Here is a 72,089-nt window from a genome sequence, read left to right on the forward strand (position 1 = left end):
GACAACAGCTCTCATGGTTCTAATTGAGTATAATTATTAATTGCTTTATATTTTAAATCGTTGTTCTTAAAACAAAGCAATAATTTTGTCTCGTACTTAGGATATTCAAATATGAATTACTGGAAGCAATGAGATTTAGCTTATGATTGTTAGTTTAATATTTATTCATAAAAATTAATATTATCACGAAATTTACCATAAGTGTTTAGACTTTTTGGTCTCCTCGTTTCTTTTGGTTTACGATTGCAGAATTTACTTCAGTTAGAATACATGCTAATAAATAAATATTGCATTAAGTTTGACTTTAGTTATGCAGATGCAAAGTTCAATTTTTCATATTTCTAGATTGACTCTCTAAAATGATTGCGACTTCGTTAGTCTATCAATTGATCAAATCCGTTTTAATTGATTAAATCCGGCGATCATATAAAAATAAAATGTATAAAAAAATTTTAAAGACCACGTTTTTTATGTGGACTAAAAAGTAGAAAATAATTTTTCGGCAGCTACTGATCTCTGTTTGCTTTCATTCTCTTGGTCTTTTGTATTTCAGTTAAAATATTTTACAACATCTAAAACGAAAAACGTGGGGCGCATCTTCATATAGGCATGCCTTGATTTCAATTTTGAATTCAACCACTATTTCGAATTTCTCTATCACTATTCGTTACTCCATATACCTTTGAATCACCAAACAATTAAATACATATGCGCCCCACGTTTTTCGTTTTAGATGTTGTAAAATATTTTAACTGAAATACAAAAGACCAAGAGAATGAAAGCAAACAGAGATCAGTAGCTGCCGAAAAATTATTTTCTACTTTTTAGTCCACATGAAAAACGTGGTCTTTAAAATTTTTTTTATACATTTTATTTTCTACTTTTTAGTTTTATGTTAGTTTGTATGCTTGTGCTGAACAAATCTTGCAATCGAAATTTCAATTTCCTTTTTATAAAGAATAAGAACAACACAACTTTTCTAAGTACTTATAAATTTAGCTTATGGTTTATTTATTTCAACGGTTCAAACAAAAATTTATAAAGTCCATACAGTATAGTCGTTTCACTCCACTATCACTACACTTTGATACAGTTGTTTTGATAGCGGAAGCGTATAGTCGTGTCACTCCACGTCGCTATGTTTGTTAGTTCTGAAAATCGCCGCTTTAGGGGGAATGGCGCTGCGATGGATTACAGGAACCACTTCGAAAATTAATTTGTTTATAATAGTGATAAATACGCCTGAAAACGTGCAACAAATTATTGATTATTGTATTGTCGTCGGGAGCTGAGCTTCCCTAAAAGTTTCAGAGCGCTGGCTAGCGGGAAAGTTGGTGAAATATCGATTGCAAGATTTGATCATCACAAACAGACAGACAGACAGACGGACACGAAAGCGAGCTAAGAAAAACGTGGTAATTAGGCGTAAAACAGAAATTGAAGATCACACTGAGAACTTGTGAGTATCCGTTGTTAGGCACAAATTTATTGTTTCTTAAACTTATTAAGTTTTATTAGAGATTGTTACGGAGGAAGGATCAATCGCACAGTTACGAGTAATTATAATAAAAATTATTTGAACGCTACTTAGTGGTCAGAATCGTTAATATCTGTTCATTATTGTTATTACGATAATATTTTTATTCATGATCAAAATCATAGACTCTTATGAAGTTACAAAAATAAAAAAAGTTAGTCGAATCAGAAAAATAAATGTCTAAAAATCAGAAAATCAAATGGGTTGTTGGGTTGCGAATAAAATTTTTCATCTATAAAAACACTCTAATGAGGTTTACTGATTCACCTTTTACTCCGAGATTGATATGACACCAACATTTCTCTCAGTTTACCTCCGTCATGACAATGTCTTTGATAGTTTAAATCACACTCAGATAATTTATTAGGACTTTGTCCGAGTAGCGATGCATTTTTCGCTTCTGTGTGGGTCATCCTGATGCAGTTTAACACTGCCAAAGGGTGAATCAGTGCTACGTCCACTCACTGTCCCTGTGCAGGCTTAAAAAGTGTGTAGATATTTACACAGTGTGATCCATTTGTTTATGTGAGTGCGATTATCTGAGGTTGGTAGCTATCATTAGGCAATACATTTTTGCCATTGAATAAAACTAAATATTGTAACTCAATATTGCATATAATTATAACCATCATCATATATGTAGACATTTCAAATGTCGTTTGGATCTTTTTTACGTCCAGTGTTTTCATTCTTTCATTTAAATAATGTGCATTATTATTATTATTATGCATTATTAATTCATATTTTTGACCGAAAAAAAGTTTAATGTGAAAAGGCATTAGATAAAGGAGTTAATGAACCTTTTTTGTGAACTATCCTCTATTGCGATTTCTCTGTCACAGCAATTTTACTAGATTAGAAAGTTATTGTATTTTTATCTTAACGTCGCTTTCATTTGCTACCATATTTTATAAAGTTTTTGGGGTTGATAATAATTCATCTGCATGATGCTGATCAATTATTTTTTGAGCTCAGAAGCTACCTTTCCTCGTTGGCTGTTGATTACCTTCGGTTAAAATTGCACGCTGCTTTAAATGCAATTCGTTCTTTTCTTTTAAAACGTCAGGAAATAAATAAATATTTTGCTTCGGATGATTGCAAGAGCCAATCAGCGGTATTTCTGTAAATAAACCCTGCCAATGATGGATGTGGAATTTGAACTCTCTCAAAATTGGTCTCAAGATCACCTCGACTTGCATTATCATCTAACCAATGATACAATAAAATAAAATATTTTCATTTAAATCTAACCAATGATATATTAAAATATAAAATGTCTTCTATTAAAATTTAGCCAATGATACATTAAAATCAAAAACATTCTAAAAATCTAACCAATAAAAAATTATAAAAAAATCCTTTATTAAAATCTACCCAATGAGACATTTAAATATAAATTTTTTTATTTAAATCCGACCAATGATACATTAAAATAATAAATCTTTTATTAAAATCTAACCGCTCTTCTATGCCTCACGGCGCAAGAGATCATAGAATGCTCGACTTCATGTCTTCATTTCGAAGGTAAAGTAAGAATTAGTTTCTTATAGAGATTTAGGTAATAAAAACTCCAATCTATGCCGATTAATATAATCGTCTCGTCACGATACAAACAAATGAAGCTAAAGCTTTCTGGAGATATATTTTTCTCCACGCGTTTCACAAATGACGCGAAAATCTCGTTCAAACTTTCGCTACCCGGTCATATCAAAACAACGGAAAAATTGACGCTGGCCGCGCCAATTCCTGACAATGTTTTTAAAGTGCATCAGCTAATGACGCTGGATGTTCCTGCTCGTCTTTGCAATAACAGAGACAAAATCCCGGGAGTTCTTCGGTAATTCGTTAAGCGGTTCGTGGCTGAGATGGTCGCTTGGGTGCCAGAGTGAGCCTGAAAGCGGACCGCTGCTAATTTGCAATAGAACCACAGCTGGCGTGAAGTGGAAAAGAAATTCCCAGGTTTGTGTTAATTTAAAAAATTGGAGCTGAACAGTTAACTAGGATTTTCCGGTTGTTATTTCACAGTTTTATTTGCTGAAGACCAATCTGGTAAAATCAACTTCAACAACTATCAACATTTCGCAGCTCTGCGGAGTAAAATTATATCATGTCACTTCTCTATAGAATAAATTAATCACGATATGTCACTGATCAGGGAGAGTAACAAAATTTTTAAAAATGTGTTAGAGGAAAAAAAGAGTGCAATGAGACCGGGATTTAAAACTCACTGATCTAGAAAGTAACTAAATTAAAAAAAATGTGTTATAGGAAAAATGAGTGCAATGAGACAAGGATTTAAAAAGGAAAACTAATATTTAAAAAAAATTAGATAACCATTAAAATTGTAATTTATTGACATAAAAATTAATCTAATAAATTAATACAAAAATTATTTTTTCCACTCCACTTCAGGGGGTTAAAATTTCAGCTCCCGATAAAATCCTTGCTTGGGATCAGAAATTTTTTTCATATTGTTTGAAAGACAAAATTAGATCAGTACTCACTGCAGTGAGTGACAGATAGCGCATTTTCTTGTCCGTCCGTGACGTGAAGTCACGGACGGACGGACATGACGAGCACAATAGCGCCTTTTCACATAAATGAGAACATGCGCTAAAAACAATTACAAAACTGGGGTTGGGCAACAATGTTGAATACAATATTTTTTGTTTATAAATCTATACATAAATATGATACAAAATTTCCTCCAAATTTCAAAGTGCAGCTAAAATTTTTCATTTTCTCAGTAAAGGCTTGCGTTAATCTTCAATAGCTGGAAAGATGATCTGTCAAAAGGATTACCAAGTCCCGGTAATTATTTAACCAAATAAACGATGAAGTTACGTATTTGGCTTGTCAGTTAAGTTTTTAAAAAAATGTTTTTTTTTCTGTGAAAGGCAGAAGCTTGCATTGTTAATGGATTAACAAGTGCTATAGGTTTCTGTTGTGTGAATTTATCAATTTTTTGTTAATAACATTCCTTATTATTAATAATTATTATCTATTGCATAATAATAATTATTAATATTAAATTATTATTTTTATTATTAACATGAACCCCGTGTTGATGTCGCACACAGACGATGTCGCAGAATAAATAAGTCTTTTCATTCCCTCAAGAAGCAAACGAAATTCCTACGTGGAAATTCCATTGCATTTCTTCAAAAATTTTATCAAAAATTCCTTTCCTCGTTAATTAAACTGAATACTTTGATAAACAACTACTGTCAAAGCCTCAAAATTTCCTACCGTTATATAAGAACACTCATTATTCTTTCAAAATTTCAGTACTCTGTGAAAGAAACAAAATAAATCGATCAAAACCCTCATTATTCGATAAAAATTTAACCAAATAACAAATTAAACTAAATTTCTAAAAATTTTACCATACTCATAAATTTCATTTCCTTATACTGAAATTAATAACCTCTTAACATCTTCCTCATCATACAAAGTTCAGGTACAAAATATCAACATTCAATACTCGATAATGGAATCTGATCGTATTTGCTGATATAATTGAAGAAATTATACAATTCTCCCTGACTGTCTCTAAATAGGTAATTCAATCTTTTCATATCTCTAAATTGGATAGAAGATTATAATAATATTAAATAATAATGGCAAGTAAAGCCCCCTTGAGGCAGGCCTATATCATTTAATGAGCGATTCTAACTTTCCTCTTAAAGAAAAGTTGGAAGTTAGATGAAAATTTTATTTAATAATAAAAAATGACTCGTGGTCTGTCGAAGTTTCATTTTCATCAGGAGTGACTGAGTTTTTGAAATTATTGACATTGAGGCAGCGAGTCGAGGGTTCGAGACATGCAACTGAGTATGAAAATTCGATAGGTTGGCCGAGTGGTTATTCGTCGTCGGAAGGTCATTATGGTCCAATTATCAAAGGTGCAAATTCTATGTATACCAAATCCATACTAAATCATCACACAAAAGCATTCTAAATCTCCACCGAAATCTCAATATAAGCCTGAGCCTCCAACCTAAGACCGTCTCTATGTTCATAGATTGATTGCAAATCTCGTACGAATTCCTGCGCAATCTTTCTTCCGCAAATTTAACAGTATGATGCTATAAATATCGTAAATAATAGTTTGCAATACATATATACAATTTTTTAAAGTAATAGAGGCATGAACATTTTAGTTAATGTTTATTTTAACGGTTTTCCGTTCTAATTGGATTTTAACTGCTGATTGACATCATTAGTGAAATGTTTCATAATGTTCCAAAGAATACATCTTGCCAGCTTGAAAATAAATGTCGAATGATCCGTGTAAGCATTCTAAAAACCTGCTGATTTACACTCGCTTGGAGGGCGAAGCTGTTCAATCTGAAGAGCGCACGACCGCAAATATTTCATTAGAATCCATCAGACCGTAACGACCAAATGAGGAAGAAATTCTTAATAAGGCAGCGTTACATTGCTAGGGACGCATTCCAACAAAAATAAAACAAACCAATCTTCATCCCTGCATTGTTCAGCCAGGTGATCGTATAGGTCCTTCCCATTGGCCAAAGTGATAAACGAGTTCTGATTTATCTTTATTACAGATTAAAACCAAGCCTTGGTAAACACGTAAACACCGAAACCAGAATGAGACACTTTCGAGACTATTGCTGAATTCTTGAGCTATTCTTGAGGTTCCGAGATTTTGAGCTATTTCTAAGACTATTGCTGAGACTCCTGAAACACACAAATGGAACAAATAAATATCTAACAATGTATTAATCTAAACATGAATATCCGATTAATAATCAGCACGAATAAAATCATTAATAAATGCTACTGAAATATTTACAAAAAGTATACACAGATGGAAACCACATCATTTGTGTCAGCAACACCATCAGCAACAGCAACATTTGTGTCAGCAACACCATCAGCAACAGCAACATTTGTGTAAGTAACACCATCAGCAGCAGTAACATTTGTGTCAGCAACACCATCAGCAGCAGCAACATTTGTGTCAGCAACACGACTATTACCAACTATATGTTAACTTCATTACCAGCAACATCATACATAGTTCCCGCAGTACCAATCTATCACATCACCGTCCGCCTGCTGCACTTAAATTAAATGAGGCCTCGAGAGTCTTTGACCCCTTGACGTGGCTTAATAATTATGCAGGGAAAATAATGAATTTAATTGCGCTTATTTGTTCTTCTTTAACTTCTCCCTCGATAGCATTTATCCGTCATCTGTTTTGGTCCTTGCTGCAAGCGGAGAAATGAACGAGTTATTGTCCAAATAACGATGCAATTTTTTCCCCTGTGTTTGCAATCTTGATCCAGTTTGATCGGGCAAAAGGGCAATGCTACGCCCGCTCTTTGCTCGTGCTGTTTTTTAAAAAGTGTGTCACTATTTGCACAATATGACCGCAGAATTATTATGAGTGTGTGCTGTAGCATCGGAGTACATTACAGTTTTAAGCAGATTAACCAGTAACTGATAGCTAAATGAAAATAACTGTTATGAAAAAACAAACACAAATTTCTAAATAGCCAGGAAAACCGTCATGTTTTCAAAAGGTAAAAACTGACATTCCAGTTTTATTGCTCTTTACTGGCTTGAATTTTATCACGGATGATTTATTTTAGAAATGCATATTTTAAACTTATGTTATTAAAACACCTTTATTAAGGAAATTTCGTGCTTCCTTAGACGAGAGTGAGAGATAATTCGATACAGGAACTTTATTTCGTTCAGAAGTGGTTTCTGTAACAAGTGGAAATATGACAAGACAATAACTTCAATCGTGATATAATAACTGGTATATGTATCAACTGCGGTTTCAATTACCTAGTAAACAAGTAAAGATCGGTAAAAATTGACATTTTTACAAAATAGACTATATTCAAACAAGGATCTTACCGAATCATCGGAAAAACTAAGTTGCATTGAGACGTAGGAAATTCGAGGTCGTGGTACTATATTGCAACGTTATGCAAATCCAACTGAACGTAACGATAACCATATCACCTTGCAACGGACATTAAGGGTCGAACCGATTTGCTATCGAGAGACCTCAACAACCTTTTTCAAGTAATATTATCTCTAACAAAAATAACAAATGAAGTCCATCGTGACCACTATGTTTCTTAATAGTTCGAAAATTCTATTAGACCCACAACGAGGCATGTGCGTAGGTTTCGGAAGCGAATAAAATTTCAATGTAAATTCAAAGAATTTTGTAATTTCACCTGTCCAACTTTTACTTATATAAGTCAAGTTATTTGTAACATTCATAAATGAGTAACATAAGTATCAAGAGAAGAATTGATATGATAAAGAAGATGCTATTGAAAGAATGATAATCTATAGCCTGGCTATGCGATTTAAAAGAACACTTTAAGATAATGTATGAGACGATCTAAGTCTGTTTCAAAAGCAAAATATGAACAAGATACACGACAAAAGTGTACGGACTTTGTTGCTTTCATTCATTTCATTGCTCCCCTCAAGGATTGTCAGTTGGCTTTTAGTTGCGAATAACTGTTTACTTTTTCCTGGCCTTTACAGTGGGTTTATTAATATATAACATGGAAATGCAGTTACTGTCTCATAAAGCATAGTGTATGTTGATATTAATAATTATTTCAGTTTAGGAGCAATATGTTTTCTTATATTTCAGTAAAGGAAATTAAAGTAATAAAACAAGATTAACACCAAAATTGGAAATGAAGCAAAATTTGCAGTTTAGTTAAAGCTTACATAAAGTACTGACTAAAACCTCTGTGAACTTTATTTCTCCAGCAATAATGTGACAAAAAGGGCGAACACAGCACCAAAAAAATTAGACGAAATTGAAAAAAATCACAAAATCGAATTTAATAAAAAATGGCATCTGGTGACCGCTTTTCTGATTCCATAACATTTATCTATGTTTTGAATGATTGTAATTGTACCATGTGTCTCGACATTTGTCGGGTAGTTATTGGTTAGAGCGCAAGCCTTATAAAAAACCCGTTTCAGTTTTTTTCCTAAGAAAAAGAAAAACAGGAAAACTTCCTTGGGTGCATTGTATGTTTATAAATAATACATACCTATAGAAAGATCGATTATATTCTTCAATTGTTAGCCTATAATAATACCTCTGCCTTGCCCAACATCTGCCCTGCTTTCTCTGTCGCCGCGCCTCTATGGCCGCTGCGAGCCTTTAGCTGTCCGCTGTAATTGTTATCAATGGACACGCTTTTCAAGAGGCTCCACACTCACAAAATTTAACGGGTAATTTTGTTCAAAATGTGACACTTTCTTTCCCACAGCTCGAGCTTCTGCGCGCTTCTGCGAAACTGACTCTGAAAGACCCACAAATAAAGGGGATAAAAATGCTTAGTTATTTGGACAAAGTCTTACACATTTCGCAGAGTGTAGCTTCTCATTTGCGTGCGCCGATATGCGTTCGCTTTTAAGCTGCAATCTCTGTGGTTGCAATAAATGTTTGTTGCACAACTACCTTGCAATATAATGCCGCGGCCGTAGGGAATATTTTTATCTTTTACTCTATACCGAATGTGCACTCAGAGAAATGAGTGAGATTTTGTCCATATAACAATGCACTCTTTGCACTTGTGTGGGTCATCCTGAACTAGTTTGGCCCGAAAAAAGGGTGTATCAGGGTGTTCACCCACATCCGTTCTCTGCGATAAGAAAGAGTGTCACCTTTGGGTAAATACCACCCATCAATTTTTCTGAGTGTTGCTTTCAAGCTTTGCGTAATATTGTCCCAGAAATTCTGTAGCCGCCTACGCGCTCGAAACCACCTATTAATGCTTCGATAAAACCTCAGCTTTTAATCGAAAAATGGGCTTTGTGTGAAGCATTATTAAAATTCGACATGGCCAGTTCCATTCAGACGGCAATTATCGTTTGCTGAGCACCGACTTCTTTAGAAGCTCGATAGTCAAAGCTTTACAATCAATACAATTCTCCGATGGAAAAAAATAACATGTGTGAGTGGGTGAGATTTTAAGTGGGTGAACGATTGGGACTTCAGGCGGGTGAACGGGTGTAAACGGGTGAGACTTTAGGCAGCTTCACATGAGAGCTTCAGCTTCACTTGAGTTTCAGTTTCGTGAAGCCTCGAGTCTCCCATGAAACTTATTACCGCTCTAATGGGAAGGCTCAGCTTCCACCCGACCTTTCAGAGAGCGGAAAAGTTTTGGAGGCTTTGTGTTTTGTTGAGTAAGTTTTGAAAGTGGATGATTTGTTATAATTTTGTTCCTCAATTTATAATACTCAATGAACGGCAACCTAAACTTGGAGGTTAACTGTTAGAAATTTTATTTAATGAAAATTTAGCGTGGAGAATAAACAAAAAATGAAGCAGGTATGAACGTTTATTTGTGTTTATTGGATCATGAATGGAGACTATAGTGAGTAATGCACACAATGATTTGCTTCAATCAATTATTGATTAATTATTAATAAATTAATTTGTCAAGTTTCTGTCCGGCAACTGCACAAAAAAAACATTTCAAAAAAAAAACAAATCGTACTAACTGTTTTGAAGAATATTATATAATAAGAACAACTTATTATTGATAAAATTAATTATTATCAACTATAAATACTTTTAACTAATTAAACAAAATTCAGATATTTTACGGTATGAGGAATAAAAAATGCGATTCCACTGAACAAATTGTGCATTTCTATACAAGTTGATTGATTATTGCAGATTATTTAATTTTTATACAAATTAATTTTTTAATGTAAACATTCAAGAATGAATGGACTGATGCTAAACATTTGCCATTATTCACATCTGGCATGACACGCAGCGTTTTCTACACGCAGCATTTTCTACACGCAGCGTTTTTTACACGCAGCGTTTTCTACACGCAGCGTTTTTTACACGCAGCGTTTTCTAAACGCAGCGTTTTTTACACGCAGCTTTTTCTAAACGCAGCGTTTTCTACAGGCAGCGTTTTCTACACGCAGCGTTTTCTACACGCAGCGTTTTTTACACGCAGCGTTTTCTAAACGCAGCGTTTTCTACAGGCAGCGTTTTCTACAGGCAGCGTTTTCTACAGGCAGCGTTTTCTACACGCAGCGTTTTCTCCAAGCGACTTATGCACAGCTTATTTTAGAGAAATTAATTTCCTCTCGTGACGCGTTAATTAAGTCCCATTTGCTTCTTTTGTGGAAAGTAATTGAAAATTAAATTAAATTATTCTAATTAGTTTAATGAGCAGATGTTTACACCCAATTAAGGAAGCCTAACAGTGGTACGTAGGTTCAATTGAAAAAAAAACATAAATAATTTCTTCAAACGCATATCAAAAGCATTTGATTCAAAACTAAAGTTATTTTACATTATTTATATTTCAAATCTTATTGTAGTCCCGTTTGTTGGGTGAAGATAAAAATGCAATTTGCAGATTCGCGTAGACGTTTAACAATTAAAGTTGTTTCAGGAAATATTTTATGCATCTATGTATTTTTCAAATTAATTTTCCATCAAACTGTTCTTAAAAAGTCTATATTCATGCGGCGATCTATCGATTTCAAAAATATATTTTTGGATTTTACAGTCATGAATTTCTACGAGCTGTAAGCCTCATCCAAACTGCCCCAAATATAATCTGAAAGATTCGGTAGCTTGGCATTTCAGTTTGCCATTTTTTGGAGCTCAAAACTCACGTGTCCGAATAATAATATTTTTCTGGAGTTCAGCTATAAGATCAGGGGCAGGCAACTGTTCGAAGAACTGCAGTTCTAACTTCTCGGCCGCAACTTTTCTCAGCAGAAAGATCAAGTTCAAAATTTTTTCTGAAGGCGTAAATTTTGGAATTTGCCTCAGCGCATCGAATTTGTTCGGCTGGCACGAGCTGCCGTAGGCGGGAGTTATGGCAGGAAGGTGTGTCAACCGGGTGTGAGGTGGGTCACACGGGTGTGAGGTGGGTCACACGGCACGGGTGTCAGGTGGGTCACACGGGTGTCAGGGGGGTCACCCGGGTGTCAGGGGGGTCACCCGGGTGTCAGGTGGATCACACGGGTCTCAGGTGAGTCACACGGGTGTCAGGTGGGTCACACGGGTGTGAGGTGGGTCACACGGCACGGGTGTCAGGTGGGTCACACGGGTGTCAGGTGAGTCACACGGGTGTCAGGTGGGTCACACGGGTGTCAGGTGGGTCACACGGGTGTCAGGCTGTCTCTTATACACATCTAGATGTGTATAAGAGACAGGTGTATAGCACCGCGTCCACGCGTGCAGCTGCTACAGCTTGTATATAGCACCGCGTCCACGCGTGCAGCTGCTACAGCTTGTATATAGCACCGCGTCCACGCGTGCAGCTGCTACAGCTTGTATTGTAGATTATTTGTAACACTGCCGCGGCAAACACCTCTGCGTCGTTTCATACAAGAAACATCAATACAACTTCAATTATATTTTGTTATCAACCACTGCTAAAAGTTCTCTCTATGGCTAAGTGCTGAGCAAGTATCAGTCAGAGCCTCGTTAAAAATCCAACTCAAAAATGCCGCTTAATGCTTCATAAAGGCGTTATAAATTTCGCAACATTAGCTGGAGCGGCACACGTCCTCTCGTCGCGCCGTTCAAGCGGCTAATGAGCTTAAATATTCACGTCAATCAGCCTAATTGCCACCTCGTGGCTGTTTGATAACATTTTCATGGCGATGGGACATGACTTCTTGTCGGGAAATTTTATAAGGCTATTTTGAGCCGATCGTTCACGATGGTATGACATCATTTCGATGATAATGATTGCGCATCACATAGTTAAATTGTTTGCAAAATTTTACATATATTTTGATTAACTGTTATTTTCGTTTAATGATAATAACTAGAGTACATAAAAATATAATTTTAACGAACGAAAAAAAAGTTAACAGTATTTAGTAAAGAAAAAGTATGATTTCTTTCTATGGCGAAAAATTGCATGGTAAAAATGCCTCGAAAATTATCCCATTTCACATCAAATCGTTCATTCATGGGAGATTTTTTCGTGTAATTATTATAATAATTTAAATAATAAAATAATTTATTTGCACTATTCGTCAAGATTCTGTTATGCAGAATTCAGTAACACGGTTCTCAGGTTTCGAAACCATTATCGGCTAGTGACTGCAGAGCGCATTACCAGTATCAGTTAGTAACACGTTACAAAAATGCGCTTACCATTACCAACATCACGGTTACTGAAATGCAGTTGCGCTTTAAGGAAAAACGCGCGCGACATTAAAAAAAAACTCCGACTGCCGACGACTGGCCGGCGTAACCAGTTCCGTGATTTTCAATAGGGGAGATGATATTAGCTTATTGTTATGCAATTATACAGCGTGCTGACGAGCTCCTTAACGTGCTGACGAGCTCATTAATGTACTGACGAGCTCATTAACGTGCTGACGAACTCATTAACGTGCTGAGGAGCTCATTAACGTGCTGAGGAGCTAATTAACGTGCTGACGAGCTCATTAACGTGCTGACGAGCTCATTAACGTGCTGAGGAGCTAATTAACGTGCTGACGAGCTCATTAATGTACTGACGAGCTCATTAACGTGCTGACGAACTCNGAGCTCTCATTAACATGCTGACAAGGAGCACAATAGCGTGCTGTATAGAACGCTCATTAACGTGCTGACAAGGAGCACAATAGCGTGCTGTATAGAGCTCTCATTAACGTGCTGACAAGGAGTACAATAGCGTGCTGTATAGAGCTATCATTAACGTGCTGACAAGGAGCACAATAGCGTGCTGTATAGAGCGCTCATTAACGTGCTGACAAGGAGCACAATAGCGTGCTGTATAGAACGCTCATTAACATGCTGACAAGGAGCACAATAGCGTGCTGTATAGAGCTCTCATTAACGTGCTGACAAGGAGTACAATAGCGTGCTGTATAGAGCTCTCATTAACGTGCTGACAAGAAGCACAATAGAGTGCTGTATAGAGCGCTCATTAACGTGCTGACAAGGAGCACAATAGCGTGCTGTATAGAGCTCTCATTAACATGCTGACAAGGAGCACAATAGCGTGCTGTATAGAGCGCTCATTAACGTGCTGACAAGGAGCACATTAGCGTGCTGTATGGAGCTCTCATTAACATGCTGACGCAGAGCTGAACAATTGCTGAGCCATAACCAGCAGTTCTCATGAAGCTGTGAAGCTGAAACGCTTCATCAGACACCGGAAGAGGCTCACAACAATAGAAAATTATAGGCGAATTTTCGACCACCATTCTGAGGCCGCCGAAATGCCGGCCAAGATTTCTATAAATTGCGTTTTTGGTGCCGCAGCAGAAAAAAAATTAAAAAAAGTGAGCGACAGAAACATATTATTATAGTATGGTTGTTACGACACCCACATATTAATAAAGTATGAGATTGAAGTAATTTATTAATGTATTGTCGTCACTCTTGATGATCAAGAGTTATGCGCAGGTGTAATGATGGCCACACATCAGCAGATGGCCACACAGATGACGCACAGATGGCCATACAGATGGCGCACAGATGGCCATACAGATGGCGCACAGATGGCCACACAGATGGCGCACAGATGGCACACAGATGGCACACAGATGGCCACACAGATGACGCATGGGTGGCCCCACACAGACGGCACACAGATGGCTTACAGATGGCCACACAGATGACGCACTGATGGCCACACAGATGGCACACAGATGGCACACAGATGGCACACAGATGGCCACACAGATGACGCACAGATGGCCACACAAATGACACACAGATGGCACACAGATGGCCACACAAATGACACACAGATGGCCACACAGATGGCACACAGATGGCCACACAGATGGCCACACAGATGACGCACAGATGGCCACACAGATGACGCACTGATGACGCACAGATGACACACAGATGGCCACACAGATGACACACAGTTTGACGGGGCAAGTGTGGGAGAAAATGTTTACCGTGACGGAGCAAGTGTGGGAGAAAATGTTTGCCTTGACGGGCAAGTGTGGGAGGAAATGTTTGCCTTGACGGGGCAAGTGGAGGAGAAAATGTTTGCCGCGACGGGGCAAGTGTGGGAGAAAATGTTAGAATTGACGGGGCAAGTGTGGGAGAAAATGTTTGCCTTGACGGGGCAAGTGTGGGAGAAAATGTTTCCTTGACGGGGCAAGTGTGGGAGAAAATGTTTTATAATCGAGGTAATATTCACAAGGTTCATCATAGACAGCTGAAGGAATGGAACGATTTTCCGAGATATTTGATGAAATATTTAGAACTAACGGGAGACCCAAAGTTACGAATTACCTCGGGGGACGAAGCAGGCAATTTAACGGATGAGAATGTACGAAACTTTGACAGTGTCGGTATGCCATTTCTAAGTAGCAGCAGTTGTAACAGTAGTAGTGATGACAGTGATAGTGGTAGTACTTGTAACAGTAGTAGTGATGACAGTGATAGTGGAGACGATGATAGTGGTAGTACTTGTAACAGTAGTAGTGATGACAGTGATAGTGGAGACGATGATAGTGGTAGTAGCTGTAACAGTAGTAGTGATAACAGTGATAGTGGAGACGATGATAGTGGTAGTAGTGGTAGCAGTAGTAGTTCTAGTATTAGTAGTAAAGACGACAGTAGCATTAGGAGCAATAGTGACAATAACGTTCCACGCCACGCAAGCGAAATACAATCGCACGTAAATAACGATTGTCAGAGAAGCGATGATGTCAGTAACAATAGCCGGGATGATGTAGATTCTAAAGTAAGAAGAGTAGAGCTTAGTAGTCAAGAAGCTGTAGGGGGAATAAGAGATAATGTGAATCATGACTTAGCGCCAACGAGAGATAGGATTGATGGAGACGATGTCGAGAGGTTGGATAGGTCAGAGCTGAATGTCGGGAGGCAGCCAGAGCCGAAGACTTCAACTCCAACTAGGCACGGTGACATTGAGTTTCAAGTAGCGGAATCGCTATCTCCGATTATCAGAAGTTCATGCAGTCTTGCAGATAGAAATCAGTCGTTTTTCGTTTCCTGGGTAGAACAGTCGTTTCGGGTGCAAGAAGAGCTCATTGACGACGCTCTGAAAGAGTTAACGGTCATGGAAAGCGTTAACGAAATGCCACAGATCAATACGCCCCATTTTCTTACGGACGATGTTAGCTTTAGTGGGGTCGGGGAAAGTGTAGGAGTATCTAGGGACGCGTCGGCAGTAAGAAGTTTTTTAAATATAATGAAGGAACAGGCGGCACGCTCTCGGAGCATAGCAGCGCGATATCAAAGTGATAATAATTTACTAAGGGAGATTTGGGTTAGGCGGTATAAGGGTAGTGAAAGTAGACTTGATAGAAATAATTGGTTAGAATCCGAGAGTTCAGACGTGGCGACCGAAATACCGGTGTTGATTACACCCGCTCCCGAGCAGAGGATTACCCGTTCTAGAGGGAACGCCGAGAACCATCCCCATGTACAACCTAGAGTTCTCGAATATCGAAAATATACCAAGAAATGATTATCTTAAGAATCCGGTTGATTGTAACGGTTTTGATTTAAGATGTAATCACATATTAGTGGTAAAATGTGTAAATATTATTGGCATTGCATAGTTTTAAGTTTCATTGAACACATACGGCGTACTTAAATTAGTAAATAAAAGTATTGTAAACTCGCGTCTGACCAATGTATTGCTTGAGAATGTAAATTAAAAAGAGTATATGGACGTCAGACGATAGTCTTGTGTTGACTTATCGTAGAAAAAATACACTGTTCATAACATGTATCCCAATCAATTTTCAATACTTAATAGGTGTGTAAAGTTTCATTGGTATTAGTAGGATGTCAAATATGCTTATGGATGTAAATGTTGTTAAACGATAGGCGCCATTTTGTGTATAATTTCAAGGTAAACATACGGATCACAGGTGTATAGGACCGTTACTTGTAATATTTGGCGAATAATAATAGTGTATGCAAAGCGAACAAATATAAGGATGTATATATAATGGCTCATCTCGTTTTTGTTGGCGTGGATAAGTGTATCCACTGGTGGGGGGAAATGTTGTGACCACCACAACATGATAGAATCGCTTTTCTGTTTTCATTACTTACTTTGCGTTTCATTCTGTATATATATTTACCATAGCTGTATTAAATAATTAGTTCAGAGTGAACTGAACAGATGGTTCTCGTTGTAACAGTTGGAAGTAGGGTTCTGGGTACGAGTTAGTAAGAGACAGGCAGTCACATGTGAAAGTTCTTAAGTTTATGCTCCTCGAAGAAATCAGCAGTGTATTCATTATCCTTCGCGTACTGCCAAAACTATCGATTACATTGGCTTTGTGGTGTGGTAGCAGCGCAGAAAATTGCGGTAGCGTATGCGCCACAACAGCATCTCAAATAATGCATAATATTTATGAACGCATCTCAAATAATGCATAATATTTATGAACGCATCTCAAATAATGCATAATATTTATGAACGCATCTCACTCGCTAATTTCTCATAATAACTCGTTTTCAGCGGCGAATTCTACACTAAAGATGTAAGCTCTCATTATGTTTTTATGTGGAGTCACTATAGCTAAATTCATGAATTTCACAATGAATTTTATAAATAAAATTTTTTGGAGAACACGTTTGAATTCCAATCTAAAAATATTTTCGTGGTGCATTCATAAAATATCCATTTTCTTGCCCAATTCAAGCTACTTTTTATCCATATTTTCATATCTTAGTCTTCAAAATAAAGCAAACAAATATTGAAACCCGTTCCTTAGACGTCAGTCAACCGCCAGTAAACTGAAATATTTGATGTTTAATATTAAAATTAAACATCAAAATCTGAAGGAAATGGTCAAAAAATTTGGTATGCTAATACTGAGCTCTCTATTATGCTCAATTGAACAGATTATTATAATAATGTTGTAAGTTAATCCCTTGTATCTTCGATCTCTGGCCTGCTGTTGAGATGTGAATCTTATCTCTCTGCTTTTTATGTATGTAAATAGTATACTTTCTATGTCTCATCTATATTATAATGTGATATTTTAACAAAATAACAATGTAATATTAATATTTTTTCCATTTATAATGCATAGTTTACATTTTGTGTCTAATCTCAATGTGTAATCCAATAATATATTAATATTATATAAACATATTAAACAATTTTTAGTACAAATAGTAGCAAATTGTTAATTTTTGCCTTCAAACGGAATCAGCGAACACTATCATGACAACTTTTTATTAAATTTCAATATTTAAAAATCATAAATAAATTAAAAAAGCGGTCATTTAAAACAATATTCCACACAAGGCTTCTAATTCGAGCTCTGCTTGTAATTTCATTAAAGCATTCAATTTCTGGTAGACGAGTTAATAGTTTGTCTATTATAATTCTCCACCATATCGTCTGCCATCAAATGACTATTAATTATACAATAAACAAGTAATATATTCCCTGTAAAATAATTTTCTAAAGACTTGTCACCTTTCCGGCTCATAAAGTCGCATGAGCTGACGTGTGGTCGTAAAGTTCCGTCCGAACGAAGCTTAAAAAGTTATCAAATTTTAGCGTCTGGGCGTCGAAGTTCGAGGGGGCACTGAGAAAAATGGGTGTGACTGTCCGAATCACGATTCACTTTTGTTCTCTTGCTCGTTTGGGTCATCTTTACCCGATTTGCCTCGACCAAGGGACGCATAAATGCTACATTCGCTATCTGCTCATTCTGTGGGTAAGAAATTGAGTGATTATTTGGACATAATGATCCATTAATCTTTCTGAGTGTGAATCCCACGAGCTTAACCCCTGAATTTATGTTCGTATTTTTGTCCGCTGAAACGACGAGCTTAAAAGCCTGAGGGAAAAGGTGGGTTACCATCTGAAATATAAAGTTTTTGGGTTCTACTGTTGTTGGTGAAGTTCTTGTAGTGAATAAATAATAAAGTTAGTTTACAGTTTGCAATATTTAACGATGAAGTTAATGAAAAGTTTTTACTATAAAATATGGAAATGTTTTGTCAGCTTGTCCAGTAGTCGAGAAAGTTCGATTGAACCTGGGCGTCTAGAAGTCAAATCAAAACTTGATGGTCTAAAATTTTTATCATGCAAACACAGAACGTTTAATTTCTTCTGATATGAATGTTGGAACATAATTACGAACCTAAATTAGAGTATATATGAAGTTTGAATTAGGTCTTAGAAATAAGAGGGATGAAAAATCGCACTAAAAATTCCGCATCATTAAGTTTCAAATCACACTTCCCATTGCTTCTCCGCAGGAGTTTTTTATAGGATCACAAAAAGTTTAATACTTTTTTAAGAGTTAACTCATGAAAGGAAATAGATTTAAAGTTACAAACTTCAACTCCAAAGTTCGTAATTCCCTGATGCGTTGGATCAATGAAGAAGGCGCGACGCTCGTTACCTCACTCAGAGAAATAAGTGAGACTTTGTCCAACTCGCGATGAACTTTTTGCTCTTGTGTGGGTCATCCTGACCCAGTTTGGACCGGTAAAAGGACGTATCAAGGATACTTTTGCTTTCTGCTCGTGTAATGGATAAGAAAGTGAGTCAAGTGAGTGAGTTGGACAAAATTACCCATTCCTTTTTTTTTTTTAGTGTAGCCTCCGATAACTCGGATATGATTTAGGTTCATGGTTGCGTTGATCGAGTTTATTCCGTCGAGAAAGTTCTTCATAATTTCACAGAAAAACAAATCCTCTCCGAAAAATAAATGGCTCATATTGTCTGAATTGTAACACCTGCGCGTAGCTCTCATCTGGTATATTAGCGGGTCAAATAGTGTCTGTATAAATAATACATGGCAAAGAGCACATCGTTATTTGGACAGTCTGTTCATTCCTCTGAGTGTAAGTTGAAGGTGCTTACGTGGAACTTCGTCCGCCTTCGCGGTTAAACGACACAGCGTTGTTGCACTCAGAAAAATAAATTGGTATTTTTGTCCAAATGTTCACCCACTTTTTTACCAACACCACAACAGCAAGCGTATGTAGCGCTGGTGCGCAATATTACCGGGCCAAACTGGGTCAGAGTGACGACGCACAAGGGCATAAATGCATCGCTATTTGGACAAAATAGCGCGCATTTTTCTCAGTGTGTGGAGGTTTGGAACGGCGGTATTTCGAGTCATGTCTTTCAGGCCTAAGCAGTTAGAAAATTGATTTTTTGGTGAATGTGATTCATTGTGTAAGATTTCCCGCACACTCTTTTCTGTATACACACAGAGATATACAGAGTGGGGGCAGAGGAACGTGATTATTTAAATTAGCCGTGTTATCCACAAGTATTCATAGTACGATCCGTGAGCCTGCGGGTAAAGTCAAGAAGACCACAGAAGACAATAAAATATTAGGATAAAATTCCGTAGACTTTTTCCTGTCATTCCTGTCGTGCTTCCACTCTGAAACATTTATGAAAGATAAATGTTAAGCAGGAAAACGATATCCCGAATTAAGCCATTTATTTTCACTTTAATACCCACATTTTTCAACATTGTGAAAAAATTCCATTTCCTTGAATAATGTAATTAATAATGAAATAATGTGTTATAAATTAATAGGGGTGAGTTTCTTTTACTGCAATCACGAGGGAATTGAGGTTCGAGTGGTTATTAAGAGATATCATCTTGCGTCACCTGAGCGTTCATCAATAGAACTTATGTGCTAAGTTTCACCGCCATTTACTTCAGGAAAAAGGTTTTAAAACTTAGCCTTGACGCGAAGTTCTAAGTGGAACAGAAGTTGCGCGCACCGAACTTGAAGCTCGGCGAATTCTTTCCGATTTAATGAGCAGTCTTCTTATAAAAAGAATCCCTTGAAATGGTCCATTAAAATAGCAGGTATTCCGGAGGCTATCATTCTGTATGCAAATTTCCACTAATTTGTTCAGACTGAGACGCTGCATCTGATTAAAGTTTTTCCAATGAAGGTGTTAGGAAAATTCCAAATAGTGTTTGAAAAGCAAATTGTCTAATCTAATTATCATTTAAATTCTGGTTATTGTATTTCTTCAGAGTTTTTCGAGATATTTTCAAAAAGAAGAGCTCAGGTTGATTGTTACACTGATTAATTTTGATTACATTGAAGCCGCGGCTCAAAGTGAATGATTAATTATCAACGGCATACATTAGTGCGAGTGAATGTAATCGTGTATCACTTGTTAAGGCCCCAAAAAATATTAAACATAGAATAGAATTGGAAATTACCATAATTAAATTTGAATTTTGCTGAAAAATACATAATTATTGTGGACATTTTGATGATGTATCTAAACATATTATGATATTTATTCATTATTTAGGTCATAATCACATACACAGCGCACTCACACTCTCACCCTAACAGAGAAAATGAAAAATTGTAACAACAAGAATTTTCAAGAATTTTTATGAATTCTATCGACCAAGCCATCTGAAATCTGCCGCTTGTTTGTAATCAAAATAAAGCCAGCAGTAAAACTTATCGCAAATCCCAGCAAAAAGTCAGGTTCAAAGTTGCGATCCGCTGAACTGTTGTCATCAACGAGCGTTTGTTGACAACCCTGACTTCCTTTTGAATCCCAGCGATCAGTTTACATGCAATCAGATGGTCTTATACACTCAGAGCAATAAATGGGTCATATTGTTCAAATAGTAGTGACACACGGGCCGTACGTAGCAATGATACGTATTTTTCTGGAATAAACTGGGTCAAAAACACCCACTGAGGAGTAAACGTGCATCATTATTTGGATAAAGTCGCATTAATTTTTCTGTATGTTGAGCTTGCAGAAATGAGTCAGACTTTGTCCAAATAGCGATGCACTTCTGGTCCTTATGTACATATTTCTGAACTAGTTTAGCTCGGCATAGAAGAACATTACTATCAGTGCTAGTTCAGCCTCCTGCCCGTGTTGTTGATAAGAAAGTGTGTCATCGTTTCGACAATTTGACCCATTCACTTTTTGAGTGAAAGCCTTAAATTGAGCCCAAGTGAAGAGGTCTTATGGAGCTTTCCATATCACCATGCCTAAACCTTATGTATGTAGCTATCTAGCAGTTAATTCGTAATTGATTTCTAATCGATTTTCATGCATGAGGGCACTTTAAAATTTTTGTTTTCATTGATAAATGTTAGCTAAATTATTGGAGGTTGACAAATGACCATAGAGTGAAAAAATGTCAGTAAATTTCAAAATTAGAATATTGTAGTGCATTTACGCTATTATTTCCACAATTACAAATATATTTCACATATGATAGGAAATTTGTTCTGAGATTTTTAGATATTATTGGTCTGTTTTCGACCAGAAGTAGGAAGCGTCTTAGGAAGACGACAGAGAAATAAATTGAAGGAAATGAAATGAAAAAAAGAAAATGTGAAATAATATATTAAAAATATGTGCGAAAACGCCTGGAATATAGGAAATATACTAACTCAAGTCAATTTAGCTTGTGCTTCATTTTTTAAGATAAATCAATACTACGAAATTCAGCATGTCATCATTATTTACACATTCAAGTAAACAATTTTTCATTTGAATCGGCGAATAGCTACTTTTTTTTAAATAATTCAAGGATGCTTAGTCCAAAAAGTTTTTTGAATACTTTAGTTTTTCAATGTAGTTAGCATCAAACAATTAAATTTATCGTCAAACAAATAATTTAGCAAATATAATTTTTCTATTTCTCGTTGATCCAGATAACGTAATTCAGACGCTGAGGCTCCGAAAAGAGTTCATTTGATAAAATGAACTCGCTAACTTCCATAAAACTGAGTCTGGCGCCTTATATATTTTACGTCCGGCAGTCAAGCAGTCACATTACTTACACAGGCAGCAAACTAGCAACCGCTTCCGGCATTGGTTGCTTGCAGTGTTTGTACTAACACTGGCAGTAAACTGCAAACAGCCTCTTGCTTTGGCTGTATACAGTGTTTATACTAACACTGGCAGCTACCTGCCTTGGCTGCATACAGGGATTGTCACGATCTGTAGCCCACATGCCCGCAACTAATTTGCATATAGCACCGCGTCCACGCGTGCAGCTGCTACAGCTTGTATATAGCACCGCGTCCACGCGTGCAGCTGCTACAGCTTGTATTGTAGATTATTTGTAACACTGACGCGGCAAACACCTCTGCATCGTATCATACAAGAAATATCAATGCAACTTTAATTATATTTTGTTATCCACCGCTGCTAAAATTTCTCGTTAAAGCTTAAGTGCTGAGCAAGTATCAGTCAAAGCCTCGTTAAAAAGCAAACTCAAACATGCCGCTTAATGCTCCATAAAGGCGTTAAAAATATCGCAACATTAGCTGGAGCGGCACACATCTTCTCGTCGTGCCGTTCAAGCGGCTAATGAGCTTAAATATTCACGTCAATCAGCCTAATTGGCACCTCGTGGCTGTTTGATAACATTTTCATGGCGATGGGACATGACTTCTTGTCGGGAAATTTTATAAGGCTATTTTGAGCCGATCGTTGATGAAGGTAAGTATCATTCCGATTATAATGATTGCCCACCACATAGCTAAATTATTTGCAAAATTTTACATATATTAAGATTAACTGTTATTTTCGTTTAATGATAATAACTTGAGTACATAAAAAAAAGAATTTTAACGAACAAAAAAAAGTTAACAGTATTTAGTAAAGAAAAAGTATGATTTCTTTCTATGGCGAAAAACAGCATGGTAAAAATGCAGCGAAAATTATCCCATTTCACATCAAGTCGTTCATTCATGGGATATTTTGTCGTGTAATTAATATAATAATTTAATTAACAAAATAATTTATTTACATTATTCATCAAGATTCTGTCATGCAGAATGCAGTAAAACTGTTAGCAGGATGCGAAAACCATTATCGGTTATTGACCGCAGAGCGCATTACCATTATCAGTTAGTAACACGTTACCAGAAAGCGCTTACCATTAACAACATCACGGTTACTGAAATGCAGTTGCGCTTTAAGGAAAAACGCGCGCGACATTAAAAAAAAGCAGACGCGGTGGCCGACAACTGGCCAGCGTAACCAGTGCTGTGATTTTCAATAGGGGAGATGATATTAGCTTATTGTTATGCAATTATACAGCGTGCTGACGAGCTCATTAACGTGCTGACGAGCTCATTAACGTGCTGACAAGCTCATTAACGTGCTGACAAGCTCATTAACGTGCTGACGAGCTCATTAACGTGCTGACGAGCTCATTAACGTGCTGAAGAGCTCATTAACGTACTGACGAGCTCATTAACGTGCTGACGAGCTTATTAACGTGCTGATGGACTTATTAACGTGCTGACGAGCTCATTAACGTGCTGACGAGCTTATTAACGTGCTGACGACCTCATTAACGTGCTAACGAGCTCATTAACGTGCTGACGAGCTCATTAACGTGCTAACGAGCTTATTAACGTGCTAACGAGCTCATTAACGTGCTGATGAGCTCTGATTATAGTGCTGACAAGGAGCTGAACAGCTTTCTGTATAGGGCTCTCATTAACATGCTGACGCAGAGCTGAACATTGCTGAGCCATAACCAGCAGTTCTCATGAAGCTCTGAAGCTGAAATGCTTCATCAGACATCAGAAGAGGCTCTCAACGATGGAAATTTTTAGGCGAATTTTCGGCGACCATTTAGTGGCTACCGAAATGCCGGCCAAGATTTCCAGTAATTGCCTGTTTGGTTCCGCAGCAGAAACAAATTTAAAAAAGTGAGCGACAAAAGTACATCATTAAAGTATGTTTGTTAAGACACCCGCATATTAATAAAGTACGAGATTGAAGTAATTTATTAAAGTATTGTCGTCACTCTTGATCAGCTGCGCAGGTGTAATGTCTGGTTAGTACACCATGAATCAGTATCATGAACTTAACCACGACCAAAGTTTACGAAAATCTCCGAACTTTTCAATTGCGCGCGCAAGCAAAAGCTAAGCTGGGAATTTCTAAGCCTGCGACACAAAGCGTCCGGGCGCAACGCCACCGAAAATTCGCGATTTGCTTAGAAAAGCTGGAGGCGGCGAGCCGCTCTCTCTGACTGAGTGAATCTCGGAATTTGCCGCGACGGGGCAAGTGTGGGAGAAAATGTTTGCCTTGACGGGGCAAGTGTGGGAGAAAATGTTTGCCGTGACGGGGCAAGTGTGAGAGAAAATGTTTGCCGTGACGAGGCAAGTGTGGGAGAAAATGTTTGCCGTGACGGTGTCGTGCGCCGTGCATGTCAGGCTGGGGGAAGAGTGAGTTTGCCTGCACTGTGGGATGGAGTGAGTGAGTCTGCATGTTTTCAGGGATGGAGTGAGTCTGTATGTATTCAGGGATGGAGTGAGTGAGTCTGCATGTATTCAGGGATGGAGTGAGTGAGTTTGTATGTATTCAGGGATGGAGTGAGTGAGTCTGCATGTATTCAGGGATGGAGTGAGTTTGCATGTATTCAGGGATGGAGTGAGTGAGTTTGCATGTATTCAGGGATGGAGTGAGTGAGTTTGCATGTATTCATGGATGGAGTGAGTGAGTTTGCATGTATTCAGGGATGGAGTGAGTGAGTTTGCATGTACTCAGGGATGGAGTGAGTGAGTTTGCATGTATTCAGGGATGGAGTACGTGAGTTTGCATGTATTCAGGGATGGAGTGAGTCAGTCTGCATGTCTTCAGGGAGGGAGTGAGTAAGTCTACATGTATCCAGGGATGGAGTGGGTGAGTTTGCATGCATTCAGGGATGGAGTGAGTGTCTAAGCATGTATAAAGGGATGGAGTGAGCCTAAAAGCATTCATGGACGGCGTGAGTCTGGAGACATTAGTAGGACGGAGTGAGACCAGGGACATTAATGTGAGGGAGTGAGACTGGGAAGATCAGAGGGATGGAGTGAGACTGGGAACATCAGAGGGATGGAGTGAGACTGGGAACATTAGTGGGACAGAGTGAGTCTGGTGACATTAGTAGGACAGAGTGAGACTGGGGACATCAGAGGGATGGAGTGAGACTGGGGACATTAGTGGGACAGAGTGAGTCTGGGGACATCAGCAGGACAGAGTGAAACTGGGGACTTCAGCGGCCAGAGTGAGACTGAGGACATCAGCAGGACAGAGTGAGACTGAGGACATCAGCTTTCAGGGATGGAGTGAGTGAGTCTGCATGTATTCAGGGATGGAGTGAGTGAGTTTGCATGTCTTCAGGGATGGAGTCAGTGAGTCTGCATGTTTTCAGGGATGGAGTGAGTGAGTTTGCATGTATTCAGGGATGGAGTGAGTGAGTTTACATGTATTCTGGGATGGAGTGAGTGAGTGTACATGTATTCTGGGATGGTGAGACTGAGGACATCAGCAAGATATAGTGAGACTAGAGACATTAGTTGGACTGAGTGAGACTAGGGACACTAGTGGGACAGAGTGAGACTAGGTATATTAGTGGGACAAATGAAGACTGGGGACATCAGCGGGACAGAGAGAGACTGGACAGTGCCGGGCTGTTGTTGGATAGAGATCCTAGGCTTGAATGTGTTCAAGGCTGGAACCGAGTTATTTAAACGCATGTTGTCTGGTGGGCGTGAGTTGTGCTGCCGGCTCGAGAATTTATACATTGTAACGTGACTATACTTTTTTAAATTTATTTTAAATATACGCAACTATATACTTGATTGGGCATTAAAAAAAGATATTTCAGTCAAACAAGGAGGGAAAAGTATGGTATCGCTGCTCTGAAAACCGTGAAGAATATTTTAAAATATTTATGTAGTGACTCTGCAAATATCCTTTCATCATCACGCAGGGGCTGAAATCTAGCAGAGCTGGCCGGGCAATCACGGGGTAATATATATACAGTAAGTTCTAATAATATATATTTGTATTTTAATATACAAATAAGTGCTTTATTCAAATGTAATTGTAATCCCAACTTTACAAATCTATTATTCCCAAGCGGAACTGATATCCTGTTGTATCAGCTGGCTCCTTTAACTTTGTACAGATTAGCGAGACTTTCTCGAGGTCAGTTCCTGTATGGCCATCTGTGTGACCATCTGTGTGGCCATCTGTGCGTCATATGTGTGTCATATGTGTGGCCATCTGTGTGGCCATCTGTGCGTCATCTGTGTGTCATATGTGAGACCATGTGTTGGTCCATCTGGGAATGCTGAAGCTCAAAAGACCAACTGCAATTCCAGCTGTGCCAACAATCTTATGATGTGACACATCATAAGATTGTCAACAGTGCAGCAATCTCGATGTCTTGCAGCGAAAATACAATCAGCTTCTGCATCAACATCAACAGCAGAGAGCAACATCATCAGCAACAGCAACATTTGTGTCAGCAACACCATCAGCAACAGTAACATTTGTGTCAGCAACACCATCAGCCACAGCAACATTTGTGTCAGCAGCACCATCAGCAACAGTAACATTTGTGTCAGCAACACCATCAGCCACAGCAACATTTGTGTCAGCAACACCATCAGCAGCAACAGCAACATTTGTGTCAGCAACACGACCATTACCTACAGTATTGTTAACTTCATTATCAGCATTATCAGAGTAGCCCCTTGACGTGGCTTAATAATTATGCAGGGAAAATAATGAATTTAATTGCGCTTATTTGTTCTTCTTTAACATCTCCCTCGATAGCATTTATCCGTCATCTGTTTTGGACCTTGCTGCATGCGGAGAAATGAACGAGTTTTTGTCCAAATAACGAAGCAATTTTTTCCCTTGTGTTTGTCATCTTGAACCAGTTTGGTCCGGTAAAAGGGCACTACTACGCCCGCTGCTTGCTCGTGCTGCTCGTTAGAATATATGTCACTATTTGGACAATATGACCGCCGAATTTTTATGAGTGTGTGCTGTAGAGCTGAACTCATAGTCATATTGGGAGTTTTAAGCAGATTATTAATTAACTGAAAGTTAGAATTAAATAACTGTTAAGAAGGAATAAACACAAATAACTCATGCTTGCAGTTGAAGTGAGACTAAAAAAAAATTAAAGTTGGAACCTGATATTTCAGTTAAATATCGCTATTCACAGGCTTGAATTTTATAATGGATGATTTTTTAATGCATATTTTAAACTTATGCTATCACAACACCTTTTACAAGTAATATTATCTCTAAACAAAGATTACAAATGAAATCCATCGTTACCGCCATGTTGTTTTAATAGTTCGAAAATTCTATTTGACCCACGACGAGGCATGTGCGTAGGTTTCAGAAGCGAATAAAATTTTAATGTAAATTCCAAAAATTAATTTTCCGTGTCCACTTTATGCTCATATAAGTTAAATTATTTATATCGTTCATAAATGAGTGGCATAAGTTTCAAGAGAAGAACATTGATATGATAAAGAAGATGCTATTGAAAGAATGATAATCTATATCCTGGCTATGCGAATGAAAACAATACTTTAAGATAACTTATGCGACGATCTTAGTCTGTTTCACAAGCAAAATATGAACAAGATACACAACAAAAGTGTACGGACTTTGCTGCTTTCATTCATTTCATTGCTCCCCTCATGTATTGTCAGTTGGCTTTTAGTTACAAATAACTGATTACTTTTTCATAGCCTTTACAGTTGGTCTATTAAAATATAACATGAAAATGCAGTTACTGTCTCATAAACCATAGTGCATATTGATATCGTTAAGAAATGATTGTATTTTGGGAGTAATATGTTTACTTATATTTCAGTAAAGGAAATTACAGTATACAAATAAGATTTACCCCAAAATTGAAAATGAAGTTAAACTTGCAGTTTAGTTAAGGCTTACATAAAGTACTGACCATAACCTCTGTGAACTTTATTTCTTCAGCAATGATGTGACATAAATGGCAAACACATGCACCAAAAAAATTAGACGAAATTTAAATAATCACAAAATTGAATTTAGTATAAAAATGGCATCTGGTGGACGCTTTTCTGATTCCATAACATTTATCTAATCGCCATCCTGAATGACTGTAATTTGCCTGTAATTTTACCATGTATCTCGGCATTTGGCGAGTAAATTATTGTTTAGAGTGCAAGCCTTTAAAAATTGCATTTCAATTTTTTCCTCATGAGAAAAACACCAAGAAAACTTCCCTGGGTGCTTTGTATGTTTATAAGTAATACATACCTATAGGAAGATCGATTATATTCTTCAATTATTGTGAGCCTATAATGAAACATCTGCCTTGCCAACATCTGCGCTGCCTAACGTACAATAGCACTAGGCAAATGAAGAAATAAACAAACTATGATTACTCAATGATTTTGTTGAAACAACGTTGTTTAATCGACATTATATTCAGCTTCAGATTCCTGGAGGAAACCATCTTCCTCAACTAACATCATCTAACTGTCATCTAACATCTAACTAACTAACATCTCATCATCTAACATCTAACTAACTAACATATCATCATCTAACATCTAACTAACTAACATATCATAATCTAACATCTAACTAACTAACATCTTCCTCTTTCATTCTCTCAGCAACACGCAATCTCTGTCGACGCGCCTCTATGGCCGCTGCGAGCCTTTAGCTGTCCGCTGTAATTGTTATCAACGGACACGCTTTTCAAGAGGCTCAACACTCACAAAATTTAACGGGTAATTTTGTCCAAAATGTGACACACTTTCTTACCCACAGATCAAACAGAGAGCAGACTTAGTACTGATGCGCGCTTTTGCGAAACTGACTCTAAATAACCCACACATAAATGGGATAAAAGTGTCTTCTTATTTGGACAAAGTCTTACACATTTCTCAGAGTGAAGCTTCTCATTTGCGTGCGCCGATATGCGTTCGCTTTTAAGCTGCAATCTCTGGGGTTGCAATAAATGTTTGTAGCACAACTACCTTGCAATATAATGCTGCGGCTATAGGGAATATTTTTATCGTTTATTCTATACAGTGCTTCCACTCGCAGAAATTAGTGAGACTTTGTCCAAACAACAATGCACTCTTTGCACCTGTGTGGGTCATACTGAACCGGTTTGGCCCGACAAAAGGGTGTATCAAGGCGTTCACCCACATCCGTTCTGTGCGGAAAAAAAGTGTCTCTATTGGATAAATACCACCATCAATTTTTTCTGAGTATTGCTTTCAAGCCCAGCGCAATATTGTCCCAGAAATTCTGTAGTCGCGCTGCTCGCTCGAAACCACTTATTAATGCTTCAATAAAACCTCGGCTTTTAAACGAAAATTGGCTTTGTGTGAAGCATTATTAAAATTCGCCATGGCCAGTACCATTCAGACGGTAATTATCGTTTGCTGCGCACCGACTTCTTTAGAAGCTCGATAGTCAAAGCTTTGCAATCAATACAATTCTCTGGCTGAATGAAATAAATAATATGTGTGAAAGGGTGAGGTTTTAAATGAATGAACGAGTGGGACTTCAGGCGGGTGAACGGGTGTGAACGGGTAGGACTTCAGGCGGGTGAACCGGTGTGAACGGGTGGGACTTCAGGCGGGTGAACGGGTGTGAACGGATGGGACTTCAGGCGGGTGAACGGGTGTGAACGGATGGGACTTCAGGCGGGTGAACGGGTGTGAACGGGTAGGACTTCAGGCGGGTGAACGGGTGTGAACGGGTGGGACTTCAGGCGGGTGAACGGGTGTGAACGGATGGGACTTCAGGCGGGTGAACGGGAGTGAACGAGAGGGACTTCAGGCGGGTGAACGGGTGTGAACGGATAGGACTTCAGGCGGGTGAACGGGTGTGAACGGGTGAGACTTTAGGCAGCTTCACATGAAAGCCTCAGCTTCAGTTGAGTTTCAGTTTCGTGAAGCCTCGAGCCTCCCATGAAACTTATTACCGCTCTAATGGGAAGGCTCAGCTTGCACCCGACCTTTCAGAGAGCGGAAAAGTTTTCGAGGCTTTGTGTTTTGTTGAGTAAGTTTTGAAAGTGGATGATTTGTTATAATTTTCTTCCGCAATTTATATTACTCAATGAACGGCAACCTAAACTTGGAGGTTAACTGTTAGAAATTTTATTTAATGAAAAATTTAGCGTGGAAAATAAACAAAAAATGAAGCAGACATGAACGTTTATTTGTGTTTATTAATTTTTCGAGTTTCTGTCGTGCAACTGCACAAAAGAAAAGCATTTCTGAAAAAAATCGTACCAACGACTTTGAAGAATATTAACCAACAAGAACAAATTATTATTGATCAAATTAATTATTATCAACTAAAAATACTGTTAACTAATTAAAAAATTCTAATATATCACGGCATGAGGAATAATAAACCCGATTTCACTAAACAAATAGTTAATTTCTATGCATGTTGATTGATTATTGCAGATTAGTTAATTTCTATACAATTTCATTTTTTAATGTAAACATTCAATGAATGAATGGACTGACGATAAACATAGGCCGTAATTCACTTCTGGCTTGACGCGCGGCGTTTTATACACGCATTTTTTTTCTGCGCTACACGCAGCGTTTTCTTGACGCAGCGTTTTCTACACGCAGCGTTTTCTACACGCAGCGTTTTCCACACGCGGCGTTTTCCACACGCTTAGTTTTCTACACGCAGCGTTTTCTACACACAGCATTTTCTACAAGCGGCGTTTTCTACACGCAGCGTTTTCTACACGCAGCGTTTCCTACACGCAGCGTTTTCTACAGGCAGCGTTTTCTACACGCGGCGTTTTCTACGCGCAGCGCTTTCTACACGCAGCGTTTTCTACACGCAGCATTTTCTACACGCGGCGTTTTCCACACGCGTAGTTTTCTACACGCAGCGTTTTTACACGCAGCGTTTTTTCCACGCAGCGTTTTTTACACGCAGCCTTTTTTCCACGCAGCTTTTTTTTCACGCAGCGTTTTTTACACGCAGCGTTTTTCACACGAGGCGTTTCTTTACACGCAACTTTTTTACACGCAGCGCTTTCTCCACGCAACTTTTTTACACGCAGCGCTTTCTCCACGCAACTTTTGTCCAGCTAATTTTAGAGAAATTGATTTGCTCTCGTGACGCCTTAATTAAGTCCCATTTGCTTCTGTGCTAAAAATGTAATTAAAAATTAAATTAATTTTTTCGATTTAGTTTAGTAAGCAGATGTTTGCACCCAATTAAAGAAGCCTAGCACTGGCATTAAGTAGACTCGCTTAAAGAAAACATGAATAAATTCTTCAAACGCATATCAAAAGCACATGATTCAAAACTAAAGTTATATTACATTATTTACATTTTAAATCTTATTGTAGTCCCGTTTGTTGGGCAAAGATAAAGATGCAGTTTACAAATTCACGTGAACGGCTAACAATGAATGTATATAATTTTCAAATTAGTTGTTCATTTAATTATTCTTAAAAAATCAATGTTCATGCGGCGATTTATCGATTTTCAAAATTCATTTTAGGATTTTACTCTTTTACAGTCATGATTTTCTACGACCTGTAAGCCTCGTCCAAACTGCCCCAAATATAATCTGAAAGATTCGCTAGCTTGGAATTTCAGTTTTTCATTTTTGGAGCTCAAAACTCAAGTGTCCAAATAATAATATTTTTCCGCAGTTCAGCTATAAAAGCAAGGGCAGGCAACTGTTCGAAGAACTGCAGTTCTAACTTCTCGGCCGCAACTTTTCTTAGCAGAAAGATAAAATTCAAATTTTTTCTGAGAGCGTAAAGTTTGGAATTTGCCGCAGCGTATCGAATTTATTCGGATGACACGAGCTGCCGCAGGCGAGGGTTATGGCTTAAAGGTGGGTCACACGGGTGTCAGGTGGGTCACACGGGTGTCAGGTGGGTCACAAATAAGTTGAAAATATCGACCTGAATTTCGATTAGAAACCTAGGAATGAAATAGAATTAAATAACAGAATAAATTCAAACGAATTGAATTGACAAAATGGCACAAACCCAAACGGCAAGTAAATTCTAAATCTCTAATTAAATTCAGTTTAATATACCGTATATCACGATGCAAAAGATGCTTATAAGAAATGTCGCATGCCAAAGCCGTTAGTTCATTACAGTGACTCAATAACTCGTATCTGCTGGACAAACGGATTAGCTTTAAAATAATCGGAGCTGTAGTAAGTGTCGAAACTATTCTTCGACTGCCATTCAAAAGTTTATTTTATTTAATTTCTCTTTAATGTGTAATCGATTACAAAAAAACGAGACTTTTGTTAAACAAGTAATGGAGATGATGAAGCAGCTAAGTCTTTTTCTAATACGGGTGAACGAACAAAAGAAGCAATTTGGAAGAATGAATTTAGGAACTGATGCAGATGAATGAATACAGAAGCTATATATAATAGGGAGAAATGAATACATCATATAATACAGGTAAATCAATAATGAGACTAATACGGAAGGATGGATTTATGAATGTATACGGAATGATGCATACAAGATAGTATTACGTAGGTATCGGTAATCAGAAGTTAATGAAGTTAATGTGACTAGGAATTTCTGTCTTTTCAAAATTTCAAATTTTGAAACTGGAATTAATTTTAAAAAGTTGTTTTAAAATCTCGCGAAGCCTTGGGGCTACCGCGCTAGCTTCAGGCCGGTAAATTCACGATGAATTATTTGGTAGCAGAAGAAAAATTGAGCCAAAGTTGTTCCTACAGCAGAAGAAAAATTGAGCCAAAGTTGTTCCTAAAGCAGAAGAAAAATTGAGCCAAAGTTGTTCCTAAAGCAACCCCGACTCCACTCGGGGGGTCAAACTCTACGTATAAGAAATCAAATGATCAAACTCTACAGGAAACTCGTTGCCTTCTACAATTTTTTGTGACAATTACAGTGACTGAAGATCGATTTGTACAACATTGTGATTGTCAGAGTCCATTTTTAAATGTTAGATATCCGTGTTATATGTATGTCTTCACTGTTTTATAATAAATTGTGGGTTTCACCAATAATTATGAAGCAGAATTACCAAGTCAAGAAATGTTTCTTTGTCCTCCAATAATGATAAAGATTTTCAGGATATACAATCAATAGGTAAAATAATCAAATTAAATAAATTTCTTTACAGCAGAATAGAACATATGTTATTGTAAATGAATTTTTGAAATACCTAATCGGACACGATTGGGTTTCTAGAGACTCAGTTGCTGGTTTGATCAAAGTTCAACTCATTTATGATTCGACCGAAATGTCGGACAGATCAACTTAAATTAAATTTATAGCCGAATTATCGCCGACCAGTCGGCAATCATTTTGCCAACAACGCCATCAGAGAGAAGATGTAGAACTGAACCTTTCTTATACCGGCCCAAACTGTGTCAGGAAGACCCACATAAGTACATCGCTATTTGGACAAGATCCCACAAATCTCACTGAGTGTACATGCCAAGAGGTCATTTGTATTGCAGATCACGTTCAAGTTTCGTCTCTCCTAATAACGAAGGATGTTCATTAGTACTCGGGAATAAACTATCATAAATTAATGGTTGATATCACTTCCAATTATCGATTAAAATGATTAATAATTAGAATTCAACTAAGCAGTTACTATTTCTGACAGAATTCCAACCGCATACCGAAGGGACATGAACGAGTCTTCAATTATCATTTAAATCTCCTGGAGGGAAAGTGCAAAATAACCTCATTAAAAATAAAGGTTTCTTCAAATGTTCAGAGGCATTCAAGTATTATTGTCAGGAGTTCAACGTCAATCGAGGGAGACTCTATATCTTATATATATGTATATTATATAGACTCATATATTCGATAGTCTTCAGAATATAGGCATCAATGATTAATTCTTAGTCATTCGTCGTGGTATTTTACAGTGATCACAAATTAATATTCAAATGATAAATTTTATTAATCTTTTCCAGTGTTTTAGATGCAAAATACCTCCAGAAATGTGAACAGTTGTTCTGCAAAATTTTCTTTCATATAGAGCTCGTTTCAGCCCAAGTTACCTTCGAATCAAGAGATTTTCAATAGATATATGACGCTGATTCGACATATTTCCTATTTCAATCATCAATAAATCGCCTCCGATTCATAGTGAATTGAGTTCCAAATCAGCTTTAGTGAGGCGTTAAAGCATGACCATGCACTCATAAAAATGTACTGGTTAGATTTTATTTTATGGCTGCGTCATACATAAGTTGTATGACGCAGCCATAAGTTGTATGACGCAGCCGTAAGTTGTATGACGCAGTCGCAAGTTGTATGACGCAGTCATAAGTTGTATGACGCAGTCATAAGTTGTATGACGCACTCGTAAGTTGTATGACGTAGAGTAACTTTTGAAACCTTTTTCCTGAAGTAATAAACAGACAATAACTGCGTCATACAAAAAAAGACATAACCGCTCTTCAATGCCTCGCGGCGCAAGAGATCATAGAATCTTGTAAGGCTTCTAATTCAAAGAACTAACTAACTAATTCGACTATAAGTCTTAATCTCAAAGTTAAAAGTAAGAATTAGTTTCTGATAGCGATTCAGAAAATAAAAAACTTCGATGTGTGCCGATTAATCTAAGCGTCTCGTCACGAAACAAGCAAATGAAGCTAATGCTTTCTGGAGATATTTTCGAGATATTTTGGAAATATTTCGATTGCGCCTCACAAATGACGCGAAAATCTCGTTCAGACTTTTGCTACCTATATTAAAACAACGGAAAAATTAACGCTGTCCACGCCAATTAAATTGGAACAGCCAATGACGCTGGATGTTCCTGCTCGTCTGTGAAATAACAGAGACAAAATTCGGGTATATCTTCGGTAATTTGTTAAGCGGTTCGTGGCTGAGATCGTCGCTTGTGCACCAAAGCGGGAATGCGTGCGAACCGCTGCTAATTTGCAACAGAACCAAAGCTTGCGTGAAGTGAAAAAGAAAGCCCAAAGTTTGTGTTAATTTAAAAAAAATTGGAGCTGAACAGTTAACTAGGATTTTCCGGTTGTTAATTCACAGTTTTATTTGCTGAAGACCAATCTGGTAAAATCAACTTCAACAACTATCAACATTTCGCAGCTCTGCGGAGTAAAATTATATCATGTCACTTCTTTATAGAATAAATTAATTATGATATGTCACTGACCAGGGAGAGTAACTAAATTTTTAAAAATGTGTTAGAGGAAAAAAAAGAGTGCAATGAGACCGGGATTTAAAACTCACTGATCTAGAAAGTAACTACAGAAAATTAAAAAAATGTGTTATAGGAAAAATGAATGCCATGAGACCAGGATTTAAAAAGGAAAACTCATATTTGAAAAAATTTTAGATAACTATTAAAATTTTAATTTATTGACATAAAAGATAATCTAATAAATGAATACAAAAATTATTTTTTCTACTCCACTTAAGGGGGTTAAAATTTCAGCTCCCGATAAAATCCTTGCTTGGGATCAGAAATTTTATTCTTATTGTTTGAAAGAAAAAATTAGATCAGTACTCACCGCAGTGAGTGACAGAGAGCGCATTTTCTTGTCCGTCCGTGACGTGCAGTCACGGACGGACGGACATGACGAGCACAATAGCGCCTTACATAAATGAGAACATGCGCTAAAAACAATTACAAAACTGGGGTTGGGCAACAATGTTGAATATAATCTTTTTTGTTTATAAAACTATTCGTACATATGATACAAAATTTCCTTAAATTTCAAAGTGCAGTTAAAATTGTTCATTTCTCTTTTTTAAATTATTATTTTTATTATTAACACGAACCCCGTGTTGATAAACACAGACGATGTCGCAGAATAAATAAGTCTTATCATTCCCTTAAGAAGCAAACGAAATTCCTAAGTAGAAAATCCATTGCATTTTTTCAAAAATTTTATCAAAATTTCCTTTCCTCGTAAATTAAACAGAATTCTTTGATAAATAATTACTACCAAACTCTCAAAATTCATACTAATATAAGAATACTCATTATTCTTTCAAAATTTCAGTACTTCGTGAAAGAAACAAAATAAACCGATCAAAACCCTCATTTTTCCTTAAAAATTTAATTGAAACAATAAATAAAACGAAATTCTTTCATAAAAAAACTCTACTACACCCATAAATTTCATTTCCTTATACTGAAATTAATAATCTTAACATCTTCCCCATCATACAAAGTTCAGGTACAAAATATACACATTCAATACTCGATAATGGAATCGGATCGTTATCGCTGATATAATTAAAGTAATTATACAATGCTCCCTAATTATCTCTAAATAGGTAATTCAATCTTTTCATGTCTCTAGATTGGATAGAAAATAATAATAATATTAAATAATAATGGCAAGTAGAGCCCCCTTGAAGCAGGCCTATCTCATTTAATGAGCGGTTCTAACTTTACTCTAAAATAAAAGTTAGAAGTCAGATGAAAATTGTATTTAATAATTGAAAATGACTCGTGGTCTGTCGAAGTTTCATTTTCATCAGGAGTGACTGAGTTTTTGAAATTATTGAGACTGAAGCAGCGAGTTGGGGGTTCGATACATGCAACTGAGTATGAAAATTTGATAGGTTGGCCGGGTGGTTATGAATCGTCGGTAGGTCATTATGGTCCGATTATCAAAGGTGCAAATTCTATGTATACCAAATCCATGCTAAATCATCACACCAAACCATTCTAAATCTCCACCGAAATCTCAATGTAAGCCTAAGCCTCCAACCTAAGACCGTCTCGTTGTTCATAGATTGATTGCAAATCTCGTACGAATTGTTAATTCCTATCCTATGCCATTTTTCTTCACCGAATCTAACTGTATGATACTTTAAATATCGTAAACAATCGTTAACAATACATATATACAATTTTTATCAAGTAAGTGAGGCATGAACACTACAATTAATGTTTATTTTAACGGTATTCCATTCTAATTGTATTTTAACTTCAGAGTAACATCATTAGTTAAATGTTTCATAATGTTCCATAGAATACATCTTGCCAGCTTAAAAATGAATGTAGAATGGTCCGAGTAAGCGTTCTAAAAACATGCTGATTTGCACTCGCTTTGGAGCGCGAAGCTTTTCAATCTGAAGAGCGCACGATCGCAAATATTTCATTAGAATCCATCAGACCACAAAGACCAAATGAGAAAGAAATCTTAATAAGGCAGCGTTACATGCGTAATTAAACCCCTGCAAACCGCAGTTGCTGAGGTGGGATACGTATTATATTTGAGGATAAGTTGAAAAATATAAATAAATATTAAAAACATTACAAGTAGTTGCAAATGCTACAAGCTGCTAGCACTTATAGCCACTGACAGCTATACTGAGTCAGTGGCAGCTTCGCTGAGTCTTTGATACCTTCACTGAGCCAGTAAGACATGAGAGAAACACACGAGGGAAAGACATTAGAGAAATACAAGAGAGAACGACAAGAAGGAAAGGCAATAGAGGAAGACAAGAGGAAAAGACAAGAGAGGAAGACAAGAGAAAAAGACTTGGTCAATCAGAGCTCTCCTCCCAACGCCTCTTCTTCCAAGTTCAATATCTTCGCTGCAGCAATAAAAATTCTTCGCAAAGTTAGCGAGTATCTTCAGAAGAAAGATTCATCAACGAAGAAATGGCGGCAGGAACTCTAGAGATCATTTAAGAAATTGTCACGAGGCATGAGACCCTCGAAGCCCTCAAGCCCTCAGTTCTCAAACGAGGTCAAAGTTAAGGGTGCACGTCTGTGGCTTAAGTTGGCCATTAGTCATCATGTAAAACTTACAACTTTGCCGTAGAAGTTACGACTGCATCATACAACTTATAAATGCTTCATACAACTTACGACTGCGTCATACAACTTACGACTGCGTCATACAACTTACCACTGCGTCATACAACTTACCACTGCGTCATACAACTTACGACTGTGTCATACAACTTAGGACTGCGTCATACAACCTATGACTGCGTCATTCAACTTGTGACTGTGTCATACAACTTGTGACTGCGTCATACAACTTACTACGTATGGCCACGATATTGGGATGGTGACATCTTAACTGACATGCGTAAGACTTTTAAACAAAGTTGATTTAACAAGTTTTTTTCTCAATGAAATCAACTGGTAATCAACGTTGCTTCAACGTCATTTGCCTGGTAAGAAATTCAGTGCAAAATGAAGTTCAAAGCAACGCAGGAAGCGTCTAGCAATAGGCCTAAGTTAATTAATTATTTTTTAGAACATCCGCATGTGTCGACGCCGTTCCGCAAACTCCATCAAGGCAGTTTAGTGCGGCCAGACATTTCTGCGGAAGGCTGGAAACTGGAAGCAGATGTAGCTTGTTCCCCTCTTACCCTCTTCTTTCCCTTGGCCTCTTGCCAGGCTCTTGTTTACCTTCTGCTTCCCTCGACACTTTTTCCCCTCAATTATGTCCAAATAAAATTCCTCCGAACGGCAACCTTATCCCGAGTTTTTATTTTTCTTAGGCCTGTTTTGAACTCACTCCGTCCAGTCTAATGGCCCAATAATCACAGGACGACTTGAAGTTCCAAACAAATAACTTTAATTCTATATAAATATAGATATCACTACAAACTTTTGGTATCTCAAAAACGAATTCATCGAATTTCGCCCCGCGTTTATTGTATATTATTCTAATTACTCATGTGCAGGACGATATATCTTCAAATTACTAGTGTGAATTGAAATTGAAATTGGAAATGAAAGCTAAAGTGAATGCTTTGTGACGTTCACGAAGGTTTCTACCTTCATCCTACAACAAGCACGTCATTACTTCTTAGAAATTAACTGATTTTAGATAGACGGCAACCACACGCCTTCCGTTGATTCAATTAACATCCATATTTTTCCTCCAACATTCGATTTCCTTTCTTTTATTGTTTAACAATTATAAGCCAAAATGTTAAACGTATTCAAGGATTTCGATAAAAATTTCTGAAACGATGGTAAATTACTTTCATTTTGGTTTTCATCTATCCTTTTCTGATACACAACTGAATCACAAATTCGAACGAAGTGAATTGCATCATTCAGTATCACTTAATTCAGAAGTTATGCCCTGGTCTGACGAAGCTGTCAAGCATTAGTCTCAGGTTCATACCACCCAGACAGACACAGATTCTGAAATCACGACATGTTGTTCTGTACTCGCAAGTGAAGATCTCTGGTCCAAGATTTGGGGATTATTTTCAAGAAGTTGTTGAAGGTCAGACTTAAAGGCGACACATCCTTTTTTGGGTAGACGGAAGCTCATACATAAGATCCTACTAACGAAACTCTTTCCTAAAAATATTCTCTCGACAGCATGAAAATATTCTCGTGACTGTATAAAAATATTCTCTGAATGGTATAAAAATATTCTTTCAACAGCCATAGTTTGGGCTGAGGTCGTAGAGATCTGGTAATAGTTTTCGCTACTAAAAGCTCTCGCCTGTTATGTCTCCTTTAGGAATTCCGTCTTAAAGAAGACCTGGAAGATGATGAAGAAATTTAGCAAAAAACCACATATGCTTGACAGCAGAAAATAAATGAAAACATTTAACACTTTATTCAAACAAGTGTGACTTGACGACACTGACATACCATTTAATTTTGGTGATGTAGGCGCCATTATCTGCCAAATTAAATTGTGAAGATAACTGTCACTGGATCATCTACGAATGTAATGCTCAGTAATCCTCGAACATTAAGAACAGAAACAGTAAAAAATGGTAATTTTCAATTTAAAGCAATTATTGGGGGTGCCGGATATGGCTGCGCAAACTTTTCCTAATATTAACTTTTAATGATTTTGACTCCTCCTGTATATGACTTCCTTAAATCATTTTTCATCAAAAAATAAAATGTGGTGCCGAAAACAAAAACGGGTTCACTCCCACTTAAGTGGGAATACCTCACAACGCGACAGTTTCACTCCCTCATTAAAAGTAACTCATTCCATCACAACGCGACAGTTTCACTCCCTCATTAAAAGTAACACATTCCTTCACAACGCGACAGTTTCACTCCCTCATTAGCAGGCATCGCTTGGTCCTCAAAGTTTGGGCTTAAAGCCCAGTTCTTACAAGCCCACTCGGCCACCGCCATAAAAACTGATAACTTTTCCTGATCCAATACAGGGAAGGCCGTTCTCGGAGCGCTGGGCGGCTGCAATGAACCGCTTCTGTGGACCGCTTCTGTGGACCGCTTCTGTGGACCGCTTCTGTGGACCGCTTTTGTGGACCGCTTCTGTGGACCGCTTCTGTGGAACGGGTTCTGTGGACCGCTTCTGTGGACCGCTTCTGTGGAACGGGTTCTGTGGACCGCTTCTTTGGACCGCTTCTGTGGACCGCTTCTTTGGACCGCTTCTGTGGACCGCTTCTGTGGACTGCATCTGTGGACCGGTTTTGTGGACCGCTTCTGTGGACCGCTTCTGTGGACTGCTTCTACGGACCGCTTCTGTGGACTGCTTCTGTGGACCGGTTATGTGGACCTGGTTCCATGTTGTGGACCGGGAGCAGGTTTTGTGAACCGGTACTGCACAAGATGCCTCTGATCGCTGCGCGTTTAATTTTGATTTTCGTGGTTTGTAAAAAGCATATATTGTTTGATGTTTGTTGTATGTGAATAAAATCCTATATATTATAATATGTTGTTTACAAATGAGCATCCTTAAATTATAAATGGTTGTTTAAAAATAAACAGTCATACCTTTTAATTGGCTAATTAAGAAACACAAAACCGTTAATTATAATTGTTGGTTCATATATATGCAGTATATTATCCAAAAATAAATTTTAATTGGCTGTTGTACTAATAAATACGTTACTTATTTGACGGGCAGTTTATTAAATATGTTGCGGTTTGTGACTTCGTCAATTACTTAATGAATGAGTTGATGAATGAGTTACTAATTCACTTATACGTATTTCATTTGTTGTAAATAAATAATTTGCCTTTGGAAATGAATAGTTTGGGTCACAGTCTATCCTTTAACAAACACGGGTAATATCGAGCACTTAAAGGATTGATTATCCTAGCGTCACTGAAAATAATTGATGAAATAATTTTGAAATAAAGATGCACTTTTTGCCCTTATGTGAACCATCCTGACCCAGTTTTGCCCGACCAAAGGGCGTATCAGTGCTACATGCAAAAAGTGTTCCACTATTTGAATAATATATTTCATTCCAGTTCTGTGGACCGCTTCTGGGGACCGCTTCTGTGGACCGCTTCTGTGGACCGCTTCTGTGAAACCAGTTATGTCGACCAGTTCTGTGGACCGATTCTGTGGACCGCTTCTGTGGACCGCTTCTGTGGACCGCTTCTGTGAACCGCTTCTGTGGACCGCTTCTGTGGACCGCTTCTGTGGACCGCTTCTCTGGACCGCTTCTGTGGACCGCTTCTGTGGACCGCGTCTGTGTACCGCTTCTGTGTACCGCTTCTGTGGACCGCTTCTGTGGACTGCTTCTGTGGACTGGGTTCCATGTTGTGGACAGGGAATGGGTTCTGTGAACCGCGACTGCACTATAGATGCCTCTGATCGCTGCGCGTTTAATTTTGATTGTCGTGGTTTGTAAAAAGCAAATATTGTTTGATGTTTGTTGTATGCGAATAAAAACGATATACTATAATATTAGTTGCTTATAAATGAGCATTGTTAAATTGTAAATGATTTTAAAGAAATAATCATAGATTTTAATTGACCAGTTATGAACACACAACCATTAATTATTACTTGCTGATAAATATGTTGATGAATGTGTTACTAACTCACTAATAAGGGATTCTCTTGTTGCAAATAAATAATTTACGTTTGGAAATGAATTGTTTGGGTCACGGTCTATCCTTTAACAAACACGGACAATATCGAGCACTTTAAATGATTGATTATCTTAGCGTCACTGAAAATAATTGATGAAATAATTTTGAAATAGAGATGCACTTTTTGCCCTTATGTGAACCATCCTGACCCAGTTTTGCTCGGCCAACGGACGTATCAGTGCTACATGCAGAAAGTGTTTCACTATTTGGACAATATTTTCCATTCATTTTCCTGAGAGACGCATGGATGTAGTCTGCCATCAATAACGGTGATTACAAGTTAAACATGGATGTAGTCTGCCATCAATAACGGTGATTACAAGTTAAACTGCTGGCAAAGTGCAGGCTCCAGGCGATGGATCAACACGCATCCCATAATGACATCGTTTATTATAAAGGCCGAGCTTCAGCTATTGCAATAGCACACTCAAAAAAAAAAGAATGAATATATCTCTCCAAATCGTGACATATTTTTTGTACGTTGTTAGGGAATAATACTAATTTAAAGATCAATTATTATCATATTTGTAATAACAATTATTCCATTTATGCAAGAGTAATTGTGACAGAGACGTAGTCCCAGAGTAACGTAGCACTGATACACCCTATTTTCAAGCCCAACTGGGTCAGGATGACCCACACAAGTGCATCGCTTTTTGAACAAAGTCACACTCATTTTTCTGAGTACATTACCGAGCAATTTGACTTGGGCTGACAAATGCCGGCAGCTCGGGTGACGTGAAGCGCTTGTTAATGGCACAGCATCTCGGGGGTTATAACGATGAGCCTTGCTTTAGAAACATAATGTATCGCTCGGCTGGAATGTGATGATACTGCCGACTTTCAATATCATTATAGCATAACATATTTTGAACGTTTTTCATGATTGGCTTTGATTGAATGTTGCTGATTATAGTTGATTGCGTTGTAGTATTGCTGATTTTGAATGTGTTTTTTTTCGCGTATTCAGAATGTGTTTAAGATTTCTTGGGTTTGTAATATCATTATGTAATTTCCCTTATTGAATATCTTCATGGGATCTTCATGATGGTGATCATCTTTAATGTCCCAATTTTATTGCTTAGCTAGCAAATACTTATTGTATTACGTACGCAGCTTTAGTATCCTCTTGTTTTGCGTAGCTCTAACATCACTATACATGGCATTACTCTGCTTTATATCCTCAAGCCATTTATTTGCTGGAATATCCTCACGGTTTGTCTCGTGTTCTGCAATTGTTTTTGCTGCGTCGTTTGCGTGTCGGCAGAACATCTTTCTCTGAGCTGGTGCAGTTTATTGGAGAAACTGGACCGACCTAAACACTGCAGTGCCACTGCATGTAACTGCAGCACCACTGCATGTAACTGCAGCACCACTGCATGTAACTGCAGCACCACTGCATGTAACTGCAGCACCACTGCATGTAACTGCAGCACCACTGCACGTAACTACAGTACAACTGAATTATTTGTAGCACCACTGCAGTGTCAACATCGTCACTAATACCTTCGTCACCACCAGCTATATCATCATCATCACCAACAGCCCCATTTACCAACACCTCCACCGTCACCAACACCTCCACCACAACCAATGACATCATCACTATCAGCAACACCACCAACAACACCACTAACATCATCACTAAACCCATCACCATCACCTTCACTATCACCACCACCTCACTACGAAGTGCTGCTCATAAGTCACTGTCAGTGGCTGAAGATGAAGCTCATGCCGCGACTTTAAGTCCAAGCTCGGCAGAAAACGTGTGTCGTTATCACGAATTTTGAAGCTTTTATGCGGCGCTGGGGAGACTGCTTGAGTTACCCTCTAAATTTATGAGAACTGACCACATGCACCTGTCCAAACGACCTGTTTGGATTTTGCGCTAGTTACTCTTTAAATTTATGAGAATTGACCACATGCTCCTGTCCAAAAGACCTGTTAGGATTTTACGCTAGTAACCCTTTAAATTTGTGAGCACTGACCACATGCACCTGCCCTTAGGTCCTGTAATAACTTGACTCTTGATACCTTCTTGAATTTATGAGCACTGACCACATGCACCTCTCAAATGACCTGTGAGGATTTTACGCTAGTTACCCTTTAAATTTATGAGCAATGACCACATTCACCTCCCAAATGACCTGTGAGGATTTTACGCAAGTTACCCTTTAAATTTATGAGCACTGACCACATTCACATCCCAAATGACCTGTGATGATTTTACGCTAGTTACCCTTTAAATTTATGAGCACTGACCGCATGCACCTCCCAAACGACCTGTGAGGATTTTACGCTAGTTACCCTTTAAATTTCTGCATGTAACTGCAGCACCACTGCATGTAACTGCAGCACCACTGCAGTGTCACAATCGTCACCAATACCTTCACCACCACCAGCCCAATAAACACCATCACCAACAGCAGCCCCATTGCTCCCTATACCGTTATCGTCACCAACACCTCCGCCACAACCAACATCATCACTATCAGCAACACCACCAACTGCACCACTAACATCATCACTAACACCATCACCATCACCTTCACTAACACCACCACCTCACTTCGAAGTGCTGCTCATAAGTCACTGTCAGTGGCTGAAGCTGAAGCTCATGCCGCGACTGTAAGGCCAAGCTCGGCAGAAAACGTGTGTCGTTATCACGAATTTTGAAGCTTTTATGCGGCGCTGGGGAGACTGCTTGAGTTACCCTCTAAATTTATGAGCACTGACCACGTGCACCTGCTCAAACGACCTGTGAGAATTTTACCCTAGTAACCCTCTAAATTTATGAGCACTGACCACATGCACCTGCCCTTAGGTCCTGTGAGAACTTGACTCTTGTTACCCTTTTAAATTTATGAGTACTGACCACATGCACCTCTCAAATGACCTGTGAGAATTTTACGCTAGTTACCCTTTAAATTTATGGGAACTGACCACATGCACCTCTCAAATGAGCTGTGAGGATTTTACGCTAGTTACCCTTTAAATTTATGAGCACTGACCACATTCATCTCCCACAGGACCTGTGAAAAATTTACTCTAGTCATCCTCTTAATTTTTGTGTTGTTGACCACATGCACCTGCCCAAAGGACCTGTAAGGCGGCCTGATTTTGAGCCAGCTCCTAACTTGCTGACCAGCGCAAACCTGCTAGTAAGTCTAGCAAACCCATCGTTATTCATACCGACGCAGCAGACTTTGATTTACGCACTACACTGGCCACAAGATTGCGGTCATGGATTATGGGTAAAGGCAACACACGCGCTACAGTTTCGGCGCTTAGCAAACACCCCACATTTGGGTATAGCTATGGGGATAGTGAAGCACTTATCTTGGCTTTCCAGACGAGGCTTAGCGGTCAAAATTGCAGTGGGGGCTCTCTCGCTGCTTTTAAAATCTTTCCTTTGAAACTGTCTTCTTTGTGGCATCAGAAGTTTAAAAAAGCATTGAGAGCAGAATGCAAATAATCATAAATTTATTCATTCTTAATGCCCACATGAACAAATTCTCAAACTCGAATGTCATTAAATGTTCTTATTCCATAATTCGTGTTTCTAAGCATAATTTGGTAGCCAAAAGGGTTGAAAACAATGTATTTTTTTTTCTTGAGTAAGATATTCATTCTCGTTGAAGACTTCCGTAACAAGTATTTTCGATCAGGGTAGTGAGAGAAGACAGGCGTATTTTCTGAAGGCTCATATAAATTTGGCCCTAAGGTTATGAATATAAATAGAATTTTCAGGGAGTCTGTGGTAATGGATTTAGTTTTAGCAACGCGAGGCGAAACGCAGTCATTCTCACCCGAAGCTGATAGCCAAAACTGAAGACGAAAATCTGTGATTTATTCTTAAACTAAGATTGATAACCATGTAAAATTCACGGAAGGTTAGATGTAAACAAAAAATGGACGAGATATTGAAATTGCGATTGATGTTTTTTCTTCTATTTCTTTAAATTATTTCGGCGATAAAAAAAATTCATTCCTCAGGAGCAACAATCGTGAAAGAAAAAGATTGTAATTGCTTCTTCTTTTTTATCGGAAATAATGCATTTTTAAAATAGATTCATTTAAATTCACATGAGCTGGTAACTCACTTCAAAGCTTTTTTGGGAATTTAAAATATAAACATTCATGTGCGTTATGAACTCATTTATGTGTGTTATTCATGTGAGTTATGAACTAAATCTTTATATATTGAAGAACATATGTAATGACTACATCGTTTAATGTCAAACTTATTTAGAAAACAAGGATCTTACGAGTTTGAAAACAAGGCTCCGTAAACAAGGCCCCAAGGGAACCAATAAAGTTAAAATAAAATGGATAAAATAAAATGATGGATCCTCTTCAAGTTGTATCATCGCCGTTGCTGTTTCGGGGAAACAGCAACGGCGATGTAATTTTCCCTAATCCCCATATTGGCTGCTCGTTATATTTATACAATGGGAAATAATTGAAATGATACTAGAGCATCATCCCAGTTATTAGTAATCGTCGTAAATGTCTCGAGTGAGACTTCATCTTATATTCACCTCGTTAGTCTCACATGTGTAGTCTCACTCACAACTGACATTCTGTCTCACCTCGTCTCAAACTGTCTTCATGACGATGAACTGATGAGGCATGAATTCGGCTTATTATTATTATTAAAATTATTATTATGAATATTGCTGTTAGTATTTTCAATATTATTTTATTATTAAGATATTAATGCTCATCACCCCGTAAGTTTGAACCGAGACTGCAACTTGTCACGTTTCGAGTCTGTTAGTGACGACGTGACGGGCGAAAGATTATCTCACTTTAGTCCTTAGGTCTTCCGGGCTCGTCAGTCCAACTCAGGCCGTGCTATCAAAACTAGCTCAAGTACGCGGAGCGGCCTTAGTACACGTAGTGGATTAAGTACACGTAGTGCATTAAGTACACGTAGTGGATTAAGTACACGTACTAGCCTGAATACACCTAACGGCCTAAGTACATGTATCGGCTTAAGCTCCCGTAGTGGCCTATGTATAAGTACAAGTTGAGATTGGGTGCGAGTGGAAACCGATTTTCGTATGTGATTGCTGGATTTAGTTTAACAAGCAGTCAATGATTGACTGACGGAATTACGAACTCTTAAGTATTTTCTTAACACTGCAACGTTTAAGAGTTTATGAAGACTCATGTTAGCCAGCCAGCAGTCAATCTGACACTAATGCTACGCATCGCCATAAGAGTAACGCTGGAGTGTTTATGCTCTGCAATCTAAGTTAGACTTTTTAATTTGAGGTCCTGAGGAGCGTCTCATTAGCGGAACATAATGAGATGCCCAAAGTTTCAGGACTTATGCGCTTAGCTGAGATGCAGGGGCACACATCCAATGCCTATAAAATTCTCACGCACACTAACTTCATCGACTTTTATAGGCCTGCCGAGCACCCGACAAACGGTCTGGAGTAACTCACAGCCTGGATCAAATTTTCTCACGTGACTTTATTTGGTCATGTTTAAATGCTTGGTATAAATTTTCCTCAATTTTTCCGAGCCTGTATGGAAATTTTTCTAGAATTTAAAAAAAAATCCAATTTTGCCGAGCCTGTGTGAGAAGCATAAAAATAGTTTTAATTTATATTTTATCAACTCAGAATCACCGGTCAGTGCTGTTTTATATTCATTTACAGGAGTTTTAGCTTCTTTCTGTTCACGGTAGCGTTTCATGGCTATCTCTGCTGTCAAAAGGTTTAATTGAAATCGTCTCGCGCTACCGTATGTGTTTTTTAGGATCAAAAATATCACAACAGTTATGTTGACATTGTTGGAGAAAGCATTTTCCGTATGCTTCAGTAAGCCTAAATATCTGGACTTGTTTTGTGTTGTCAAATTAGAAAACGGAAACTGTAGGTTGTTGGGAGGATAGCCAGAGAGTCAGTTGGAAGAGACACGTGGCGCCGAATACAGTGATTACTATAGCTTCCTGATGCGCTAGCCTTTTACGTGTCAAGTGTCCGAACTGTTTAATCAATAAGCTACAGTCCTAAATGAAATCTGTTAAACCGATTTGTGATTAATTGTCTTAACATATTTCGTGAATAAAGCTATGAACTTAAACGTCAACAAGTGCCCTTTTTATATTCGTGGTTATAGAATCAACAGTTAAACAACGCAATCGGCTAAAGAACGATCACTATAGGCATATATGCGGTGCCTCAGCTGATGCGGCAGCTGACTGCAGGCCCGACAACATCAACGGAAAACGAGCAAGTTTAAAATCAATACGACTGACACCGTTGAAAAACAATTCTGTAACAAATCAATTGCGTCGAGAAACAAGGCCTTGAGAAATTAACTGTCGATACGATGGGAAAAAATTCGTTAAAAATCCGACCGGTACATTATATTATATTATATTATATTATATTATATTATATTATATTATATTTTATCATATTACATTATACCTTTTATTCAGAGCACATGAAATCTATAATTTTCAGTTAATAAAGCCAGGAAATGGGATTTTTTTCTTTTGTTACACGGCATTTTCACTCATCCGCCCATTTTCATTTGATAAAAAACTAAATTATCTCTATTGATCTCCCCATTCATATATAATTCAATTTCAGAAATTTGCATTCATAATTAATTTAAATTATTTCTTTCTAGTACATAACGTTAGTGATCATGCATTTTCATTCATAACCATCAAACCTGAAATATTAACGTTTTAACTTTCAAGCAAAAATTTGTACTTTTTTCACGCTTATTTTCAGTAGCTGGAATCCAGCACCATTTGGCAGCATTCAAAACATTCGTCATGCCTAATTTCATATCACATTTGGATGGACTACAAGCAGAATATAAACTTTTTCATAAACCCTGTGAATGCTATTTTTTATGCTGTAATTTTCTGTAATGCTATTTTTAACAGGAGGCGACACTGACACTCAGAAAAATAAGTTCGACTTCGGCTAAAAAGCGATTAATTCTTTACCCACTGTGTGGGTCATCATGATTTAGTTTGGCGCGGTAAAAGGACATATCAGTGTTACGGGCAGTAGGTGAGGTGTTCGACAACATGACTCGTTTGTTTCTCTGAGTGAAGACTGGCACACAAGTGCGTCTGAGCTAAGCTCTGTTATGAGCTTCATTACTTGGACGCTTACAAGTTTTTTTAGCCCAAAACATGCAGACAAATGGGCTGCGGCAGCTCCTGCTTTGCATCTTCTTCGAGGCCACTATACACTTAGAAAAATTATTGTGTCGCATTGTCCAAATAGTGAAGCACTTACCCACAGCACCAGCAGAGTGCGAACCAAGCACTGATACTCCATTTTGCTGGGCAAACAAATTCAGGATTACAACACAAGAAATAAGTGCCTCACTCTTTGGACAACGTCTTCCTAATTAACCCGCGTCGGCTGCAGCAGCAGACCCCGAGACCTGCGACAACGATATACTTATTTTTTTACTCGTGTGGGTCATCTCGACACATGTTAGGCCTGTCAAAGAGGAGCATCGGTGCGACGTTCGCTCTTCCCTCGCACTGCGGGCAAGAAAGTGTGTCACTTTTTTGAGAATATGACCCATTTATTTTTTTAGTGCTTTTCTCCGAGCAGCGCAAAAACTCGCAAAAAACGAGCGTCGCCGCGACCACCGCAGACTAATATTTCTTCAGCCACAGTCCCTCACCGAATAAATATTGAACTGAACACTGGCTATTCTCAGGACTAGTAGACACCAAGAAATATTAATGGGTCAAATCGTCCAAATTCTGAAAGACTTTCTGCTCGTAACTCTGAGACGCTCAATTATATGGGTCAAATGGAGCATGACGACCCCTACACGTGCATCGCCATTCAGAGTCTCATTTATTTCTGTGAGTGTAGAGCTGGACACTTCTGCTGGACACTTCTGCTGGACACTTCTGCTGGACACTTCTGCTGGACACTTCTGCTGGACACATCCGCTGGACACTTCTGCTGGACACTTCTGCTGGACACTTCTGCTGGACACTTCTGCTGGACACTTCTGCTGGACACTGAGACCTGCGTCGGCCGCAGCAAAAGAGTCTGAGACCTGCGTCGGCCGCAGCAATAGAGTCCGAGACCTGCGTCGGACGGCAGCAGATCTCGAGACCGGCAGCAACGATATACTTATTTTTGCATGTGTGGGTCATCTTGACAAAGTTAGGTCTGTCAAAGAAGGGCTCTTCCCTCGCACTGCGGGCAAGAAAGTGTGTCACTTTTTTGAGAATATGACCCATTTATTTTTTTAGTGCTTTTCTCCGAGCAGCGCGAAAACTCGCAAAAAAACGAGCGTCGCCGCGACAAACGCAGACTAATATTTCTTCAGCCACAGTCCCTCACCGAATAAATATTAAACTGAACACTGACTATTCTCAGGACCAGTCCACACTAAGAAAAATTAATGGGTCAAATCGTCCAAATTCTGACAGACTTTCTGCTCGTAACTCTGATATGCTCAATTATATGGGTCAAATGGAGCATGATGACCCCTACACGTGCATCGCCATTCAGAGTCTCACTTATTTCTGTGAGTGTAGAGCTGGACACTTCTGCTGGACATTTCTGCTGGACACTTCTGCTGGACACTTCTGCTGGACATTTCTGCGGGACATTTCTGCTGGACACTTCTGGTGGACACTTCTGATTAACACTTCTGCTGGACACTTCTGCTGGACACTTCTGCTGGAAACTTCTGCTGGACACTTCTGCTGAACAGATCTGCTCTGCTGAGCGGCCAGGCAAGATATAGTGTCGCTCATGTCGCACAATATGGAGCATCAACGAGATACGAATATGGAGAATGGGGGCAAGAAGTGGAGTATAGAGTGTACTCCACAGGACTGGAGGTGGAGCATGGAGGAGAATATGACTATGGAGTGAACTCCACTGGACTGAATGTGGAGCATGGAGCAGAATTTGACTATGGAGCGTTCTCCCCAGGATGACATTCTGAGTCATAATTGACTCCGTATATGAGTACAATAGAAAACTCATTAATCGTGAACGAATATATACGATGTACAGCGGCCAAAAGTATTGCATTTGCGTTCTGTTTCTTTAACTTTTCCACGGATTATATAAATGATTTTTTTTTCATTTCAATCACGTGAAATATTCATGTTTAAGCGAATTTTTTATGTTACGTTATTTATTACGAGGACGCAACGTAAGTTGTCAACGCTACAACATTTTGATGCTGCAGCTGCAGCGTGAGAAACATTAATTAGAGCAATTGCAACATTTTTATCTCTTCGTGTTTAGGAAATAAATGTAGCTGATCTTCGCAAACGTAATCCGGCTTTAAAATTATGAACGTGAATTTGCTGAAATTTTGGGAAAAGAAAAATGTAGAGTTAGTGGGGAATGTTATTTTGTTCTCTGAGAACTGGTTAAACTTTCTACCTTCAGGAAATACTTGAAGATTTAAATGTCGAAGCAAGAACAAATATTTTCTTTGGCATTACTACAAAAGCACGAAGTAAATAAATAAGCTGGAGGTAACATAATTTTCAGAGTTCACAAAAATCTAAAAAAATGAATTTAATTCCAATCATGCAATTGGTTTAAACAATATATTAAACTGGGTTTCACCGAAAAAAATGAAAAATTAGCTCTAATTTTGAGTTCAAAATTAATATGGATCAGGAAGATTATTGGTTAGCGAGCCAGTAATTGATGCTTCATTTATTAATAGGCCTTACTGTGAAATTTTACGAAAAAATGCGGAGAACCGCAAATGAATGTTCTGAATTACCAAAAAATCGTTTGAATACTGGAAAAATCCTTCGATATTCATTTCGATAACGATACTCGAATAAGTTATGGATTACCAGCGCTTCAAAAGTAAAAAAAATAATACTTATAATAATATTTTAGTATTTATTTAAATGTGAGTGATCATCTGAGCGCTTTCACTTAAGCAGTCGCTGAACGAGGAGGAGAACAGTTTTTAAAAGTCAAGCTGAACTGCGAAAAAGAAAACAGTAAAGAAAGTAATAAATGAACTGTGAAAAAGAAAACAGCAAAGAAAGTAACAAATGAGCTGCGCTCGATGAAACAGTAAAGAAAGTAACAAATGAGCTGCGCTAGATGAAACAGTAAAGAAAGTAACAAAGGAGCTGCGCTCGATGAAACAGTAAAGAAAGTAACAAATGAGCTGCGCTAGATGAAACAGTAAAGAAAGTAACAAATGAGCTGCGCTCGATGAAACAGCAAAGAAAGTAACAAAGGAGCTGCGCTTGAGAAAACAGTAAAGAAAGTAACAGCCGAGCTGCGTAAGAGAAAACAGTAAAACAGTTGAGCTCTTCGAGTTGTTACTCGAAGAAAATAGTAGCTTTGTTACCTAGAAAATAACGCAAATGAAAAAATGTCACAAGTGAATAAAAACGCAAAAAATTAGAAGCTGAACTACCTGAAGTAGAATTCTAATGAAAATAATAGCTCATCTACACTAGGGAAAACCAAAATTAAAATATTAGCTGAGTATTATAAGGTAGAAAGAAAAAAAAGGTAGAAAAAAATGAGATTGCGCATCCCGTAGGAAATTTTTTAAAGAAAGATGATCTGTTACCTGTTATAAATTATAAATGAGCTCTGTTCTTAAGGGAAAAACATTAGTGAAAACAGTAATGACTGAAGGGAACCTAATGCAAAATTAGGAGTACAGTGCAACTGCGAAAAACTTATTTATTTTTGGATGGAGCTTAAACTTTCACACAAAAATCAATTAAATGTTTTTATGCTTCACAGAAACTTTTTTCTTGCTGCATTGCAGAAGCCTGAAACAGGACTGACTTCAGAAGAAACTAAAATTAAATTAAAATATGAAATTTTTACATGTAGTACGTATACAGTTTCTGGCTTCGCACATCTTTGTTATTAAAATAATTACAAATTCAGTGAAAGTAATGTTCAGTATAATTTTTAGTATATTTAGACCTCTTAAATGAATGTGCAAGTGCTACGTATTGATAGAGATTGTACATTACAAGATTGTTTATTTCTATGAACCGAAACAATTAACATCGAGCTAGGCCTCCATTGGGGTATTCTATACTTTTAATTAATGAGAAATTGCACCATCCGTTTAAAAGTTTAATTAAAACTCGCTTTGTCCTCAGATATTGCGCATTGCGCGCACACATTTAATTTGTACGAGGAAGCTCAGGGTCCCTGCGGGAACACGGCTTGGATATAAATAATGGCGACGCGCCTTGGATATATATAATGGCGATGCGCCTTGGATATATATAATGGCGATGCGCCTTGGATATAAATAATGGCGATGCGCCTTGCATATATATAATGGCGATGCGCCTTGGACTTGAATGGGACGCGCTTTGGAAATAAATAGCATAAAGGCCACGTTCCATGCATATGAATAAAAGAGACGAGAGTTGGATATATATATATATGGATATGTATATATAGGCGACGCGTCATGGATATATAAAGGCGACTCGCCTTGAATAAAGGCGACGCGCCTTGGATATATAAAAGGCAACGGACCTTTAATAAAGGCGACGCGCCTTGGATATACATCAAGGCACCGGATACATAAAGCCTAAGCGCCTTGGATATGTATAATAACAGCGTTCCTTGCATATATATGGGGGCAACGCGCCTTGGATATGAATGGGATGCGCCTTGGATATAGAGACGACGTGCCTTGGATATAGGTGTATGAAAGCAATGCGCCTTATTTGGTGTCAATGCGCCTTGGATATGAATGGGACGTGCCTTGGATTTAAAGGCGGCGTGCCTTCGATATACGTATATACATAAAAAGGCGGCGTGCCTTCGATATACGTATATACATAAAAAGGCGGCGTGCCTTCGATATACGTATATACATAAAAGGCGGCGCGCCTTCGATATACGTATATACATAAAGGCAGCGCGCCTTGGATATATATAAGGCAACATTCCTTGGATATACGTATATACATATTAAGGCGGCGCAATAATGCCTGCCGAGCTTCATTTCTAACTGCCTGTAGTTTCTGCGCTGCTGGAGATTGCACTCAGATAAATTGAGACATGGCAGCAAGCAGTGAACAAATCGGTGTGATTGTGCACGCTTACTGCGCACGGTACAGACATTTGTAGCAATGTATACGAGATCATATTTCATGTCGAAAAATACGTCAGAATTGCGTGAACCTTTCTTATGAAATTAGATGGATATTAATTCCGTGATTCAATTATATATGGTAAATAATTAACTTGTTCAACCTGATGACCTGGTCAGCCGTAGGGTGCAATGGCTGAAGAAAGAGCGGTCATCTATTAGCTTGTCAGGGTAGAGGAATAGCTGCCTGCTACAAGATTTTACGTTTTATTCCTTCAAGGTGGGGGATTCACTGAAGGAATAAATGTATTGGCGGTATCTCTGATCAAAGAAATGAGATCATAAGACAGTATATAACATATCGACGGATGATATCGTACATGCCCCGAAATCTTATATAATATTTTCAATAACCACCACGTGCCGAGAGTCTATACAAATTTCTGTAAAGCATTGATTATCATTCCATTCGCAAGCAACTAAAGCTCTTGTGTTTCACTGAAGATTACCACTCACCCATGCGGCGAAGCCTTGCCGGCAACAACATTAACAACATGAATCTAAATTCTACAAGCCTAAGAGGTTTCGAACCAACCAGTCTCGCTTATTGACTTAGAGGCGACTGCGCGTGCATTTTCACAGCCTTATACGGTTTGCAGCAATTTAAATACTGCTCTTAAATTTTCAATCCAGTCATTAATGCTGTTTGACTCAACTCTGACTAGACATTACTTTCATAATTTTAGAAAGGCAGAAACTAAAATTTTGCCAATCGTAGGTTGCGAAACCACCAGGCGTTTTCCTTGTCAAAATGCCGTATTTTTTCACAGAATAGCAGTCACTTCTTTTCTTCCAGCCAAGCAGGTGGACGACTACCGGCCAATATTTTCAACTAACCACACTTTCTTCAACATAATCTACGAATTAATGTAAATGAAATTATTTCATACAAGCAGATGTGCCACTCTTCTCCCCCCCCCCAAGAAAAACGTCGACTGACCGTATTTTTTTCTCCAATAACTGCAATTGGCAGCAGCTAAAATTCTTCCGGCCAAGCAGGTGTACGATGAACCACCCCCCGAAAAAACGACTGACCGTACTTTTTCTAACAACGTAAAGGAATGGCAGAGACGTAAGAGGAAAACAACGGTCTCCTGAACAACTGGCGAACAGGTCTCTGGAAAACTCGGGGCTGTTTCACTGGCTCACGCATTTCCTTGAGTTATTTGCTGCTAAGGGAGGCTCTTCACGTAGAGTCTAATAAAATTACTGCTTTAATTTGTACGGCAGGCGACCTGCTCTTCTTCACCGCTGAGCTCTAGTTATTTCAGACTCTCCTCTTGAGAAAAATGAGCCTTTTTTCTGGCTCTCTTGACTAACTTTTCTCCGGAGAAAGCTGGCCCCTTTTTTACAATGTTTGCTCTATATTGGCCGCCGCTTTTGAGGCCAACCATCAGCCACCGATAAATCTGCTAAGATATATTAGCAAGTTAATGAAACTCTGATGATGTTTCAAGACAATCAGAAGATGCAAGAACATCGCGAGTAATAATGGTGAGAAACAGACAACGTTCCTCAATCTGTCATAAGTCATGAATCTTTAAAAGATTTCTTTCTAACCATCAAACAAATAATACCTCAATTCTTTTTGTCCATTAACAACCTTTGATACTTTGATGTTTCAATCTTCCGACCGACAAACTTTTACATAGTATTTCATTTCACCAATTCCACAATAGCTTTAACAGCTACAAGGCAAAAATTTATTGTGTGCAAAACGCTTGAATTCTGTAGGCAATAATCATCATTAAGCAGCCAACAGCACACAACAGTCGTGCACTCAGATACATGAAGGGGTAAATAGTCCAAAAAGTAACACTTTCTTTCCCACGGCGCGAGCAGAGAGTGCACGTTTATAGCACACTTGGTCCAAACTGGCTCAGGATGATCTGCATAAAGGACAATGACTTTGGACAATGACTCCGCTATTTCTGGGAGTGTAAGCTCCACTAGGATCCAGCAGTGAAGGATAATATTGAGCCTATAGTGAACTGATGCAGTGAAGGAGAACTGTGTGAACTTATAGTTAAGAAAAACGGTGTGAACTTATAGTGAAGGAGAACTGTGTGAACTTATAGTTTGAAAGAACATCGCGAGTCTTAGTGTGGAGCAACAGACAACGTTCCTCAACCTGGCGTGTCATGAATCTTTCAAACAATTTTTTCTAACCATCAAACAATTAATACCTCAATTATTTTTGTCCTTTCACAACCTTTGATACTTTGATGTTGCAATCTTCCAACCGACAAACTTTTACATATAGTATTTTCAATGCACCAATTCCTCAATAGCTTTAACAGCTACGAGGCAAAAAATTTCTTGTTTGCAAAACTCTTGAACTTCTGAAGACAATAATTATCATCAAGCAGCCAACAGCACACAACAATCGTGCACTCAAATACATGAAGGGGTAACCACTCCGCGAGCAGAGAGTGCACGTAGCACTGATACTCCATTCTCTCTGTCCAAACTGGGTCAGGGTGATCTGCATAAAGAACAATGACTTTGGAAAATGACTCCGTTATTTCTGGGAGTGTAAGCTCCACTAGGATCCAGCAGCGAAGGATAATATTGAGCCTATATTGAACTGATGCAGTGAAGGAGAACTGTGTGAACTTATAGTGAAGGAGAACTGTGTGAACTTATAGTGAAGGAGAACTGTGTGAACTTATAGTGAAGGAGAACTGTGGGAACTGAGTTCTATAAACATGGGGTGTTGATAATTAGCTGAAGATTATTATCTTGTTTTACGATGAACACAAGTTCTAAAATAAATGTGCTTGCATCGCTAATCACAGTTTTCAATTTTTCGATTTCACAATTAAATATTCTGTGATATATCCCTTATATTTTAGAATCAATGAGCTAATCAAAAATGTATTCATATTCATTAACTTGTACAATTTATTCAAAGTTCTTGCAATCATTGATTGGATTGCCCGGCAATCTTAGACACGATTGACGAGCGGCAATATACATTGGTAGGCAGCTAATGGAAATGTGAACTGAATATTCAGACATAGTTGAACTCAATCACATTCTTCAGTTGTATTAAATAGATTATGAGTCATTTAAAATTATCTCAGTATATGTGGGTGGTTGATTAATTATTGATGGAGCTTACAGTGGAAAGTGGAATGTTAAAGGTTATTGGAGGGTAAAAGCGCTTAATTTATTTAAGGATAAAGCAGGAATTGAATCAATCTTTTAAACCTAATTTAATCTAAAATAATTTTGGTAATGAGTTTTGATTTTAATTGAATGAAATAAAAACTCTAATATATGGACCTATAGGGCGAACGTATTTTCAAATTCTATGTCTTAGATTAATAAGGAAATAATTCCCAGAACTTTCATAAATGCTAGAACATACATGAAAATGAATACCGCTGAGAATCCAGCATCCAATTATAAAAATCGCATTAAAAAATTCCTTTTATTTCCACATGCACTCCTGTGCAGACTCAATATCCTGCGAATGATGTGTTGGGAAATTACATCTTCAATCCGCATGCAACTATTCAACTTTTAAGGGCGACTAAATCAGTTCTGTTTTCAGATGAAAATATGTTTGCGCAGGCATGGAAATGGCTTCAGAAAGCATAAATAAGATAGGCATGGAAATGGCTTCAGAAAGCATAAATAAGATTGCAATATAAACATTTAAGAGCAAATAATACAAACCGAGTTTCTGGAAGTGCATGAATTTTACTGTCAGTCACCAGTGCCGCACACGTTGAAATTGAAATTTTATATTGAAATTTTAAATTGAAATTTAAATTAAAACTTTAAATTTGAATTTTGAATTGAAATTTTAAATTGAAATTTTAAATTGGACTTTAAAATTGAAATATTAAATTGAACTATTAAGGTGAATTTTAAATTGGAATTTTAAATTGGAATTTTAAATTGGAATTTTAAATTGGAATTTTAAATTGGACTTTAAAATTAGAATTTGAAATTTATATATTAAGGTTGAATTTTAAACGGGAATTTTAAATTGGAAATTTAAATTCGATCTTGATCACGTGACACAGAAAATGTGTTTTGCACTTGGCAGCTTGACACTCGAGAGCAGCGACTGGCAAGCCTGCCAAGATGACTCTAATTGTCTCGTCACTTCTGATCTTTTGCAATTAGCGGCGATTTGCACGCATAAAAAGCCTGGTGAAAATGCCGGCATTTCGACACTTTTGGCCTGAATTTGGCCGTCATTGAGATGATTTATTGGCCAAAGAGGCCTACATTGGCCTTAGGCCGTCGCCACCGATTTAAAATGTTCGTTGTTTCAGGCGTGAGGTTCCGTAGACTTGGTTTCATTTCGAGTGCCGTTGCAGAGTCGCTTGGCTTGCAAATGTTATAGGCAATAGTCACGGTAAAGAGGCTACTATGAGGCTAGTGAGGCTCTCAGTATTGGCTTATTGTGGTATTTAGGCCACGGTAAAGAGGCTGTTATTAAATAGTGAGGCTCCTAGCTTTTCCTTGGTTTAGTATTAGAATATTAGTTTTTATGTATACCTAGTAGACCAGGTACAGCGCGCAGTATTTATTGGCTAGTTGTCCTATTAAACCTAATCCAGCTATTGTTGTATCAAAAATACAAGTTCTCGCTGCAATTGTTGCATTGAATTTTTTCACAATCTTCTTGTCCTTAATACATTAACTCTTGCCTATATGAGAGCTATGTATATAAATTATCATCCCTTAACATCCCTTAACATTCACTGGAAAACAATTCGTATCACCAGTCCTACTGTACTGGAAGTTACAGGTGGATTATAGGTGGATCATGGTTGTCACATCGGTGGCTGAAGAGTGTCTCATTGGAGGCTAATGGATGTTTTATAATGACAGTTAGCCCCATATGATGCGTATTAATTGTTCGTACGTTCTGATGCCATGCTGTTTTTAGATTTGATTTCCAAAGTAACCGATTAAGTTCCTACTAAATAGTAAGCCAAATTTTATTATACAAATATCTGAGTATTTACTTGGTCAAACTAACAAACATAACACATAATTTTGCTTTGTGATGCAAGGTCAGGAAATGTGGACAGAGCGGCATAACTAGACGAATACAAAGACAGCATTTAAATTAGCTGGCCCTCGCACGACAAAGGAATATTATTACCAGGTTCTGTTGAACTTTAGCTTTACCTGCGGATGATGAATAGCCAATGCCTGACCGGCTGAACAATGGATGAAAATACCAGATGTCCTACAGCAACAGTTCCTTAACTCTTTAGATAACAGAACAACTGTTTACTTCATCTTCAATAATTTATTCAACATTTCAATTAAGATAGATGAATGAGTGTCAAAAAATCATAGCAATAATTAATACATATAATGGAGTAAACAGGAATATTTTTGTCCCGAACAGCGTTTTTAAATGAAACAACTGCTGGAAGAAACCATCGTTTATTACATTAACTGAGGGAGCAGCTGTTCTTCTATTGTTAAGAAATCCACCTCATTTCTTAATGCTAATTTTTCATTATCTTTTTCATATTCCAGAATGGAAGATTTAAAAGATAATTTTACGCTAAATATTAATTTTTTGAAGTTTGCTTTGAAAAATATTCATGTAATGCGTCTCTTGACTAGAAAGTGTTAATGCGGCTTACCATTTCAATATGGCTTACCATTTCAATTAAGGTTTGTTGTTTCACCGTTCAAGCGGCATCAATCTTAGTTAAGGTTGAAGAAAGACGCTGCTTTGCCATTCAGGCGTAAATTTGCTTTGCATGAAAGGGTAGCGCCGACGCCGGCACCTCGAGCAATTGCTTTCCTCACGGGAAATCAGGAAATGCAGGTGCTTTCTATTTCTTCTTGTCTCGGTTCTTTTCTTTGCAAAAACAGAGCCAGAAATGATCTTTTGTAGTCGCCACAGAGCCGCTTTGAGCCAATATACAGTATTGGTAAGCGTTCTCGCCAGACTCTAAATGGCAGATAGGTTGTTCTTCTCTCTAGTCTTGACACACTTAGAGAAATGAGTGGGAGTTTGTCCGAATAGTGATGCAGTCTTTGCACTTGTATGGGTCAGCCTGATCCAGGTGACGCTGCAAGAGGGCGTGTCAGTGCAACGTCCGTCCTATAGTTGTGCTGTTAGTTGGACAGTGTGTCACAATTTGAACGATGTACGACAATTTTTGAATGCATTGTCAGGTAGCAAAATAGTTCAACGTTCCTCATCAGTAAGATCAAAGCGGCAATGAATTTACCTACGATTAAGTTTGCAAAAAAAAATAAATAAAAGGAAGCAAATAGCTGTGCCGCTCCTCGAATTTAAAAAAAATGCTCTCAGCCCTACTCAGTAATCTAAATTTTATTTATTCGTTGTGTACTTTTCAGAATTCATTTAATGCAGTCCGTAGATGACAAAACGAAGCTTACGAACTACAAAAGCTTAGACAAAACGAAGCGAACGAACTACAAAAGCTTAGACATAAAATGGAAGATAAACATTCAAATCATTCTATGTTTACCACAAAAATCCTGTTTGTTTCGTAGCTCTCCCAATTCTGCTTTATGAGTTTAGAGAAAGTAGAGAAAAATAGAGAAAATAAACAATAATGTTATTGTGAAATAATCAGGCAAAGTGATGAAAGAGTGAGACCTCCACAGTTACAATTTCCTATATTTTTGAATATCATTAATTTTCATCTTGATCGGAGCAAAATATCGGTAAGCCACACGACATTTACAGTTATCTTACATGAGAGAATATTTAGATCAATCAAGCCGCTCACACTCTGATAAATGAGCGAGACTAAGTCAAAATAGCGATGCAAGCTTTGCCCTGGGTGGGTCACTCTGATACAGTTTGCCGTCGGCAAGAGGGCATATCAGTGCAAATGCGGAAAATAAGTCACTATTTGTACAAAATTACTGATCCATTTTTCTAGGTTCTGCAACTAAAGTCAACAATCTCTCACAACTCTGATCTGATGCTCACGTAACTCATCCGCAAAAATATGAAATGCTGGAATTGCCCATCGCGTACTTCAGTGTAGCGCAATCGAGGCCTTCAAATAGAAGTTACGCCGAGTTTAATTACGGACTTTATATCATAGGGAAGGAATTAAACGGCGGGTCTCTTCAACCATTTGAGAGACGCACGATAAGTCAACTGGTCAGTAGGAATATGCATGAAATAATGACCCAAAATATGCATGTAATAATCGTAGGCCAATTTATTCATTCTTTTTAAAATTCTCGACTGTTTTTGACAGCGCGTCGGCCACTTCAGAAGGCGGTGGCTATTTGATCTTGTTTTGCTACGCGTCCCAAAACAACCACGCTTGCATGAACACTCAAAGAAATTATAAATACTCTGTCTATAAAAGCGATGCACTATTTGCCATCATGTAGGCCATCCTGATCCAGGTCGTCCGGCAAAAGGGCGCATCAGTGATATGTCTGCTCACTGCTCGTGCTGTGGGTAAGAAAGTGCGTCACTATTCTGACAATTTGATCCATTATTTTTTCTCAGTGAGGCGAGCTAGCAGCACCTTCGGGAGCCAAACTTGTACACTTTGTAGCCTTTTGGGTATAGTGACGTGTGTGCAAATATTTTCGTATGTGCAGATATTTTCGTGTGTGCAAATATTTTCGTGTGAGCAATATGTTCGTGTGTGCAAATATTTTCGTGTGAGCAAATATGTTCGTGTGTGCAAATATTTTCGTGTGTGCAAATATTTTCGTGTGAGCAAATATGTTCGTGTGTGCAAATATGTTCGTGTGAGCAAATATTTTCGTGTGTGCAAATATTTTCGTGTGTGCAAATATTTCCGTGTGTGAAAATATTTTCGTGTGAGCAAATATTTTCGTGTGTGCAAATATTTTCGTGTGTGCAAATATTTTTGTGTGTGCAAATATTTTCGTGTATGCAAATATTTTCGTGTGTGTAAATATTTTCGTGTGTGCAAATATTTTCGTGTGTGCAAATATTTTCGTGTGTGCAAATATTTTTGTGTGTGCAAATATATTCGTGTGTGCAAATATTTTCGTGTGTGCAAATATTTTCGTAAGTGAATATTTTCGTGTGTGCAAATATTTTCGTGCGTGCAAATAGTTTCTTGAAGCAAAAGTTTTATCAAGGTTGATTTTAATGAGTTTCAGCCTTAAAAGAACTTTTTCTCTGATCAAATGTTTCTTATTGTTGATGAACGTCCGTACTTCCTTGCTTTAGATGTTGATAATAAAATTGAATGACAAAGAAATCATTCACTTTATATATATTAACCTATAACTTGTGACCAGTAAAAACGAATTAAGATTAATTCAACGAAGTATGAGAATGATTTTCTCATAGGAATTAGAACTAAAATATTTGGAAGAAAAGAATCGAAATGCCGATCAATTAATTGTTATTCGAATTAACGCTGCTTCAAGTGTGATCTAATTGAGCGGCTGCCATTGTATTGAGTCTTGAGCTGAGCTATATAGATTCATTATTGATAATTCGAAATAACGATACTTCAAATGCGATATAATATAGTAGCTGTCATTGTATTGAGTGATTGGCTACAAAAATTCATTATTGAAAATTCAAATTATTGATACTTAAAGTGTGATATAATCGAGCAGCTGCTATTTTATTGAGTTTAGAGCTATATAGATTTATTAATGATAATTCGAGTTAATGGTACGCAAAGTGCGATATAATTGAGTAGCATCGAGTCTCGAACAAAATTTAGAGTTCATTGTTGGACTCTGACAAATTACCGTCGTAGAAGTGCAATTAAGGAGTCAGACACTTCCGTGTCCATTTACACAATTAAGGAGTCAGACACTTCCGTGTCCATTTACACAATTAAGGAGTAAGACACTTCCGTGTCCATTTACACAATTAAGGAGTCAGACACTTCCGTGTCCATTTACACAAGTAGACAAGGCGACGTGAGGACACATGCAATAGTTCTTCAAAGCGATCGAGGGGCACAAGAGCTTCCAAGTTAACAAGACAACGCTCAGAGAAACTAATGGGTCATTGTCCAAGACGTGACACAATTTACCCGCAATACGAACTGCGAGCAGACAGCGCACTGATACCCTCTTTTGCAGGAGTATACTATATGTCAGGGTGATGCACAACACGGCAAAAACTGCATCACAATTAGGACTTTGATCTTCTTATTTCTCTGAGTGTGAAGTCTACTTGCTTTGGTCAAGCTTCCTTTCCCTCCGCCGCCTCAAACTTGCCTCTCTGCGGAATCCAATTAGAGAAGAAGAAGTTGCGTGGACGGCGCAGCGTTTGAATCGCGCTGCGAAATTTCGACAATGTCTGTGGCCATCGGCACGTTCTCTCCTCAAATGCTGGATCGCTGTCATCGCCAGCTACAATTGAATTAATTATTGCACTATGCCCACGCCAGGATCTCATATAAAAATATTAGCTGGAATATCTGAGGTGGAATATCCGCAGCCAAGTGGCTGCCGATATGGCGGCCATGATTCTCGACAGAAAGTTACGTTTGTCTCGCCAGCGATACAAGAGAATTGGGCGAGCCTAGCGCATCATGTGTAACTTTGAAGGATGTCGTCAGAACTTCAATATCCTGCTATGTATTCTTGCAATCCTGCTTTAATATGCTGCTATGTTCAAATTGTAAACTAAATTATTAGGAATCAATCAGAAAAGTTCAAGTAATTTTTAGAAAAGCTATTATTCTGACTGCCTATACTGGCTCTTATTTATCAAATTTGCCGAACCAATTAACTCATGGAGTGTAGGAATAAATTGCCTTCATCTCGCCGGCACGCGTCCATTATTCTGTCGGAATGTAGCCCTTCTTTTTTCGGCACTCGGCTCTTCCTATTTCGTCTGAACGCGTCCCTCATTCCGTTTGCACGCACCAACATCACGTAACTCCAATACGCCTTTTGCCAAACAAAGCTGGGTAAGGCAGACACCCCCACATGGTCAAAAAGTCAATCACAATCGCCGTTATATTTTTGTTCGTTTCGCGTCTCCACTTTCGTCGGAATGCCGCCCTCATTTGTCGTCTTCCGACCTGTACAATTTCGTTGCACATCTTCACCTTCGTCGGAATGCCGCCTTTTCTTTGTCATCTCCGGGCCTTTAAATTTCCGTAGCACATCTTCACCTTCGTCGGAATGCCGCCCTTACATGTCATCTCCCGGCCTTTAAATTTTTGTTTCGCGTCTCCACCTTCGTCGAAATTCAGCTTCAATTTCGTCGCCCTGCGCCCCCTGTTGTCAGCAGCTGCTGCGTAAAATTTCTCGATGGTATGCGCATTTCATGACGGCAATCGAGGCGTGACAAGCGCGATGGACAATCAAAAAGAGGGTTCGAGTCTTCCGACAGCCGAGGGTTGTTGAACGCCGTTGAAAATGAAAGAAATTTATGTACAAGGTTTTTTTATGGAGTTTACAGGGTGCTCGAAACTGATTAAATACGCCTCTAAGTCAAATAAAAAGAGCACATTTTCTGCAAAGTGTGAGGTTGAATTACCTTTTGTTTTTAATTTTTAACTGACTAGATAAGAGATTTACGTCAGGTCAAATGGAAGTTAGGCCAAGAAAGGAAGCTCTAATCAATGTTGAATAACTTTAAAAATTGTAGAGCGTCACCCACTAGAATTTGAATAATTTTCACGCGTGGTTACATGAGAACGTATATTATTTAATCTCCGAATAGTGTAGTCCAAGATTAAAAGAAAGATTAAGTACCGCTGTGGAAACTAAGTGAAAAATTCTGATCCGGCTGATCACTTTACCCAACAGAATCCCTGTTTTGTGTAATTGTAATTGTTGCTGTAATTACAGGTTATTGCAGCAACACCTAGATATTTATTGTCTTTCCCATTTTAAAAATGCATCACATTTTTAGAGGGGTATGTTCATTCAAAGACATTTAAAAACTGACTGACATGCTAGACAACATTATGTGAGCTGAAAATTTAAAAAATATATTTCACACCGGCCAAAAAAATTGAAAAAATATCTTTTCAAAATATGAAAATATATTTCATATTTTTATTTTTGCTCACTTGTTATACATTTTATTCAACGATATACACATGAGACAGCAGCAATCGAGCATCTGCCAATCAACATTCACGAATAGAAGTGAATTCGCAAGATAATGCGGCCTTTACCTATAACCGAGGTTCATATGAACGAATAAGAAATGCCCAAATTTAGTGAGCGACGATGAGGCGAATTACAAATGCTTCGAAGAGCCGCAAGCTCATTACTTTAGACATAAAATGAAGCCTATAAATTTTCCCGCAATTGCGTCAGGCAAAGTTGAGTCGCTCTAATTAAATTCACGAGGAAGCGACAGAAGCTTTTTGGCCACTCAACCAACACCTAATTATGAATCAGAGCCAAATGAGTGTCGCACTTTCGTCGGCCACTAAAGTAACATCCGGGATTTTGTATGAGGGGATGCTGGTAGGTGATTTTTATTGACAGATTTGGCAGTCATGTATTATTTTGTCAATTCTACAATCCTCTTAAAAAACTATATAAAGTAAATTTTGTTTTAACAAGTAATTATTGTGCAATGCCACCAATATAAAAGATGATGCTCAAGGCCACACATCACTACTAAAAAAAACTTTAAACCCATATTAAGAAAATATGATCACACTTCTTGTTTTCCCCGCTAAATGATATGAAAGATCATCAAAGTCACTGATGAATCATTTTCTAATTTATGTTATCTCGAGTATTACATTATCATTTATTAACTATATTATTCCATATTTAATCTATTATATTCCATTTATATAAATCGCCGTTGCTGTTGCCACTACTGAAGCTCTGCTATCATAGTTACATAGGTACTAATTTTCTTGAAAAGTTGATGCTAATGACAACCTTGTGCGAAATTTCACATTGTTGTTGAATCTTGCAATACCAAATTTATATTTCAACTTTTGTTAGTTATAAAAATTGCGTGATGGTCATCATATGCAAACATTATCTTCAAGTGACCCGCACCAAACATCATCAGAAAATATAAGCAACGCAATTATTATTCTTTTGGATCTAAGTCTAAAAGATTCAACCTCCCACTATAACCCACTCAAGGGATGTTATGTATGCGTGCGGTTACATTAAAGTTCCTGTTAATAAGAGGATAAGCTACCATTATAGGAAATATAAACATGATATTTGAATAAATTAATAATTAGTATATTAGAATAAAAAATATGGCCATTCGTTCAGTTAAATACAGCCACTACTCCACAATCACGATCTCTTAAACTTGTATCACAAGTTAAGACAATAAGAAATATGAGAAGCAGTTCATGCTCATAAATCTTATCGCAATTGCACATCATTCGCGACCAATCACCAGCATCTCCATATTGGGATTCTTGAATGGCATTTCGGTGGCCACGGAATCACCGAACGCTGCCAGAATCTCCTTGACTTTCAATAGAGCTGCGCTGTATGCATAGGGATGTTAAGCATCTACGTTCACTCAGAGTTAGTAAATTTATCCATTAGCGCTTCATGCTAATGGCTATTTGCATCTCATTGCAGTTCTTGTGATGCCCTAACTACCAGCCCGACAATACCGAACGCTGAAGGGACTTACAATAGCAGATGCGAGGCCTGAAGCCTACGTATTTTCACTCTCATGAATTCATAAAGCATTTACAATCAATCCGTTTATAATAGTAAGAAGTATTGAATAATATGTTAAGTCAACACGAGAATCTAATCTCTCTTGTTATTTTTCTAACGTTTTTTCCATACGTGTTTTTTCGATCATATTTTATAAATAATATAAAACAAGAAATTTTTATTTATTTTGATAACAATTACCTTCTAAATATTTATTTCTATGAAGGTTCCTTTGTGAGTCGTTTGATTTCAAGCTGGTTGATATGATTTGAGCATCTGTGATGGACGGACGCTTGATTGGTTCAGGAGACTTCCTTCAAAGATTGCAATTGAATTGTGAGTTTTACCGATCCTTGATGAGGGAATGCATTCCAGTGACCATTTAGTGTCATCAATAGAGCGTCTCGACATCAAGTGACTGGTTGTAAGCTCTCGAGTCCATACCTCGAATTGCTGTGTGTTACACTTGAAAATCACGGTGAAATTTGAATTTGAAACGTGTAAATTCGAAACGTTTCCTTAAATATATGTTACATCCGAATTTATTTTTTTTAATATTTCTAATTTAGCTAAAATGAAAGAATATTGCATTTTTTGTTACTTATATATCGGTCCTTGTTAAGATTTTATCGACAACCGGAAATCTTAGTTCCAATTGTACTTCTGCAATTGGCGAATACACATTAAAATCTGAACTTCGAATGAATTATGATTGTCCAGTGTTGCACTACTTTTCAATAGTTGTATGGCTGCAATATTTGCACAATATTCAATATAATTCGTCTCTTTATACGGAATATTGCACTCACTTTCGTTAATTTTTCTGTGGCCACGGGATATTACGCTTGATGTCACTAATCGTCCCTGGCTACGTTGACGTGATGGTCACTAAGTTCGGAGGGAAGGATCCGTCAAATATGCAAACAGCTTAAGAGAATTTCTTTATATAATAGTATATTATTAATAAATTATGCCGTATAATGATACGTACGATGGAAGGTATTCGTAAGAAACAGGATGACACCGTAAATGCTGTGGTAATCGTCTAGTCTTTGATTCAGTCTAACGTAGTTTGTCCAAATATCATCATGAAATGAATTTCAATTTTACTTCAATATCCGATAGATGATGGTCCAGCAAACTGAGTTAAATGATTGTTATAACTATCAGCCATACATAAGCGGTCGTTTTCATCTACCGAAATAACGATTGTTTGACGAGGACGATCATTTATATTGATACTCTCAGGAACACATTTAGTAATCTTTAATTATCAAATTTAAATTGCTAGGTAATTTTCGCTGTGTTGCATTGCAGCGCAAAGACTTCTAAAAACTCCCGCGAGACAAATTTGCATTAATCTTGCACGAAAAAATATTAAGGCACATGAATACAAAAACCATACAAGAGTGTGTGGTTTTTCAAATAATGTCATTATTTTTTTACAATCAGCTTCTCGCATCAAAAAGAAATACCATTTATGCCTCCATTAATCAGCAAAAGTTTGCATTTAAAATTAAAGGATAGTCGCAAAATTATTTTTATCAATCCCATTCGGAAAGAAAAGGTCGACTCGAGCTTTGCGATTAAGTTCAACCAGTTAATAGACAGTAAGATTTAAATCACTTATGGTACGTAATGTCCTAAATAATAATTTATGTCAAACAGCCTTCGTTGATGTGCACAGCTTTAAAACTTTGCTAGTGAGTGTATCTAGAAGAGAAGTTCTTATCACATTTTTTCCTATTCCTTGTACTTTTTTCTATAGTGTGATTCTTTTGTTTATTAGTTCCACTGAGTATCCAATTAATACAGTAACTATTCCGGGATAAATTTTGCAGCAGACATACAGATTTATTTCATGCACTAATTTATAAGTACCAACAACACTCATTGCTTCTTATCCTGTAAAGGAACAATTTGGACACAACGTTTCGTCAGGCCTACAAAAATTGCGCGACCAAATAAAATTTCTTCAAATGAGCCCTGTGTGCCAGCCTCAAGCTCAACCTCAAGCTTCTTCCTGGACAAGAAAGCGCACGAGGGAGACATGCGAGACAACTGTGATGGTCGCCTGGCACTGAATATTGCTGCCGCTGTCTTGCTTTATTAAACTAGAGTGGCTCTCATGGCATGGCAGCGCAGTTTGCTGCCGTCTTCCTTCACTAAAGAGACCGTCCGCATCTCTCTCGGCGGCCTCTTGAAACTTGCGTGTCGATTTTGCAGTTTAGTCTACGGAAAAACTGTGAAGATTTAACTTTAAATCACTTATCTTGACCGCTTCATAATAGCGGTCATGATTTCAATAATTCTTCTCTACTTTTACTTATTCTCCACCCAACCTAGCGTGTCATTATTACAAAAGCTTATTCTACTCAGTTGAAAGCAACAAGTTTTTACTCCTACTTTAGTTTTAGTATATGATGAAAGCAATACGAATTTCAATTACTCTCCTCCAAACTTGCGTGCCATTACGACACAAATCAGCGCTCTGTAGTCTACGGGGAAAGCGTCCAGTGTTTCACTTACTCTCCTCCAAACTTGCGTGCCATTTGGACACAAATCAACGCATTGTAGTCTACTGGGAAAGCGTCCAGTGTTTCACTTACTCTCCTCCAAACTTGCGTGCCATTAAGACACAAATCAACGCATTGTAGTCTACGGGGAAAGCGTCCAGTGTTTCACTTACTCTCCGCCCAAACTTGAGACAATAAGTTTGTACCACCGCGTGAGCTGGGTACTACATCTGGCTTTGTGTTACTAGGCGCGGTACAAAACTAAATTCTCAAGAAAAAAGTTACCATTCATAATACTGGGATTTTGGAATTTGATTTAACTGAATCAAATGCAACATTTCATCTCTATTAAATTAATCCTGCAGACAAGGTATTCTGGTGCATGTTCCTCAGCGCCGTGATATTCCTGAGCCCCTCTTATGTAAATAGTTTTAAACAAAATATCTTACAATATTCTATAAATAAACAGTAAACTACAAATAAATTTTCATGGAATTTAACTACGTTTGGAAGGGAATACAACAGAATACAACGGAAATTATGCCACATGTTTGCCTAAATTGCAAGTTTAAAAAATTTAAACTATTGGACTATTATTTTTTCAATCTTTTATAGTAGACTATTTTTTTGCTTTTAAAATTTTAGAATGCAGCAGCTGCAGACAACAGAACTCGTGACTGCTGCAGACCACCAGCAGCCATCGTCTGTCCAAAAACATAGCACAAGTCAACAAACTCATCACGGCAAAATCATCATGAAAAGTTTCTCTTCGCATCGCCTCCTTTTTGAAAATCGCTCCCGCAAAATAAACGTTACGCCGGTAAATATACGGCTATAATCCGCGTTTTCATTGGCCACAATAAACCGGCTGCTATTTTTAATAGGGTTTGTAGCAGGAGCTTAAGAAGGACGGTAATGGACGAGCGCTAAGTGGAACCCATTTGATGGCAGCGCCAAAGCGGCCATCAGCGGACGCTGTTTGATGGACAACATTTGATGGCAATCGTGGAATTGCAGGACAAATTTCCCAGCTAATTATTCATTTTCCAAATAACCATTAATGTTGACTAAAACGGAATTGTATCACTCACAAAAAAATATTTCTTTTGAAATTAATGTTATCATTAATACATATATACCAATTTTCGGGAAATGTCTTCCAACTAATTATTTATTTTCAGGTAACAATCATTGTTAATTACCATCGCATTTTATGGCGATCTGGCAGCTTATTATCCCTACTAAATAACAATCAATGTTGATTAACACAGCATATTGGGATATTCCTCCGCGCTGATTATTACTTTTCAAAATAAATATTAATATTGATTATTAGGGCAATTTAGGTCTGTTCTCGCCAGCGAAATTTTTTATTCAAAAATAAATATTAATATTAAGAATTCTCTATCATGGACAGATCTTGTAACAAATTATCAATTTTTTAAATATTTTTTTAAATAAACAGATCACTGAGCTAATTACTTATTTGAACTAATAATCAATTCTGATTCATGCGTCATTGTAGTAAATATCTCCGGGGTATTTATTTCTTTTAAATAAGCACTAAATTGAATTTTTTAGAAGCTATTTAGTAGATAACAACTGACGACAAAAGTGATATTCTAAAACATTGTTTACGGTGTAGCAGCGAATTAAATCTTGTGCTACATCGAAAGCGTTTTTATCTTATGGAATGCACGAAACAATCGACAAAGCAGAAGATTCGAGCTAGCAGCAAACCTCTGGCTTAGAATATACTGAGAAGGTCTGTGAAAAATGCCCCCTCATTAGGAAAGTTGCATCTCATTATGCCAGCATTGTCTCATTAGCCCTCGCCGTCTTTTTAAGCTCAAAACAGTCCAATTAAGCTTGCCCATGGAGTCGTCTTGCATTCGCTGCACACAGTTTTCGCTAAGTTCGAGCTTCATAAATTAGCTTAAACGACAATTTTTAATTTAGAACTCGCATATATGCGATGTGCGCAGTACAATCAAAGTGTCGCTGGCACGTCCATGGCTTGTCTTTTGTGAATAAATTAAATGTTGATCAAATTATATACATGAAATCTCACTTTTATGCATACTCATCGTTGTGCTCAACACCACAAACACTCGGTCAAATTTCTTGCTCATTTAAATTAAATAAATGAGAACTTATTCAAGTGTTTCACTAATTTAAATTGAATAACCAGTCACTTATTCAAGTGTTTCACTCATGTAAATTTTATAACCGAACACTTATCCCAGTGTTTGTTCATTTAAATTGGGTAATTGAACACGCGTTCAGGCGTTTTCTCACATATATTATTGAGCCGGCATATATATACCTGTTCAAGTATTTCGCTCCTTCAAATGCAGCAGATAAATTCTGTATTTCACGATGAATTTCATTAATATCAGCATTGCTGGTCTGTAAGCTAAAATGACCTATTTGTTATATATTTAATTCGGCTTCACGCCGCGACAGCACTCGAGCGCATGTCTTGCGTGGGAGTTTCTTCCGTAAGGGCTTATGATCATTAATTTAAAAATGCTGTCATACAAAACATTAATGAAGCAAACGACAAATAAACACTCTACGTATAAGTAAGAAAAAATTAAGTGAAGAATAGAATAAATCGGGAATAAAATGAGAGATATTGGTAATCTG

Source organism: Hyalella azteca, unplaced genomic scaffold (genome assembly GCF_000764305.2).
Source record: "Hyalella azteca isolate HAZT.00-mixed unplaced genomic scaffold, Hazt_2.0.2 contig13505, whole genome shotgun sequence".
Lineage (NCBI taxonomy): Eukaryota > Metazoa > Arthropoda > Malacostraca > Amphipoda > Hyalellidae > Hyalella > Hyalella azteca.